We start from the raw sequence: 72,089 nt of genomic DNA on the forward strand, positions 1-72,089 counted from the left end.
ATATCCATTTCTTAAACTATAACTCCTCCCCAAAGGAAATCAATTACTTAACAAAAACTTTACTTCCCGACTCCACTAATCCTCGATCCAATTAAATTAATCTTACCAATCCATCTATCAAAGTCCATTGCCAGTTCTGATTCCGAATATCACCCCCTCAATATTAAGTTGATCAGGCCTAATACATCGAAGGTGAAGATTTAGAAAAACCCACTGGAACAGTCGATGAGTTCCTAACATCCAGTAGTCACAGAGATCTTGATATTAAATCCTCAATGATGCCACTACGGAACTACACACTCTCGACACCATACATATCCTATCCATACGGAATCTCCCTGAGATTCATCCTTCAGCTTCTAGCTTCTTGTTAAACGCATCGGTGCAAGACTACTTTCTAGGCTTAACGTGTTATTCTGAACCTCGTGTAACTTCTATAGTTTAAACACGAGCAATCGGTCAAATAAAGTATTATTAGGCGTAATAACTATAAAGTCAAAGCTCGACAGTAAAGGCAAGTTAGGTGTGTTGCACACGTTACGAGAGTATTGAAGCGTATTATACCGGAATGAGAAAGAATAGTTAGAAGGTTACCATCGTTATTGCGCTCTCCTCTGGTTAATCCCTCAGCTCCTTCACCGTCCATGATATAAACCCTTCCTTCAGCAGCAGGGCGCTTTCCCCTTACGGTGTTAACAAACGGCTCAACCTTGGGTGTCTTGCAGTTGTTGGCCAGATGTCCTGGTAGATCACACTTGAAACACCTCGGCTTCCCCTTCGGGCATTTCGTGGAGTAGTGCCCAATCTCCCCGCATCTGTAACATGACACTTGTTTCTTTTCCCCTCTGACCATGGCAGGAAGCTTGCCCTTCATCTTGTTGTCAGACGGTCCTGCCTGGAACGTCCTACAGTTTACAGCCAAATGTCCACGTTGTTTGCACTTGCAGCATTTTGGTCCAGTCATTGGGCACTGAAAGGCGTAGTGTCCAAGTCTCCCACAACGGTAGCATGTCACAGCCTCCTGGAAATTAGTTGCGGTCGTTAACTTGCGTGATCCTGGGGTAGGGTCTCTTCCCTCGGGATGCTGGTATGGCTTCCTCTGCCGGTACTCCTGTGGATCTGACCTCACTGGTCCTCCAGCTCCAGCTCGATCCAATCCACTATGCTGGTACTTGGACGCCTCGATTAGCGGTTGAGGTCGTTCACGTGCAGCCTCCTCAGCGCGTCTGTAAGCGTCCTCAGCAGCCTGATTCATCATTGCCTCAATCATGGTAGCTATTGCCTTTGCCATCCTGTCAGGGCTTACCATCCTATGCTTAGTCAAACAAACAGTTAGTACCCATCACAAGATAGTCTCTGGCACAACTATACAATATGATCAAGCAATAACTTCAATCAATTCTAAGCGAGAAATCGCTTGGCAGACAATCAATTTTTTTACTCTTTGCAGAGTCACACAACCTAGCACAGAAGACCTATTCCCCAAAGACTCCCGAAAGACTCGACAAGCTCTGATACCACAATGTAACACCCCGATTTCGGTGGCGTCACTTTAGTAACCAAAGAAATAACTTAAGCGGAAAAACGTGAATTATTTTTTTTTCGATAATGTAAGTAAAGACAGAAAGAGATGAAACTCTAAAACGAAGATAACAGAACTAATATACAATATGATTACAGCCCCCACTGTAAGTTGTAAACCACGTCACGAGTAAACCTCCAGTGACGGAAAGTAAAAGAGAGTAACGCCCGTAGGCAAAAGTACAAACCAAGGTAAAAATACTGTGTCCGCAACACTAAACCTCAAAATCTGAGAACAAGTTGGCCCAGCGGCCTAAGAAAAGACCCCCTAAATCCAACCAGCTCTCTGTGATCTCCATAGGAAACCACACAAAAAGCTACCGGTAGGAAACTACCCTGTCCCCAAAACTGAAGCATGACGGTCAGAGCATCGACACTACTCCTACACTAATCCCATCTCGAGTAAGTCGCTCGGTGGCCAGCGGGGTCGACCACCCCTGAACCGTAGTCCCCCTGATCAAGCTTCTTCAACCTAGTTTCCCCCGAAGGGTGAACCATCGTGAACCGGTCCGCCATACTCAACTGACAATGGCGTAGTCCGCCCAAACACACACAGAAGACGCGAGGGTCAACTCCAAAGAATTATATAAATAATAAAACCAGATATATAGGGTAATAATTATTTAGCCTCTCAGGCTTATACGTTTAGGGATAACATCCTAGGGTTGCATATATCACAATGAATATAAAGATCATAATAACAATTAGCATGCCTCAAGTAGGATAAACAGGTACCAATCACACTCAGCAACTAAGTCAGCATGTATGTTGCATGAAATGCAATGCTGGGTAACAAAATGCATTCCGGAAGAAGGATGGACACCATCGAGTCAGCCCTAACACCGGCCAAAGTGGGACCATTCCGCTCGGGCGTCTCTTACACCACACAAAAGTAGTCAGATCAGCAGTGAACCCGTAGGTCTGCCATTCCGTCTGCTACTGAGGACCACCGTAGTGTCCTAAATATGGAAATCCGGGTCTTATGACCATTTTGGAATCCACCGAGGTCCGGTAATCCGCCGTGTATTAACCTCAAAATGAGTGCATGAATGCAAGTGATTAGCCAAACAACGTCTCCGACCTCACTCGACACGTCGTCACGTGTTCTAGCTAACTTATTGTCTCTAAAAAGCCTACCCTAAGGCAACCGTCGATTCTGCGACAAAATGAATTAATCAAAAGAAGAAGAATGTACTTTGGAACTCATGGTTCCCGGCTAAACTTTAGATAGCCAAACAATAAACTGCTCATCGAGCGAAAAGGTACTGAAGTACTTGGAAACTTATAGTCTCCGGCTAAACTTTAGATAGCCAAACAATAAACTGCTCATCGAGCGAAAAGGTACTGAAGTACTTGGAAACTTATAAGTTTCTCCTAATCTTGGATTTGCCGACACTTCTCATTTTCAAAACACTTATGTTCAAGCCCTAAACTTCCGTCTGAGTCTTTTATCATTATATTAAGGGTTTTGAGGTTGTTTAATACATTATGGAGGTTCATTATGAAATTGTTTAAGTTTCGTCTCTAATCCTATTAGTTTCAAAGATCCCATAATTCCAATGATTCCCTGGAGAAGGTCTCGATCCATTAAAATATACAAGGTCCGAACTTCGTTCGTCCTTTCAAACTCTCTCAAAATCTCATAAAAATTCGGCATGACTTGCCCGTAAACCTCACTCTTCAGAATCTCAGGTACAAGTGGAATAGCATAAATAAAACAGCTCAGTCAAAAGCATAAACAGCATATTCCAACACATCCTAAGTTAACCATGTAGCACATAGCATGTGAATCATTTAGCACACAATATCATGGCATCAAGTACTCAACAAGTTCGGCCGAAGCCTCAGAAATCATTTCAGACATTTAGCAATTAGGTGCATAACACATAAATCAAGTCGAATTTCATCGACACCTAAAGCATTATCTAGTAATTCAGAGAGTAGCCCTCACCTGTAACTCCTCCAGCGTTTTCCTCACAACCTCCTTCACGTTCCTCGCCTTGATCTCCAGGAAACTCCTCAAAAGAACCTTAAGCCAAAATCACAGAAATCAACACATTGAGTCAGGAACTCAGCAAGCAATAAGTCCTAGGGTTACACGGTACATTACAAACTCTGTGGTACGACAATCTAACGCGTTAAGACAAGTTTTCGAAAAAGTCGGATTTCCCCCCCCCCCCCCCTTGGTATAGCTCTCGGCCACTTTCCTTAATTGGGAGGGTCGATTTTTCTTCGATCAAACTTGGTTCCTAGGTTAACATAAGCCGTAACTAAGACGGTTCTAGGCTCGGAAAAATTTTCGGATCGAAAACTGATATAGGGGTAGTTTGGTCATTATTTTTAGCTCAAAATTTCAAAATTGGATTTTTGAAAAACAAATTGGATGGAGACGTCCACAACGACGTTTATGACGACAAATCCTACTAGCACTAAGCCAAGTCGATAGATTAGAGCTTAAAGGTTGCGACTTTACCGAAAAATGGGTATTTAAGGTAGAAATTGATCCCGGCGGCATTTCGTCGACATTTGACAAAATCTAATCCGCAGAACACGCTCAGGAGCATGCAGGGAAGAAGTTTAGACACTGAAATCAAGCTATTTGGACAATTTTACAAAAAGCTCCAAACTTTGAGCTCAGAAAAACATAGAAAAAGTCGACATATCTGACGATCAGAAGTGAGATATAGTTTACCTACCTCAAGGTCTTCGATTAGCAACGATCGGTGAAGAAAACGGGCAAAGATTCGCGAAAATCCGGATCCTCTCTTTCTCTCTAGCTGCTCACGGTTTTTGGGGGAGGGAATGGGTGATTTTTTTGGCAAAAATCTAATTTTCAAGCTATTTATAGGTTTTGGAAAAAGCGGGAAAATGATTTTTTTGCGATTCCGATTTTTCCTGCGCGTTCCTCTGCGCATTCTAAGATTGGTTCTGGCGACAGAATTCCAGAACTCAAAACAGGATTCTTGGAGTTAAACCAAAAGATCCAAAATCGGCATAAGTCGGTGTAAATCGGATTATCCCGAAAAACTACTTTTTGCAGTGATCGTCGGATGAGAAAACTTCCTTCTGAAGAAAGATTAGGAATGATGAGAGAAATAGGAGAACGCGGGTGGAATCTTCTTTTGCAGCTCCGAATAGAAAAAGTCTTCATCGTCTGTCGATCTTAGGTTTTCTCGAACTATCAGGGATTCCGTTTCGGCAAACATCCGAGAATTGGAATTTGACGTTCGTACTTTCCAGAATTTCGCATCGAAATGATTGTTTAAGGACGGAAAAGAGAAGTTCTAACATTTCTCTGAGGATTTTTTGGAATTAGTTTCCATCGTGTCCTAAAGCGTAAATTAACTATTCGCTAATACCTTTGACCTAGGATTAAGCGTATGTTAGTCGTGCTATAACTCTTATCGGTTTTTCGATAAATTCTTGGACTTTTCCTGAACCTTTTTCTTTCCCAAATTTATCTTAATCAAATAACTCTTTTATTTTATTCACTTATCCAAAACGTTAAAACTTGGGCCTTACACTCTTGATCTGTGATGATCCCTGAACTCCTTCTTTTGATCTTCACTCATCTTCTCCCTTGGGATCTTTACACCATGTTTATCAACAGGAGGGGTGTAACCATCAACAACAAAATCCCAGAGATCAGGATCAAAGCCAAGAAAGAAGCTCTTGATTCTGTCTTTCCAGAAATCAAATCTCTGACCATCAAAGATAGGTGGTCTTGCACTGTATTGATATTTGCTTGTAGTAGTGGTGGAATCCATGAGTTTTTCACACTGGCCCGGATCTACTGAACACTGTTAAGTGTGGTAATCAGAACTTGCGCTCTGATACCAATTGAAGGTGTGAAAAACGACTAGAAGGGGGGGGGGTTGAATAGAGTTTTGAATATAAAAACTTTCCCCTTAAGATTTAAAGTAAATCTTTTCGGTTTATCTGAGATAGATGATGCAGCGGATAAAGATAGAGAGAGGAGAGAAGCACACAAGTATTTTATCCTGGTTCACTTGATAAATCCCTCAAGCTAATCCAGTCCACCCGTTAAGGTGATTTCTTCCTTCTTAGAATGAAGGCAATCCACTAATCAGATAATTGTTACAACTGCACTTGAAACCTACAAGTGACTAACAATACACTGACTTAGCTCACACTAAGATTCACTCTCTTAGTCTTCTCTAGGATCCGATCAACCTTGATCTCCTAAAGGAATCACCATTAAGATACACAGATCCTAGTCTTCTTAAGGATACTGACCTACCCGGTCCCTTAAGGAAAATCAAACAACTGTTTGAGGTTGGTGTTTACAAAGGTTTGCTTCTGAATAAGCTGAGTGTAAACTAAATAAGAACAGATGAAGAAAGTAGAGGCTTGAATCTTTTCTTGTATTGCAACTCTTGAATTCTCTCTCCACGGTCTTTCTTCTCTTCTTCAGCCTTAAATAGTCCAAGGTGCAAATGATATTTCTGTTGAGAAAATATGACCGTTGGAGGGCATTTTTGGAACTTCCAGAACCTGCTGTGGCTGAACCTTTGTAGGTATGCTTGTCAGAATAGTACACTGCTCTTGTACTCCTTGATAGTGACATTTGCCTTTAACCATTTACTTCTGATCTGACGACGCTTCATGTTGGAACTTGTGAAGCTTGGTGATCAGAGTCAGAGGGAAGCTTGGATCCTCTAACCTTCGTAACTTCAGAACTTCTGGACCTTCAGAGCCTCTGGACCATCAGAGCCTCTGGTCCTTTAGAGCTTCTGATCCTTCAGATCTCCTGATCCTTCAGAGCTTCTGGTCTTCAGATCTTCTGATCCTCTGAACTTCTGATCCTCAGATCTTCTGATCTTCAGCTCTTCCGATCTTCAGAACTTCTGATCCTCAGATCTTCTGATCTTCAGAGCTTCTGATCTTCAGATCTTCTGATCGTCAGATCTTCTGATCTTCTGATGAATATATCTTCTGGTATCAGAATCAGAACCTGTTTGTCAAAACACTCAAGACAAACGTTAGAGTACCATAGTTGTTCATCCACAAATAAATACTTGTTATCATCAAAAAATAGAGTTGTACCACATGACCAAATCTTGAGTAGTAAGCATCTGAAGCCTTGACATCCTTACTCGAGTAGTTCCTTCATGTGCAGTTTTCAGAATTTCCCAAGCATCCTTTGCCACAGTACACGTATTGATCAGCCTAAACATATTCTTGTCAACTCCATTAAAGATAGCATTTAGAGCCTTTGAATTTCCAAGAGCAGCTTCATCTTCAACACTGGTCCATTCTTCTTCAGGTTTTTCCACAACAGTAGTAGAGGTGCCTTCAACCTCAGCCTTAGTGGGGTGCTTCCAACCCTTGACAATAGCTTTCCAAGTCTTGTTGTCAATCGATTTGAGAAAGGCTGTCATGCGAACCTTCCAGTAGTCATAGTTAGTACCATCCAGAATGGGTGGCCTATTGACTGATCATCCCTCCTTGTTATCCATGAGAACTTGAATAAAACTCCCTGGAGCTCACCCAACCAGAACAGGGTTCCTGCTCTGATGCCAATTGAAATTCAGGTTCCCTCTGATACGATTGTCCTGCACGATGCTGGGACAAGAGGTTCGACAATCGCTTAACAGTAAAACAGAACTTAACAACAAACCAATAACACACAGAAGTTGTTAACCCAGTTCAGTCAAAAACTTTCACCTACGTCTGGAGGGTTTGCACCCAAAGAAAGGAAATCCACTATCTCAAGATTCAGGAATTACAGACACACATGAACAACTCAGTTCATAGTTCACTTCCTAATCTACCCAGTGTATTTCTCCTTAGAATCTCAACCTAAGTATGAGAGCCCCTCTCACTTTCTCTCAATCACTGCCACAGTGATTGGTGAATACAATGAACAAGTAAAGTTTGAACGCAATCAAACAACACAGAACCCTTCTTTGCTTTATAGAATCAGTGAGCAAAGAGGATTCACAATTAACAAAGAACGAAGCACAATAACAAATCCTAAAACACTCGATCTCTCTCTATCAGCTTCGGTAGTCTTCATATTTTAGGTCTTCATCCTTTTATAGACTTCAGCAGCGGTAGCATGGGCTCTAGGGTTAGCATGGGCTGAAGAAACAGATTTCAGCAACAGCAATTCAAAACGCAATCTTGATAGATTCGGTTTCTTATTGCACAATTAAAGATAGAAATCAATCTTTTAACAAAGATTGTTTCAACAAATAACAACCCAACAACTTCTGGAATAGCTACCTGCTCCTCAAGTAACTAAAAAACATATCTTCAGTAAATCTTCAGAGGGCCCACAACAGAAACACAAGCTGAGGACTGATGCCCTAGCTTCACGAGGTCAGATGCCACGGCATCTGCTTCGACAATCGGTTGTTTTGACAAAATGCATGGCAACATGTTCCAACAATCTTTATGCCTCAAACAAATGTTTAAGTACGCAAGGAATTGGGCTTATCTTTTGGTTTGAAAGAATTATCTATGCGAGGCATCGATAAGTAGTTGCTTAGGCTATAACATCAAGGAGAGATTCATGAGAACATGTGCTTAGAATGATGTTCTTGAATTGATTAGTTGAGCAAAAACCCAAAGTAAAACACTATTTCTTTTCATTCTCTGTTTCATTTCTGAATTTATATTTTCTTTTTCCTTATTACTACTTCGACATATGTTTGCCTCAATAAAACAAACCTTCAAACTCAAAGCTTGAACCGAATCTATTCACTCACAATCCCTGTGGTTCGATATTTAAAACCGGGTGGATTCATATACTTGCTGATTTACCAACAGTCTTCTCTAGGATCCGATCAGCCTTGATCTCCTAAAGGTAAATCAAACAACTGTTTGAAGGTTTTGGGTTTACAAATAAATGCTTCTTGGAAAGGAAAGCTAATAGTAAACACACTTAGTTCTATTTGAAGAAAGATTACTAAGAAGATATTTGAATATTGCTTGCACGTGAACAAGTTTCTTAGGCCGCATCTTTCAATCTTCAGCCTCTTTATATACTCCAAGGATTAGGGTTTGAACGTTGCATGGAGATGCTACCGTTGGAGGGCAGATCTGGGATTTCCAGGTTCTGCTGTGGCTGAATTAGTTAGGTAAGGTCGTCAAGAATGGTACAATTGCTTTTGTACTTTGGATAGCGACATGACCTTTATCCTTGTTGACTTCTGATCAGAGTGATGCTTCATCTTGGAACTTGTGAAACTTGATGATCAGAGTCAGAGGGAAGCTTGGATCCTCTGACCTTTGTACTTTCTACTTCTGGACTCAGAGGAGAAGTACTTGGTCTTCAGAGCCAGCTTACTCTTGGACTTCATAATCTTCACTACTCAGCTTCTGATCCTTCAGAGCGTCTGATCCTTCAGAGCGTCTGATCCTTTAGAGCTTCTGATCCTTCAGAGCGTCTGATCCTTCAGAGCGTCTGATTCTTCAGAGCTTCTAGTGAGCTGAATCCATATCAGAGCTTTATGATCTATAGATCTTCTGAAGCTTGATCTACTGTTCAGATTTGAACATAGTACGTGCGAAAGCGTTTCAGAGGTTACTTTTTGAACATTGTGCTTCTGAATCATGTGAGATAGGAACAAAGTCTTTGCCTGTCATTTGAACACTCAGAAAACAACGTTAGAGTACCATAACTGTTCATACTTAATAGTTAACTTGTAATCATCAAAACACAGAGTTGTACTACTAGATCAAAACTTGATCTTACAATCTCCCCCTTTTTGATGATGACAAAACCAAGTATTTTGATGAACAATTCTTAAACAATAAACTGAATTCACTCAGAGTTTAGAGAATAGAGATAAACATATCCTGAAGTGAATGGTTTATGTTGCTCATTCTGAATCCAAGTCACAACTTGATTCTGAGCTTAGCTCCCCCTGAATCTAGGACTTAATGAAAATATTAGTAATATCTAGATTCTGAGCTAAATAATAAAAGAGTTCAGAGTAAGAACGTATGACATAGATAAAATGAAATAATCAGAGCGCATAAGTATTCAGAGTCATGAGCAGAGAAAAGGTATCAGAGTCAACTAATATCACTTCAGAGGAAGTGAAAATGTATTCCTTGTATTTGCCCAGTGACACATCTATGGTCATAAAGGTGGAACTCTTAAATTCTCCAAAAGAAAAAGAAATCACACTAGCACAACTTACACATCAAAAACTGGGTTATACTCCCCCTTTTTGTCATAAGCAAAAAGCACGGGGTGTGAAAAACTTAGTTTGAAGTACAAGGTACTCCCCCTTAGAGAAGGTCCAAGTTTAAAACGATGGAGAAAATAAAATTTAAAGAAAACGTATTTAATTAATGCATATGCAGAAGATTAAATGAAGAGGTTGAACATTTACCACCGGCCAAGGAGTTAAAGTAAACATCTGTTACCAAAAAAATAATCATCGAGAAACTGCTTTAGCATTAACTTATGTAGACTGAACTTAGCTTATAAATAGCGGTTAAACCATATCAGTCTTCACATCTCATTTTCTCTTGAATTTAAAATTGCAATGACATCCTTCATAGCATGCATCGAGTGAAGGTATGAAAAACGGTAGAAAGGGGGGGTTTGAATAACGTTTTTAAGATAAAGCTTCCACCTTAAAGATTTTGACAAATCTTTCGAGAACTTAAGTGCTAAAGATAAGAGATAGAAAAGCACACAAGGATTTTATCCTGGTTCACTTGATAAATCACTCAAGCTACTCCAGTCCACCCGTGAAGGTGATTTCTTCCTTCTTAGAATGAAGGCAATCCACTAATCAGGTAAGAGTTACAACTGCACTTGAAACCTACAAGTGACTAACAATTACACTGACTTAGCTCACACTAAGATTCACTCTCTTAGTCTTCTCTAGGATCCGATCAAACTTGATCTCCTAAAGGAACTAAACAAACTGTTTATCAAAGAATTGTTTACAAGAGATTTGCTTCTAAAAAGCTAATAGTAAACACAATGAATTTCAGATGAAAGAAAGCTTTGAATATGTCTTGCGCGTATGTAATGCTTCTAGCAGCTTCTTTCAATCTTCAGCCTCTTTATATACTCCAAGGATTAGGGTTGAGCGTTGCATGAGAAATGCTACCGTTGGAGGGCAGTTCTGGAAAATCCAGCTTCTGCTGTGTCTGAGACTGTTAGGTAGGTCGTCAGGAAGGTACAGTTGCTTTTGTACTTGGATAGCGACTTGACCTTTAAACCTAGGAGACTTCTGATCAGGGGAATGCTTCATGTTGGAACTTGTGAAGCCGGTTGATCAGAGTCAGAGGGAAAGCACAGATCCTCTGACCATTGTATCTTCTGATTCTGAACTCGGAGGGAAGTACATGGTCTTCAGAGTTTCTTGCTTCTGGACATCAGAGTTTCCACTATTCAGCTTCTGGATCTTCAGAGTCTTCTACACCATTAGAACATCTGAACCTTCAGTGTTTCTTGGTTATCAGACTTTCTGGATCTTCAGAACTTCTAGTGACTGAGTCCACATCAGAGTTTGTATAACTTCAAAACTTCTGAAGCTTTTCCACTGTTCATACTGAACATGGTGAATGCGAAAGCGTTGCTTGGGTCACTCTTTATACACAGTGCTTCTGATTTGTGTAAGATTGAATAGAGGTCAGAGCCTGTAAATAGCACACTCAGAAAAACACGTTAGAGTACCACAATTGTTCATATCAAAAGGTTAACTTGTAATCATCAAAACATAGAGTTGTACTACTAGATCAAAACTTGATCTTACAATCTCCCCCTTTTTGATGATGACAAAACTAAGATTTTTGATGAACAATTCTTAAACAATAAACTTAATTCACTCAGAGTTTAGAGATATAGAATAAGACTTATCCTGATGTGAATAGTTTATCTTGCTCATTCTGAATTCAAGTCATTGCTTGATTCTGAGCTTAGCTCCCCCTGAATCTAATACTTGATGAAAACGTTAGAAAAGTCTAGATTCTAAGCTAAATAATATAAGAGTTCAGAGTGAAAAACTTATGACATAGATGAATTAGAGAAATCAGAGCGCATAAGTAATCAGAGTCAAATGACAAGGTATCAGATTCTTGGGTATTAGTGTCAAATTAGAATCACTTCAGAAGAAGTGAAATGTATTCCTTGTATTTGCCCAGTGACACATCTATGGTCATAAAGGTGGAACTCTTAAATTCTCCAAAAGAAAAATAAATCACACTAACACATCTTACACATCAAAAACTAGGATGTACTCCCCCTTTTTGTCATAAGCAAAAAGCTTGGGGTGTGAAAAACTTAGCTTGAAGTACAAGGTACTCCCCCTTAGAGAAGGTCTAAGTTTGAATAAAACGAAAAAATGATGCATGAAGCAGAGTTAGGCGAAATAAATAGAAGAGTTAATGCAAGGGAAGAACGTTTACCACCGGCCAAAGGAGTAAAGAAGAGGATCAGTTACCGAGAACTTAACCTCGAGAAACTGTAGGAGCATTAACTTTCAGAGAGAAAGTGAAGCCTATATAAAGCAATGGAGAATGGGTTAAGCTTCACATCTCGAATAATACCATAACAAAAAAAAATGGCATCATACATGATCGCATTAGAGGAGCTGAGAAAGAGAGCCTTTGAGGAGGACTTGTTCCTCAACATTAGGCATCCAGAGGGTACAACAACCATCTCAGAGCTAACGCGGACACTACTGGAGGAAGACCTGCGTCCAGAGTTGAAGAGAGACTTGAGGGAATTTCTTGCCTTCGTGGAGGAGGTGCAAGAACTCAGCCAGCTTGAACTAAAGCTGCTGGAAGAGAAGGAAGGTATAGAGAAAAAGCTCAAGACTTCAGAAGAAAATCTGGAGAGGGATGAACTGAACATCAATCTTAACAACATCCAGTATACACTGGATCGTCTGGAGAAGGAGAGGTCAGAGCAGCGCCGTGAGTGTAGAAGAATGAAGAGGGATCCTCCATTCTAGGATTTTGGTAGGAAAGAAATGTATGATGTAAACGCAGTTTATGATAAATAAAGAAAATTTTGCAAACATAATGTCAGATATATATATATATATATATATATATATATATGCATAGATATTCACAAACGAGCAAAGTAAAACAAAGAAAAAGAAGGAACCAGAGGTTAACAAGATAAAATAAGGTTAAAGAAAAATAAAAGCGAAGAAATCCGAAATCTAGGGTTTATCAGAACGACGCAGAAGTTCCATCATCATTTGCTTCATTTCTCGCAACATAGACTCATGAGAATCAAGGCGTTGTTCCACGGTGTCGAGTCTGGATGTGCTGGACTGTGTAGAACTGGAAGGAACATTCTGAGCAGCTTGATTAGTAGGAGTGGAAGCAGAAGCAACCGGAGTAAAAACCACTGGTGCCAGTCTACGGGCTTCAGCTTCAGCTTCAAGTCGCTCTGCCTCTAATCTGGCTTGTTCAGCTTGAGCTGCGGCTTGTCGTGCAGCTTCTTCAATTTCCTCTTGCTTTCTTCTGGCTTCTTCAGCAGCTTGATGAAGTTTCTGTCTCTGTTCTAGTTCATGAAGAGCCACTCTTCTTGCAAACCTTTGCTTGGCAGCCTCAATCCTCTGACTTCCCTCAGCATGCAGGAGCTGCATCATAACTGGAACTTGAGCCACTAGCCAAGTTCTCAGACTGTGCCACTCTTCAGCCACATAGTCCGCATTCTCGCTTAAGTCAGTCTGACTTTGTGCATTGCGTAGCATCAAAGAAGCTTCATGATGGAAAATATTGATGCACTCAGAGAGAGAGGAGGGTTGAAGGTGAGTGTAGGGAATTATAGAGAGGTTGTTATCAGGAGAGGCTGGATGATTGCTGCTATGAGCTTCAGAGACACCTTGTGGAGATCCAATGTCACATGTTTGGACATGAGGTTCAGAGGCTCCAAGGTGTGGTTCAGAAGCTTCAACCAGAGGATTGGGTGATCTAACCGAAGAGTGGTTAGACACAGATTGTTCTGGTTCAGGTTCTGGTTGAACTGGCTCTTGTTGGTCAGGGGCAGGGTGAGCTTGTTGAGCCAAAGGGTCTGCCTCATGCAAAGGATTGGCCACGATAGGGTCATCTGGATCTACTAGACGTTCAGGTCTAGGGCCAGGATATCTCCTAGGGCTTGGACAAGTGAGATAGTACTCTTCTAAGGTCCTTTTCTTTTCTAACCTCCATGAATTTCCTAATGGATTCAGAGTTATTGGAGGGAGAAGAGTCAGCAACATTGGTAGGAAAGGATACAGGTGTCCAGACACTTGATGAATCTGTATTAGTGGTTCTGGCAACCAGACGTTCTGATGCTCTAGGAACAGAGTGATCAGAGGTTCTGGGTCCAGGTTCTGTTTGGTTGGGTTCTGGTTGGTCAGGGATGATGGGTTCAGAAGTTAATGGGTTATACTGGATAGTGATGGGTGAGGTTGGTTCAGAGGGTCCTGTAGGTTGGTTCTGAAGCATATTCCAGAGAGGTGCTTCATTTGGAGAAGGTTGGAAAAATGAAGACCTGGGGGAATTGGGTGGTGAGGTAGTTTGTGTGGCTGGTTGAGATTCTGGGATAGGAGTGAGTGGGTTGGAGGAATGTTTCAGCATAGTAGAGATAGGGAGTGCATCAAATGTATCTAAGTCATCATCAGAAGCAATAGCAGACTTACTTGATGAGCGTGCTGAAGACCGAGTCACTCTGACAGGAGTCTCAATCCTTCTGATAACTTGAGCAGCAGGTTCCACACTTGTAGGCTTCACCACAAGTCTTACTTGTTTCTTCTTCTTCTTGGGAGGAGAAGGACCAGCTTTATTAGGACCAACATGACCATCACCACTAGCATCAGGCTTGATGATTTCATCATGTTTCCTCTTAGGTTGATCAGCCTTCTTCTTCTTCTTCTGAGAACCATCAGATTCCTCAGAGGATTCTTCTAAGATCATCTTCCTCTGAACTTTCTTCTTGGTAGGAGAGGGAAACTCTGGAGCTGGCGGCAGTCTTCTGAAGAATTCATCGAGATCAATTTCAAAGCCTTGAGCCCTTAGGTCCTCAACATAGCACCTAATAGCTTCAGGATTGTCTGCCTGTGTCCACAGAGGGTAGTCATTCAGAGGCACCCTTCTCCGTCTGATTTCAGAAGATGTGTCTTCATGAGCAGGGGCGATTTTCTTCTGGACCAAACCCATCTTCTTCAGAGAATTTGCAGTGAAGACATCACTGACAATGGTGGTCAGATCCTCTACACATCCAGCATTGACCAGATCTTGCACCAGGTTGCTTTCAATGAAAAAATCTGAGAGCAGTCTCCCAAAGGGGATATACTTGATTGCTGACTTGATGGAGGCAGTGGTCCTGGACTTTCAGATGCACTCCTTCAAGTAAGAGAACAGGAAGTAGGGAAGGCAGATCTTCTCCTTGTCTTGGATGAAAAACAACATCGCCTTCTGGTTGAAGTTGATGTAGTCTGGGGAACTGCCCTTTGGTCTCTGGTTGATGCAGTTGAGCAGGATCTTGTGCCAGATTCTGAGCTTAGGATGAAGGTCCAGCACCTTGTAATCAGTTTTGCCCGGCTTGTATGTGGTGTACAGGGCCTGGTTGATTGTATCCTTGGTGCTGGGTTTCAGCTTCGATTCTGTCAGTTGAAATCGATACCCACGAGCAGTTGCTGGACCCAGCAGATTTACGAAGGATTTCTCCGTAATGATAATTTTCCTTCCAAGAATGTGAGATACCACCTGAGTATCATCGCAGTCGGCATGCTTCCAGAATTCCTTGATCAGTTTGTCATACACCGGTCCTCGAAGCCTGTTGAAGTAATTTTCCCAGCCTTGAACTTGGACTTCAGGACGGAGATCATACCCATTTGTTGCAATATTGTCAAGGTCGAATCTCCATTCTGCCAGTACTTGTAGTTCCTCAGGAGCATATACGCAGTGAACGGCACAGCCCCGTTCTGCAATCGGAATAAACTGCTCTTGAGGTTGACCTTGATCTTGATTCGGGTTCTCAGGACCCCTTTGTCCTGTTGCTTGACCAACTACCATATGAGGGAACTGGGTTGCATCTGCAGTAGCTCTTCTGGTTTGACTCACCATTTTTGGAGTGGTTGAAGGTTTAGGTAGAAGATGAAGGTTGAAAGATGAAGAGAGATCGAGAGAGAAATCGAGGGTGAGCGGTTTTGAAATTGCAGAAGAGAGATAGAGTAAAAACCGAAAGTGAAGGAGATCGTGTGTGTATAGTGGGTTTTGACAAATAACCGTTGTTGATTCAAAAAGCAATTTAAAATCAACGGTTGAAAATTAAAGATAGATAGTAACAGTAAATACACATGTCATACACAGGAGAGAAGCACATCTACACGCATCATGACAGACTGTCACACAGGCACAAGGAACTATGCATCAGAGATACTGACACACGTGTTACTGTCTCAGACTCAGAGTCAATACCAATGGGTACGCACACTCTGATTGAGTTACCTTCTGGACTAGACATCTTCTGATCAAGAAGTATCATAGTCAGAGGTTCTGATCCATCTTCACTCTGGACAAAAGTCCATGTTCAGATTTTTCAGAATAAAATTAAATTTATCCTCTGCTAAGGGCTTTGTAAAGATATCTGCCCATTGATGGTCAGTATCAACAAACTTCAGAAGAAGTACGCCCTTCTGTACATAATCTCTAATAAAGTGATACTTTACCTCAATATGTTTTGCTCTTGAATGCAGGATAGGATTCTTACTCAATGAGATTGCAGCAGTGTTATCACAGTAGATTGGGATATTGCTCTCAAGGATCTGATAATCCTCCAGCTGATGTTTCATCCAGAGCATCTGAGTGCTGCATATTGCTGCTGAGATATATTCTGCCTCTGCAGTGGATAGTGCAATGGTTGATTGTCTCTTGCTTGCCCATGAGACTAGATTGCTTCCCAGAAATTGACAATTTCCAGAAGTACTTTTTCTCTCTGTTCTATCTCCAGCATAATCAGCATCACAATAACCTGAAAGCTTATACTCTGATGTTTTCTTATACATCAAGCCAAGGTTAGTGGTGCCTTTCAGATACCTTAGGATCCTCTTAACAGCAGTTAAGTGGGTTTCCCTTGGATCTGATTGGAAACGAGCACATAAATGAACACTAAATAATATATCTGGCCTAGATGCAGTTAAATATAGAAGTGAACCTATCATGCCACGATAGAGCTTCTGACATACTTTACCACTTGCATCTTCTTTCTCCAGAATGCATGTTGGATGCATTGGAGTCTTGGCCACTGTAGATTCCAGCATGTTGAACTTCTTCAGAAGTTCTTTAGTGTACTTGCTCTGATGAATATATGTTCCTTCTGGTGTTTGATCTACTTGTATTCCCAGAAAGTACTTTAATTCTCCCATCATACTCATCTCAAATTCAGCCTGCATCATCTCAGAAAATTCTTTGCATAGGGATTGATTAGCAGAGCCAAATATGATATCATCAACATAGATTTGCACAATTAAGATATCATCTTTGTAAGTCTTGCAAAAGAGAGTTGTATCTACTTTACCCCTTACAAACTCATTTTCCAGAAGGAATGAGCTGAGTCTCTCATACCATGCTCTGGGAGCTTGCTTCAGACCATATAGTGATTTCTTCAATTTGAACACATGGTCTGGCTTCTTTTCATCTTCAAAACCTGGGGGTTGATGAACATAAACTTCCTCTGAGATATAACCATTTAGGAAGGCACTTTTCAAATCCATCTGATGAAGGACTATGTTATGATTTACTGAGAAAGAGATCAACAGTCTAATTGCTTCTAGTCTTGCTACTGGAGCAAATGTTTCAGTGTAGTCAATTCCTTCCTGCTGACTGTAGCCTTGAGCAACTAGCCTTGCCTTGTTTCTGACTACATCTCCTTTCTCATTCAGCTTGTTTCTGAACACCCATTTTGTTCCAATTACATGGACACTCTCAGGCTTCTTCACTAAGCTCCAAACATCGTTCTTGGAGAATTGATTCAGTTCTTCTTCCATGGCCAGAATCCAATCCTTGTCCTGAAGAGCTTCATCTATGGACTTGGGTTCAATTAAGGACACCAATCCTTTCAGACTAAGCAAGGTCTCTTCAGAGGGTCTGAATGCTGATCTGGTTCTGACTGGTTCGTCTTTGTTGCCCAGAATCAATTCCTTAGGATGAGCTGCAGTGATTCTGCTCTTCTTCAGAGTTTGTGAATCAGAGGGACCAGCTTCTTCTTCTGGTTCATCTTCCTCTGGCTCAGCTTCCTCTGGAGCTTTGCCTTTGTCAGAAACATTTATGCTCATATCTGCAAACTTCTCAACTAGCTTTGACTGGTCAGAGTCAAGCTTATCGTCAAATCTAACATGAATAGACTCTTCAATAGTCTTAGCATCAGTATTATAAAATCTAAAACCTTTAGATCTTTCAGAATAACCAAGTAATAGACACTTAGAAGACTTAGCATCAAATTTATGCAATCTGTCCTTAGTATTAAGAACATAGCAAACACAACCAAAAGGATGAAAATAAGAAATGTTGGGTTTTATGTTCTTCCACAATTCATAGGGAGTCTTATTCAGAATTGGTCTCACAGAGATTCTGTTCTGAATGTAACATGCTGTATTTACTGCCTCTGCCCAAAAGTGCTTAGCCATGCCAGTTTCTTGGAGCATGGTTCTAGCCATCTCCTGAAGATTTCTGTTCTTTCTCTCAACAACACCATTCTGTTGAGGAGTTCTGGGACAAGAGAAATCATGTGCAATTCCATAGGAATCAAACAGACTCTCAAACTTGTCATTCTCAAACTCTCCACCATGATCACTTCTGACACGCACAATCCTACAAGCCTTCTCGTTTTGCACTTGGGCAATGAAAGTAGAGAACACAGCATGAGACTCATCCTTGCGGGTTAGAAACTTTACCCATGTCCAGCGGCTATAGTCATCAACGATAACCATCCCATATCTCTTGCCACCTATAGACTCAGTTTTCACTGGTCCAAAAAGGTCGATATGCAGAAGTTCCAACGGCCTTGAGGTTGAGACAACATTCTTTGCCTTGAAAGGGACTTTAGTGAATTTTCCTTTCTGACATGCTTCACAAAGAGCGTCTGAAGCGAACTTCAGATTGGGTAAGCCCCTGACAAGGTTTAGCTTGCTCAGCTGAGAAATCTTTCTCATACTGGCATGCCCTAACCGTCTATGCCATACCCACTGCTCTTCATTAACAGACAGAAGGCACTTCACATTCTGAGCCTCCAACTCAGATAATCTGATCTTATAAATGTTGTTCTTCCTCTTGCTGTTAAACAGAACAGAGCCATCGATCTGACTTACAGCCCGGCAGGACTTTTGATTGAATATAACATCATAACCCTTGTCAGCTAATTGACTTATAGACAATAAGTTATGAGTTAAGCCGTCTACCAATAACACATTATCAATGCATGGACTACTATCTACACAAATAGTACCAGTACCAACAATTTTACCCTTTTCATTTCCTCCAAAGCCAACTTCGCCTCCAGGCTTAAGTTTTAGCTCTTGGAACATACGCCTTTCTCCCGTCATGTGACGCGAGCATCCACTGTCCAGATACCATGATTGGTGTTTCAGTGGAGCTATCAAGGATATCTGCAACATAGATAATCTTGTCCTTAGGTACCCACTTTCTGGGTCCTTTCTTGTTAGTTACCCCAGAGGTTCTGATCACCTTGGGTGTCTCAACATGATAATGTAAAGGAATTTTTGCATGATATTTAGACATAGAGAAAGATCCCTTTTTAAGAGGAGTTTTAGCAACTTTAGCAGGTAAAGGGTCAGACAATATGGTACCAGAGGGAACAAAGCATTCATATAAAGATTTAGCTTTAGACACAGAGGGCTCATTTCTAATTGGTTAAGAATAGCCAATGCCATGCATTCCATTTCTGCTTACGCCATAGATCATTGAAGCCATTAAGCTTCTATCTACGCTTTTAGCCAGGAATCTTTGAAAGGACTTTTCATACTTAGATTCATTTCTACAATCAGAGGCATCACAAGCAACTATTTCTTCTAACTTAGCAATCTGGTTCTTAAGCACAGAGTTAGAATTGATCAAAGTGTGATTATCATTTTTCAAATCAGAAATAATTTTCTCATGTTCAGAAGGAGTTTGAGGAACAGCAGATAAGTTCTTTTTCAACTTCTTATGCTTGGACAATAAAGAGTTATACTTATCCATGATATCAGACAAAGCATGTTTCAGTTCAGAGGTAGAGAAAGAAGCGAATACCTCATTTTCATCATCTGAGTTAGGATCTCCTTCTGATTCTGAGTCAGAGTCAACAGCTTCCTTTGAATCTGCTCCTTTATCTTTGACAATGGCCATGAGTCCTTGGACTTCACCATCAGAGTCAACGTCCTCTGACTCTGATTCATCAAATGTTACCATCAGACTCTTCTTCGTCTTGAAGTGCTTCTTTGGCTTCTTGTCCATCTTCAACTTTGGACAATCACTTTTGTAGTGCCCTGATTCTTTGCACTCAAAGCATGTGACTTCCTTAAGTGAGGACTTCTTCTGGCCTGAGGATTCAGACTTTCCTTTTGCCTTTCCAGAGCCTTTGTACTTGCTCTGCCTGTGCTTCCAGATGCGGTTGAGTCTCTTGGAGATCAGAGTCAGCTCATCTTCATCAGAATCTTCTGATGCTTCTTCAGATTCTTCTGCTTCAGCTTGGAGAGCCTTTGACTTCTCAGCCTTAGCCTTTTCAGATTTGGATTTCAAGGCTATGGACTTTTCCCTCAGATCTTGCATCTCAGAACGCTTCAGCTCATGGCATTTCAAAATGCTGATGAGTTCTTCTAAACTCATATTCTCAACATCTCTTGTGAGCTCAATTGATGTTACTAAAGGCATCCAGCTTTCAGGAAGACATCTGATGACCCTTATGACATGATCTTTTGTTGTGTAGCTCTTGTTGAGAGGTCGTATGCCAGCTACCAGCAACTGAAATCTGGAGAACATTTCTTCAATGGACTCATTTGGCTCCATGATGAAGGATTCATACTTTTGGATCAAAGACAATGCCTTTGATTCTTTAACTTTCTTGTTTCCTTCATGAGACATCTTCAGAGATTCAAAAATGCCTTTTGCAAACTCACGATCTGTGATCTTCTGGTACTCTTCATATGAAATAGCACTTAGAAGAATTGCTCTTGCTTTGTGATGTTGTGAGTACAGCTTCTTTTGATCTGCAGTCATCTCCGACCTTGGGATCTTCTTGCCATCTGCATCAACTGGACGCTCGTAGCCATCCACAATAATATCCCAGAGATCTGCATCGAAACCCAGAAAGAAACTTTCCAGTCTATCTTTCCAATATTCGAACCTTTGACCGTCGAACATAGGAGGCTTTGCATTGTAACCATCTCTTTGAGTTTCACTGGTGGTGGCAGCCATTGTTTTTCACACCGGCCCGGATCACTGAACACTGTTAGGTGTGGTAATCAGAACTTGCGCTCTGATACCAATTGAAGGTATGAAAAACGGTAGAAAGGGGGGGTTTGAATAACGTTTTCAAGATAAAGCTTCCACCTTAAAGATTTTGACAAATCTTTCGAGAACTTAAGTGCTAAAGATAAGAGATAGAAAAGCACACAAGGATTTTATCCTGGTTCACTTGATAAATCACTCAAGCTACTCCAGTCCACCCGTGAAGGTGATTTCTTCCTTCTTAGAATGAAGGCAATCCACTAATCAGGTAAGAGTTACAACTGCACTTGAAACCTACAAGTGACTAACAATTACACTGACTTAGCTCACACTAAGATTCACTCTCTTAGTCTTCTCTAGGATCCGATCAAACTTGATCTCCTAAAGGAACTAAACAAACTGTTTATCAAAGAATTGTTTACAAGAGATTTGCTTCTAAAAAGCTAATAGTAAACACAATGAATTTCAGATGAAAGAAAGCTTTGAATATGTCTTGCGCGTATGTAATGCTTCTAGCAGCTTCTTTCAATCTTCAGCCTCTTTATATACTCCAAGGATTAGGGTTGAGCGTTGCATGAGAAATGCTACCGTTGGAGGGCAGTTCTGGAAAATCCAGCTTCTGCTGTGTCTGAGACTGTTAGGTAGGTCGTCAGGAAGGTACAGTTGCTTTTGTACTTGGATAGCGACTTGACCTTTAAACCTAGGAGACTTCTGATCAGGGGAATGCTTCATGTTGGAACTTGTGAAGCCGGTTGATCAGAGTCAGAGGGAAAGCACAGATCCTCTGACCATTGTATCTTCTGATTCTGAACTCAGAGGGAAGTACATGGTCTTCAGAGTTTCTTGCTTCTGGACATCAGAGTTTCCACTATTCAGCTTCTGGATCTTCAGAGTCTTCTACACCATTAGAACATCTGAACCTTCAGTGTTTCTTGGTTATCAGACTTTCTGGATCTTCAGAACTTCTAGTGACTGAGTCCACATCAGAGTTTGTATAACTTCAAAACTTCTGAAGCTTTTCCACTGTTCATACTGAACATGGTGAATGCGAAAGCGTTGCTTGGGTCACTCTTTATACACAGTGCTTCTGATTTGTGTAAGATTGAATAGAGGTCAGAGCCTGTAAATAGCACACTCAGAAAAACACGTTAGAGTACCACAATTGTTCATATCAAAAGGTTAACTTGTAATCATCAAAACATAGAGTTGTACTACTAGATCAAAACTTGATCTTACATCGAGCAGTTGAGAAAGAAAGCCTTTGATGAAGATCTCTTCATCAATGTACGCAATCCAGAGGAACCGAGCGTCTATAGCCTGACAAACCGACTATTAGGCATGAGCCTGAGTCCAGAAATGGACAACATCCTCAGAAGCTTCCTCAGATTCGTGGAGGAAATGCAAGTTTGCTTCAAGAAGGAGCTGGAGCTTTATGAGGAAATCAGAGCAACAGAGGCGGCTAGACGGTGGCGGAGGATCCTGAGAGGCAGGAGCTGCGCCAGAGTTTAGTTCTCTTGGAGCATAGGCAGCATCGTCTGGAGCTTGAGAAAGCAGCGATGCGGGCAATGTAGAGAGTTGAGGAAAAATCCTCCCTTTTAATTGTAGCAATGCATGTATGAATTATCTCATTAATAAAAGAGCTTGTTTGTTGATTAATGTGTATGAGTGAAAATTAATTTTATGATGAACAAGTATTATGCAACACATAATGAAAACGATAAGTGAATAACCATAAAATAGATAAAGAAACATAGTTCAAGAAGAAAACAAATAAACATAGATAAAGACAGAAGAAAAGAGAGTTCCTAAATCTAGGGATCCTCTGACCTTTGTACTTTCTGCTTCTGGACTAAGAGGAGAAGTACTTGGTCTTCAGAGCCAGCTTACTCTTGGACTTCAGAATCTTCACTACTCAGCTTCTGATCCTTTAGAGCGTCTGATCCTTCAGAGCGTCTGATTCTTTAGAGCTTCTGATCCTTCAGAGCGTCTGATCCTTCAGAGCGTCTGAATCTTCAGAGCTTCTAGTGAGCTGAATCCATATCAGAGCTTTATAATCTTCAGATCTTCTGAAGCTTGATCTACTGTTCAGATTTGAACATAGTACGTGCGAAAGCGTTTCAGAGGTTACTTTTTGAACATTGTGCTTCTGAATCATGTGAGATAGGAACAGAGTCTTGGCCTGTCATTTGAACACTCAGAAAACAACGTTAGAGTACCATAATAGAGTCACATAAAACATAGAGTTGTACTACTAGATCAAAACTTGATCTTACAAGAGGAGACATGCTACTTGAGTCCTCTGCATCGCAACACACAAAATAGAGTCACATAAAACATATTTAGTTAGAAATTTAACTGGCTTCTTTGTTACAACATCCGAATTTCCAATACCTGAAAGAAAAAGAAAACTGATAATGCTTGACACTGCCAGTCATGCATTAAGGAATCTCACGATCTTCTTTAACTTGACCAGCTGCAAAAGTTTAAGATCCAATTACAAAATTTATCCACCCCATCCAAAAGTAGATATGAAATTAAAACCTATGGAAAACTAAGAGGTTGTTCACTTCCACTATTTTCTTCCTGTACTTTTTAATAAGCATAAAAGGTAGTATTATTATAATTTAAAATTAAAACATATCAATTTAAAATTATACCCAAATACAAACAATAGCAGCTTTTAGGTTTCAGCGCAGCCTTAGATGCAAATCATCTTACTAAATGGATTCTCATTATTAGAGAAACAAAGAAGGTAACTGTATAGAGAAATCCTTGGGGTTTTACCTTGGAGATTTATGCCTAGATTTGCTTGAACATCAGCTTCATAGTTATATTCCTTGAACATCACAAAAAAGTAAAGGAAAAAGCTCTGACTCTAAAACAACTAATCTTTTGAACCCAAAAACAAATATGCAAAGGCCCAAAATACGCAAAGATGGTAGAAGGTCGAGGAAAAAATGAAGGTTGAGATTGAGAGATTGAATTGAAAACCTACCTGATCATAGAGATGCAAGAGCCGCCCGAAGGAGTCCTAAATCGATGAGCAGTCACGGTGGCTAGGCTGCGAGGAGAAGGCTTCTGGTGGCGCAGGGTTTTCAATGAGAAGAGCCGAGAGGAGTCGCGCAATTGAAAGAGGAGGAGGAAGAGATGAGCCTCTTGTCTTAGGTTTAGCTGTAAGGAAAAATCAGGTAAGGAGAAATCAGGGCGCATGTGTCAACAGAACAAAAGAGAAACTTTCTAACAAATCTAAAATCCGACTCAAATCTAAAATTAAAAAAAGGTACTAATTAAAGATGGATAAAAAGTAAAAACTACCAAAATCAAGCAATTCACAATAAAAATTATAAAATCATGAATTAAATAAAAATCCGAAAATACCATAAAAATTAATTAATACTCTCAAAATAAATCTAAAATAAAATAAAAGACCCAAGATAAAATCAAGAAATAAACAACCTAAATCTTAATCAAATCTAAAACTTAAAAAGGCAATAATTAAAGATAGATAAAAACTACCAAAATCTAGAAAATCACAAAAAAACTCACAAAATCCTAAATTAAATAAAAATCTGAAAATTAAATAAAAATCCAAAAATTCAATAAAAATTAATTAATACTCTAAAAATAAATAAAAAATGAAATAAAAGACCGATAGATAAAATCAAGAAAGAAACAGCTTAAATGCTAGTCAAATCTAAAATTTAAAAATGTGCTAATATTTTCGGATTTTTATTTAATTCAGGATTAAATAAATAAATATAGATAAAAACTACAGAAATCTAGCAAATCACAATGAAAACTCATAAAATCCTGAATTAATTAAAAATCCGAAAATTCAATAAAAACACCATAAAAATTAATTAATACTCTAAAAATAAATAATAAGACAAATTAAGATAAAATCATGAAATAAACAACCTAAATCCTAATCAAATCTAAAATTTAAAAAGGTACTAAATAAATATATATGAAAACTATCAAAATCTAGCAAATCACAATAAAAACTCATAAAATCTTGAATTAATTAAAAATCCGAAAATTCAATAAAAATTAATTAATCTTGTAAAAATAAATCAAAAATAAATTAAGATAAAATCAAGAAATAAACAATCTAAATTCTAATCAAATCTAAAATTTAAAAATGTATTTTTTTATGAGAATGACACGTGGAATTTTTTTATGAGAATTAACTTGAGAATGACACGTCACTAAGAATTAACGTGAGAATAACACGTCACTAAATCAGCCTGATAGAAGTTCTTCTTTTCTAATATATATATATTGATTGATTTAGATTTAAATACATTTGGTCTTTGAAAAAAAATTAAAACTTTTGTTCTGTTGTTTGTCTTTTATTTCTAGGATAGTATAGAAGTATCTTGATTTTGTGGAATTAATGGGCCCGAGTTCCAAGCATTTATGTACTAGGTTCTGAACCTTAAATCCTTCCTGGTATGACTCCTCGATGACTCATAATACATTTAAGAATATTAAAGACATTGGTCAAGAAGTTAAGAAATTAAAAGTCTTTGCTGAGAAGTTTGTTAGAGTTGGTAAATTTTCACGGTCCTTAAAAGTGTCAACCGACTCACATTCGTCCCTGAATGAATTTTATTCACCTCGCGGTCCCTCAAAACGTCTGTCACTTTAGTCCTTGGCGTTAAAAAATACAAACGGACATTAACGGAAGGTTGAGTTGGAACGTTGAGAAAAATTAAAATGCTTCAATTTAATCCTTGATCTGAATTTTTCCCCAAATTTAATTAATAAAAAAAGAAAAATCAGAAACCCAGCAACAATGATGAATCTTCATCTCATTTATCATGAAATAATGAAACCTCAGAAAATCCCAAAATCTCTCACAAAGAGAAAACAATTGGTGTTGCTCTCCATGATCCCCCATTTTCTCCCAAAACATAAACATCACATTCATTCCTTTTTTCATTCATCAATTTCCCAAATCCTTATTTTCGTCCTTTGAACTTTCTTCAAATTTATTCTCCCTCTGGTGGTGCCGTGTTGGCCATGGCAGCAGAAACTGGGGGAAGAGGAAGCTCTCATCCCCACCATCTCTGCAAAGCCCATCCTTTCCTACTCACCTACCTGCATCGAAACCCTCTTTTGTCAAAAGAACCTAGATCACGAAAATCGCTCGATGAGGCGACGAACCCAGATCGAGGTTGGTTGCTTCCTCTTCTCGTAGATCTGGGTTGCTTCCTCTTCTGGGTTGCCATTTTGGTATTTTCTGGAGGTTGGTGGTGGTTGTTCTAACGACAACGAACCCCGATCAAGGTTAGTTGGAGGTAGCGACGGTAACAAGCGTGAAAGGAAGGAGCTTGGTTGTTCAAAAGTGTCTATGGGAATCCTGTGGGGTATTTAAAATTTAAATTTTTTAATATACCCACATGTTTTCCTATATATATATATATATATATATATATATATATATATACCAGTGGCTCATCCAAGATCGTCTAGACCCTACTCCCACAGCTGCTTGGTCCTGGCTTTGGCGTTTGAAGGGGCCTTTCAAGATCATTTTTCTGCTTTGGTTATGTTGTCGTGACACCCTCCCGGTGAACCAACTTCATTTCCACAGAGGTATGGCTGCAACTCCTCTATGTGCTCGTTGTAATTTGTATCCCGAGACGGTTCTCCATTGCCTTCGTGACTGCTGGTTCGCTCGCCGAATTTGGATTCAGATGGGTCTCCCCCCAACCATGTATCCTTTGCAGCGGTTGACACTCGTGACTGGCTCCGTTGTGTGCTTGAGGGAGGTGAAGCGTCGGGTTTGGCTACCGTCTGGGGCATTTGGGAAGCTCAGAATCAAGCGTCCATTGCCCAGACTATAATTCCGGAGGGAAAGCTTCTGCACACTATTCAGGAGCATCGAAGCCTTCTGCTGTAGTTATGGTCCTCCTCGCAGCCTGTTGCTCCACCTCGGATGGTGTCTTCGACAGCTCCGGTGGCTCCTGCAGTCGCTGTTAACTATGATGGTAGCTCCTTGGGTGAGCCAGTTCGATCGGGGTTCGGTGGGTGCGTTCAGAACTCTAATGGTGGCTGGCTTGGTGAGTTCATGGGACACGGTGCTCAAGGGTCAGTTCTTCGAATGGAGCTTCTAGCCATTTTGCACGGTTTGAAGTTACCTTGGAACTCGGGACATCGCCAGGTAGAGTGTTTCTCTGATTCGGTGTTGGCTGTCAACCTGATCCAGCAACCCCCCTCTCACTTTCATGTGGAAGCCGTCTTGGTCAGCTCGATTCTGGAGCTGTTGAACAGAGATTGGATGGTCCGGGTGGCTCATGTTTTACGTGAAGGCAATCCGTGTGCGGATTTTTAGCGAAAGCAGGTGTTGTGCAGGAGCATGCTTACCTCCTCCTCCTCCCGGATCCCCCTCCTGAAATGGAGGCCTTGCTTCTTGCTGACTCGCTGGGTTATATGACTATTATGCAATAGGGTTTTTTGCTTTCTTGTTTCCTTTGTTCTCTTTGTCGTTTTGCATCAACAAAAAAAATCCACTGTTGCTTTGAATTGAAACCACAAAGCTTCTTCCTTTGAGAGAATTTTGGTGTAGCAGAACAATAAACTTTAATGGGTATGTGTTGTTTCTTCCAAATTTCCTTGCTTTTTGCTTTTTGGCATCTGGGTTTTGATAATTTGTGTGTTGTTTACTTCTTTCAATCTTGGTCTATGTTCAAATTGTGTTACAACATATAATCCTGGGTTTTAAAGATTTTTTATTTTGGTGTTCAGAGGGAGAAGAAAAGCTTGAAGATTTGAACAAGTTTTTGAGTTGCTTCATGAATAGAGCTTGAGATTCATATATTTTTCTGTTATGGCTGCTGTGAAATCGTGTTGCCTCAATTTGTGATTAAATTCATGGGTTTTGGACCCAGTGTAGCGAACTAAAAAATCATGCTTCAATCTTTGATGAAAATCATGCTCCAATCTGAAATGAAACTTTGTGTTAGAGTGTTTCTATGTGTGAGTATTTGTTTTCTCTTTTTTTAAGGTGTTGAAGATGTTTTTGGTTTATTTTAAGTGTGAGAGGTTATGGGATTTTATGAGGTTTCATTATTTCATGATAAAGGAGACGAAGATTCAACGTTACAGCTCAACCTTCCATTAACTTCCGTTTGTGTTTTTTAACGCCAAGGACTAAAGTGACGGACGTTTGACACTTTCGAGGACCGCGAGGTGAATAAAATTCATTTTAACAGTCTTCTACTGCTTCTTTTTAACTAGTTCCATATCAGCTATCCTCTCTGGCACCATTGGCATCCACTACGGCCATGTCTTGATTCATTTCAAGGTTACAAACTTTACCTCTATGCACAAAACTGTCTTGATTCATAAGTGAAAATTATACCATGTTTTGATTCAGCGTCTCTTTTCTCATAATCATCAATTACAGAAGCTTCTTCATAAAACTGATTTTGTCTTTAGAAAGAATTTTCAAATGTGTACTTAATTAATGCGTAAAACATTTCGACAGGGTCATTCTGAGAGGCTCAAGCAATGGCTCTCAATGGGCTTTGTGTTATTGATCCTAGGCATCATCCTTCATTTTACAAATGGTGAGCTAGTGAGACATGTTCCTTGCAACTCTTAATGAGTGCTAATTGGAATTTTGTTACCATCACACACAAAAAAAAACACTTTATTTCATCAATCTGTAGTGAGACATGCATTTCCAATCAAAAGTTTCGATTTGTCTTACCGTTAGAAAATATGTAAACACTAAAATAAAACATCTCAAGGCTTGCTACTTCAACAAAAAGTGCATCGAGATATGTCATTTTCCTGTTTTCGTACTTTCTAATGACAAACCAAATAGACTTTGGTAACAGAAATTCAAACACATTCGTTAAAACTTGTTGAGGAAATATACCACTAGTACAAGTTAAGTCTTACAAAATTTTCCATTGAATACTGCAGCTATCCCAATTAACAAGCAACTCTACAGCTTCAGCTATGTTTGTTTCACAGCTGGGGCAGCTGGAATTGTCTTCTCTGTGTTCTACATAGTGGTAAAGTGGAATATGAAGTTTTTAAATAGAAAAAATCTTCATTGGTCTTTTTTGTATTCTTCCATCTTATGATTCTTCTTTAATATGCCTGATTAATATGATGAAACAGATTGATGTTTGGGGCTTTCGTACTCCATTCTTGTTTTTGGAATGGATTGGAATGAATGCAATGCTAGTGTTTGTGATGGCAGCTCAGGGCATCTTTGCAGCATTTGTAAATGGATGGTATTACAAAGATCCTGATAACTCACTAGTAAGAACCTTATAAATTACTCTTTCATTTATATTATGTATATTGTACACTTAATTGTCATGCTTATTAAATAACTAGTTAGGACTAGGGATGCTAATCATTTTTATGTCACATGAAAACAATCAAACAGGTAAATTGGATACAGAATCATGTATTCAACAATGTATGGCACTCAGAGAGGTTGGGAACTCTGTTATATGTGATCTTTGCAGAAATCACTTTCTGGGGAGTGGTTGCTGGCATCTTGCATAAATTAGGAGTATATTGGAAACTGTAAATTAATGTGTAGTAATTATGAATCAACTATGTTAAGAAGACCTGTAAATATGTAATATCTCAGTTCTTCTTTGCCTTCTTGTTCATTGTGCTAGTTAGTGTGTTACTATATCCAAATTATCCTAATCAAATGAACCAGTACTATAAGCAAAATGTGAACACAGAACACAAAAATAGCTGAGACATAAAGCATGTGATCTTCTTGTACTATTGATCGAAATGGTAAGAAATTAAAAGTAAAACCAGTGCTGGCATTTCCTGATTTGCAATCTCCAGAGCAACCCCACAATTAAAAAATACCTCCCACTGCAATCATTTAAGGGTGCTGGTACGTGGTGCACATACATTCGACATACACCTTACTGACTGATTTTAACCCCCACAAACATTAGCGGTGAATAAAAACTGTCACTAATATGTATATCAAATCTACGTTGCAAAATTGGGAAGTAAGAACATCGTTTTCCACCCTTCATTTAGCAAGAAATGTAAATCGCTAGAAGCTGTCCTAGGAGTCTATAATGGAAACACATCAATACAAAAAGTCCAAAGTTTCATTGATTTGGTGGGGTAGAATTTAAGATATGAATATAGGGTATATACTGCCACGTTGGGATATTGATTGACAAATACTACTGGTTCTTGGTCCAAAAATAAAATGTGAGCAGGAACGAACAAGAGGAGTCATAGTCACCTGTAGTACAAGACACACCCCTAATTAAGAACCGTGGAACACGTAAGGACAAAGTAATAATAATGAATTAAAAGCAGATTTTAGGAGTCTTCGACTTGACATGATGTCTTTTTTACATGTCCGTACGGGGGACAACTCATGGTGTTTATGTTGAAACATCTAAAGTGATAGGTAAACATTCGCATAATACGAACATTTTAAAAAAAATTGGAATGAGATCATAAAAATGGGAAAAATAATTAATGTGATGTATGATAGAAGAAAAAGATAGATAAAAAGTGAAGGTATATCTTGCAGGGTTGTCTAAATGACTCATGATAAAGTTTGGGTTAAATAACTCATCATCTAATCACATTTGAGATAAGTGAGTTGAAATTTCTATATTTTATTTATTAATTTATTTTCAACTCATTTATCTCCAATGTGATTGGATGATGAGTTATTTAACCCAAACTTTATCATGAGTCAATTAGACAACTCTATATCTTATCTTGCATGTCTACAATACTTATTTGCCATAATATCATTACAGACATCTAAATATATAACATTTTAATCGATGGAAATTGCTATTCGGAGGTAAAAATTAGGGTCTTACTTTCATAACAACTTTTTCTTTCATCATGTTTTTACTTGATTTCGCTTTGTATTGTTCTATCGAATCACCTAATATATTTCTTTATTTTTCTATCTCTTCTATTTCAAAGAATGGGTGTAATTGCAGTCTGAATAATATTTCAAAACGGAACTGCCTTTGCCATATTATGGGTGAAAATTTTGAATTAAGTTTCATTTGCACTCCAATATAAGTGGGAATGAATTGGAGAGAAGAAAGAAATAGGTAGAAAAGAAAAAGTAAGATGGTTGAAATAGAAGTTATAAATAGATAGAAAGTGAATTTGTGAATGAAATGTGTTAGGCCCTGGGATTTCCAAGCAGGCCCAAATGTCACTAAGGAGCCTTTGATTCATTATTCAACCAAGGAATATGGATAGTGCATTCTAGAAGGGGCAAAGTGGGGATTACTAGTAACTCCCTAACAGAATAGAGAGAGAGAGGATTATGATTGTAATGACCATCTAACAATATAAAGGGAGGAAGGAAAGGTTGAGAGGGTATCTTGATTCTAAGCTAAGTAGAGATATGAGTAGGAAGCTTTGAGCTTCCTATAGGAGCCTAGCTCTGTGTCAGAATCGGATTCCATTCCCTTTCTGTTGTAATCCCTTTTTATCATCAAATAAGCAATCTATCAATTCAGTTCTTACACTTTCTTTACAGTTCTCAATTGTTAGGATCTAGGTTCCTAACAAAATGGTCCGACCTGCCGGATTCGCTTTGACGGATGTTCTTCGCCGGAACCAGCAAACAGCGACCAAGATGGAGGCGAAACTCGACGCGTTGGCGAACGAATTCGCTGAGGTGCGAACGGCGTTAGCAGCGATCACGACGGCGGTGAAGGATCTACCTTCATCGTTGGCGCTGATGATAGAGCGATCGAAGGGGAAGGAGATTCCCGATGAAGCAGCGGAGGAAGAACGGCGAGAGCAATACCTACCAGAACCAAGTCTAGATTCTTCAGAGCAGGAAAGCTTGGAGAACAGAGAAGTTTCAGAGGAGGAAGCAAAACCTGAGGCGAATTCACCGGAGAAGACCGAGAGGGAAGCGTCGCGGAAAGACTCAGCGTTTGTTACGGTGGCGGAAGCCGAACTTAAGTCTCCGACAACGGGGAAGGAAGCCACAGCAGAAGCGTTGGGGAGACAAGAGGAGGTCATCGTCTTCAAGAAGCTTCTCGAAGGATCGTCAATGGAGAAGTTGCAGATCGGCAACATTCAAGGGAAGAAGAAGGGAGAATCAGTCGTGGAGGCTCAGATCAGCGATTTAGGGTACGATTGGGAGGGGCGGCCACCACAAAAACCGCCGGACTCAGATCGTCACACGGTAGCGCACCGAGCGCGTACGGCGGCGGCGAAATTAGAGACCCACGGCGCGCCGGCATCGGGAAGGAGAGGGAAGGTTGTGGAAGGCGCACAACATCTCACCGCAAGAGATGGGGAACGTCAAGAGCAAAACGGGTTGGGTGTATTTTTCCTTTTAATGGGCCTGGCCCAACAAGGAAAAGAAATAAAAACCAAGGAGTTCTGCTCACTGCCAACAAAAAGAAGGAAGGAAAAGAATATAGTGGATTTACTATTTAACATAGAGCACCAAGGCCCAATAGAATTCCACACAACCGGATTTACGGGGTCGGGTCACACAGGAGGATCCGATTGGGACTGGGTCAAAGGACCAAAGGAAAACGGGTCTATAGCAAAACCAGAATTACCTGAGGAAGACGGTGAAGAAGTTGCAGAGGGAAACGTTCTTGCCAGAGAGGTAAACGAACAAGAAGAAGGTCATGATGGAGAGCTGAGTCTGAGGAATTTTAACAATCCAGCAGTGGCTATGGTTGTTGCAGAGGTGAGTTTCTTTTCTGGAACGAGCTTGTATCGGAATCAGAAGCCTGGAGGCAGCCTCCCCACACGTATATGCCAGGTGGTAGTGGCATCCATGAGAAAGCACAGATTTCAATCACCTGAGAATGCCAAATACAACGAATTTGGGACAGAGGGTAGGTCTCGTGACAAACTTTTTGGTCTTGTGACTTCAAGAGATGAAATTCCAGAGCTATGGAAGCTTGATGAAGTGATAGATCTTAGGGCTCCTAGAGGCAGTAATAAGCTTGTTCCTCAAATCAAGGAATCAACAAAAGTTCCTGTTCTTGGACATGCTGATGGAATTTGTAGTGTATATGTTGACAGGTCTGCTAATAATAATATGGAAAAGCAGACTGTTAGGGATGCAGATACTGATTACCCCGCAGCTGGCAATGCAATGGAAACTCTTCTGGGACACAAGGGACTGTCATGTATTGGTGGACTTAATGAGCTCACCCTTGAACTCCATCGTGAAGGTGTTCAGCTGTTTGGTAGAACAAAAGCCAGTGCCTTGCTAAAAATTTCTGAGACGAGCACTTTTCATCTTGAGGACAGCTCAATTGCTTGCACGGTTGTAATTGCAGAAGGTGTGTCTGCGGCCATTGACCACATCAATAACCATGGAAGTGCTCATACTGAATGCATGGTTACAGAAGACTCTGAATTGGCTGAGACTTTCATTAGACAAGCTGACAGTGCTGCTGCATTCCACACTACAAGCACACGATTTGGTGTTGGGCGGGTTCTGGGTAATACTTCATCACAGGATCTACGAATCATTGCAAATCTTCATTGTTTGGTTCCCAACATATGTGAAGCACAAGAGATGAACCTTTTTGTTCTCAGGGTCCTGGAATACTTGCAAATGGATCTATCTAATTTGCTGCCTGGGTTTTCGTTTGCTTCTGATGTTCCTAAAGCTGCCTCTGTCAGCAAGAATCTACGCCCTTTACTAAGTTATGCAGAATCTTTGATTACGAACTTTCTAAATGAGGAGGATGTACATCTTCTAAGGGTGTTGCTTGGCGAATCACAATCATTATTCACTTCTCCTGGCATTGGGAGAAATGAGGTTCAGGATAACGAATTGGAAGAGTTATCTTGGGATAAGTTTTCTCAACTCGTCAACAAACATTATCAGGAGGCTCATAGTGTAGTGCGATGCTCATCACTTATACAAGAAGAACCTTCTGTACTTGGTAAGAAAGGGGGCAAGTTGAAGGAGAGAATGTCTGAGACTTCTTTATGTCCAAGCACAGGCCAGTTCGATGAAGCTACTTGGGAAGACAACATCACTATCAAGAGTCAATTCCCATCTTTCAACCTTGAGGACAAGGTTGATCTTTCAGCAGGTGGTATTGTTAGGCCCTGGGATTTCCAAGCAGGCCCAAATGTCACTAAGGAGCCTTTGATTCATTATTCAACCAAGGAATATGGATAGTGCATTCTAGAAGGGGCAAAGTGGGGATTACTAGTAACTCCCTAACAGAATAGAGAGAGAGAGGATTATGATTGTAATGACCATCTAACAATATAAAGGGAGGAAGGAAAGGTTGAGAGGGTATCTTGATTCTAAGCTAAGTAGAGATATGAGTAGGAAGCTTTGAGCTTCCTATAGGAGCCTAGCTCTGTGTCAGAATCGGATTCCATTCCCTTTCTGTTGTAATCCCTTTTTATCATCAAATAAGCAATCTATCAATTCAGTTCTTACACTTTCTTTACAGTTCTCAATTGTTAGGATCTAGGTTCCTAACAAAATGAGAATATCAATAAATCATAGATTGAAAAAATTCTTAAAAAAATACACAATTATATACTTCGACACATTGACTCAGATATGGATCGGCTTTGAGTTTAACTGGAATCAAACATACACTAAGTCATAATTCATGAAAGTTAATGGATTTTCACACTAATATATTTCTCAATCCATATTTCCAATGTAAGACTTGTTCACTCATCTGAATTCTCTCAAGGTTCTTTTGATGCTCTTCATTTTTAAACAAAGTGCAAGCAGAAGAACTAGAAAAGGACTGAATATATTTACCACTTTACAATATCTCATTTCTGAGAAATACACCTTTCCTCCATTTTCATCTACTTGCTATACTGCCTTCTCATTCATAAACATTAAGTTAGAAATACAAGAGCTCTAAGATATATAACGTGGGAAAGATCATCATTAGCACACCACATAATTCACAATTACATCTAATAAACTATATGATACCATATATGCTAATCTTGTTGTATGTACACAGCCGGCTCATATGAAGCCATGATAGCAACCATGGAATTGATCACTCCCAACCCATCAACATTTTCCAAACTCTCTCCTCAATCTTGTTCCTTGGAACAGACAACCCCTCCCCTTCATCAAGCAAGATTCTATAAACCTCCCACTCCCGGTCTCCGATCACATGCCTCCCGATTTCAGCCTGTCAAAATAATCAACCAGAATATTAACATAATGTCTGTTGAAATGCAAGATAAGAAAGCAAATTATGAATAGCAACATGTAAACTAAAATATATGAAGTGGTAGAACAAAAGCAAATGCAAAGTTAGTAAAAGTCTGGTAAAATTGTTGTTCTCTTCTGAATTCTAAGGACTAGACCAACTGATAAGGGCACCTAGCTTAGTCTTCAGAAACTGCATATTAATGAACACAAATCTCCCTTGTTTCAGGCTTCCATCATATATTTATCTAAATTGCCCGCCACTATTCTTTCATCTTCTAGGTTTCATCCATGGCCGGTAATAATTCATCAATTGTGGTGTGTTGTTATTATATCATTAGTTGTTAATTCTATTGGTTATCATTAGGGTAGTAATTACATTTGTCTGATTCGACTCATTCTTTACTCTACCATTAACCGACTTAATTACGCTGAGCTTTAGTTCTACCATTAACCAACCTAGTTATGCTGATCTTTAGCTCTACCATTAACTGAACTAATTAAGCCATGCTTTTACTCTTCCATTAACCAACCTAGTTATGTCAGCTTCAGTTTAAGCTATGAGTGCACAAAAAGTAGGAAGCATAAAGAAGATCAGTAATTACCGAAAAGATGCAAATGTGAAGCATCTTGAGAGCAAGAGTGATATCATATATAACTAGAGGCCGCCCCTTGCCGGACAACTCTACCGGGTTCGCAACCAGAAGCTCAGTATCAGGGCCCCTGCTCACAACAGCTACTCTGAGCGGTTGAAGCAGTTCCATTCGGAGACGCGATGACAGAGAATCCTGCTTGTGTGAGTCAACTATCTTTTTGCCATCTGCTTGCATGATGAACAAGTCAATCTCACATCTTCCTTTGGGTTTTGGTGAGAGGCGCCCGTAAGAAATCTGGTTAAATGACAAATTTAGATGTACTTTAGGATACTGAAAACCACAATCATGTTTAGACCCACGGTAAAATGCTTCAGAATCACTTCTGGCAAAAATTTACAAGTCTTAGCTTCTAAGTAAACATGTCTTGGATTCTACCCAAATCGTGAAACCAAAATGCATTAAGACAATCAACCTCAGTTGGAGGAAAGTGTAATTTCATCATGCAGTATTAAAATAGAAAAGATGCAAATTTGACATGAGATAAAGTCTATAGAAGCATAAAATCAGTTCTCAGAAATATTGTTTAGTCCAGATTTTGAATTAGTATATACCTTAATGTTGTAGTCCTTGAAAGTTCTCATGATGTCATAAAGAAGACCTTTGTGGTCTTGGCACATAATTTGGACAAGGGTGTGAGCGGGACTGAGCATGTTGTCCATCGTGACAGAAACGTAATCTGATCTGAGAGTTCCAGTTTGAACCAGAACAGGCAACTCTGATTCAAAGACATTTTCTGTGATTTCTGGTGGAAGGAATGATGAGGCCTGCGAACAAACAGGAAAATCCGGTCCAACCAGTTCAATGTCGATAGTAATGATGGTGTCCTTCAAAATATTTGCTAATTCTTCAATCGTATCATCCTTTCTCTTTTTTGTGTGTAGAAGTTCCCTGATATAGACGCAAGAAGATCAAGGTGTGAAACTAGCAAGCTCAAAGGAGATGGAATTTTCATCAAATGGACATTTATCAACAAATAAACTTCTATTCTCATAAAAGGATATCTATTAAAAGGCTATGCACTTGTCTTATTAGAACATTTTCCTGAGCAAAACCAAATTGGTTTTAACATAACTAATAGGATGACCGTAATTTTGCACATATTAACAATTTCAACTCAGCTACCTTATACATCAATTCCATTTAAGATGCATTTTTCATGAGGAAATTTTTATCCATCCAGTCTAAGTAAAACAATGAAGAAGTTTCAGTAGAAATTAACTAGCGAGGGTGGAAAATAGAAAATGTAAGAACCTGTTATCTGTGATGAAAAACAGATCCATCACTTTGCCATCAGGTGTAGTGGATACCTTCACTTTGTGTATAGTAAGCTCTAGATCACAAAGAACCTCTGTAACATCTGTCACAACATAAAGACACACTGTTATTTTACCAAATCCACACAACATAAGGTCACAAAGTAATGATGATCTTATGAAAACCGGATGCATTCTAATGATATAGTTGAAAGGGTAGCAAAATTCAGGGAAGGCATGATATATGCATCCATTAATAACACCAAATGAAGCTTTAGAATTGGAATGCATTCAGAATATGACATCAATTGCCATTTTTAAACAGCAAGTTCAATTTCCTATTTGAATCATTTTCACAAGAATCAAACGAACTCCCCCAAACAAGTAACAAAAAAGGGGGTCTGGGGGAATAACACCTAGAGTTTGAGAAACCAAAACCATAAAGTCTTATTTTTGACCTTATATAGAAACAATATTTATATCAGATTATAATTATAGTCAAATGGATTGATATGAAGAAGGAAGTATTGGACTAACTAATAGTGCATATCTAAATTTTATCAACAAGAGCAAGATAATACACATATAAACTGCTAATCCAAGACTATATATATATTATAGGATTCCCAAGTACAGTTTCCACTTTCCAAAATTACCATGTAATAGCCCTTTCCGATCTTGACAGCAAAACTGAAGAAGGAAGACATCAGAAGGCTTGGGTTGCATGTCAGAGCAGTAATAAGAGATTCCAGAAGCTGAGAAACAAGAAGGGCATACCCCAACCAGCCTCTTCTTCAACAAACTCCACCTTGTCTTCTGTTTCCCAACCACCCAGAAAACTATGTAGCACCATTTCCCATCAGTTGACACGTCTTCATCAGATAAAACCAAAAAAAAAAGGTGTCAATCTCAAATTTATGAAATTTACTAATTCAGAGGGTCAAACACATAAATCAAGACAAACCCATCTCTCAAATTCAGTTAACTCAAATACCCATCTCTCAAATTCAAACAAAAATGAAAATTTAAAGATAAAAAATTGATCTTTAAATGGATTCCAACCAAAACACCTTCAATTATTCAAACTAAACAGCATCTCCAAAATTTTGAAAGGATTGTTAGTATGTGCAAACTTGATGAGTGCGAGTGAATCATGAAACATGGCTAGTTAAGATGTTGAGTTACCTCCTTTAACAATGCTCAGACCAAAGAAGAGTATGATACGACACAAATCACAACCAAGACCAGTTTTGTCAGGGCAATTCACTGTGATGACAGTTGGGTCACCTTCTTTTTCTGGTGGCCTGATAAGAACTACGTCGTCGTGCAGGATACCCATAATCTTGTTGTTGTTGTTGTTGTTGTTGGTTTTGAACTTTTGATGTTGTGTGATTCAATCAAGACTACCAAAGACTTGAACAGGATTAGCTATTGTTGGTGAAAACGTTTTTCTCTGTGCAGAGAAGCAGGGAAGAAAGAGAGAGAGGAGCAGAGGTTTCTGTGTTTGTTTTATGCCTTGTGCTTCACTGGTTAGTGTTGATGTTAGTGTTGTTGAATCCTTGTCTTGTCGAGAAGTTGGAGGCAACGATATATCGCGAAAACAAGAGAGAAGATTCATGAGTAGTAGAGCTGCACTGTGAAAGTGAATGTAGCTGTCGGAGTGTCGGCTAATAATTTCAGGAAGGCTTAATTGCACTTTTCGCCCCTGATCTATACTCCTTGTGCAATTTTAGTCCCCTTTATTTAAAAGGAGCAATTTTGGTACACTAAAGATTAATTTGTGACAATTGGATCATTCTGTCAGATTCCGTTTAATTCCAAACAGATTTTTCATAAGTGGCGCTCATTTATGACGTGGCACTGACACATTTTACCACTGAAATGCCACTAGGACTCCACGTAATAAAAAATAAAATTAATTAAAATTTCAAAATTAAAAAAATTATAATTCATTTAACTTTAATTCTAATCAAATTACTGATCTCTAATCACCCTCTATCTTCATCGGCAATGAATCAACAGCAACAAAAATTCTGGAAACAAATTTAGAAGCAACAACAACTTCATAGACAAAACAAGCTATAGAAATTCCAGCAACATTCACCCAAAGCCCCTTCCCATTACCCATAAACCAACCCACCACCGCTCTGATATCCGCCCCAGGCTGGGTCGCTGCCAAATCAGAAAAACACATCATGAAACTGTAAACACTCTTCCTCAGACACTTGTTCCATATCTGGTACATTAGCAGTCAAGTTCGGTGGGTCATCTTGGAAGAGGGATTAAAGCCATGTGTTCGTTTTCCTGTTGGATCTGGTTTCCCAAGAGAGAAAATCGGGAACGAAGAGGAGCTTCAACCCCAGACAACAAGCTCCGCATCATAGAGAACAGAGAGTTGCAGATCCTGAGAAATAAGTTAATAATAATTGGGTGAAGATGGCGTTGGAGGTGGTGAGGTTGGGGATGGGGGGTGGTGGCGCGGTGTGAAGAATTAGCCGGTGGAGATGGGGTTGAGCGTGGTGGTGTTGGGGTGAAAAAGCAGACGCTGAAAATGGGGTTGTGTGGGCTTGGGATTTTTTTTTTCTGTAATAGAGCAGAACATGAGGAAGGGAGGGTGATGAAGATGATGTTGATGGTGATGAAGAAGAGAAAGAACAAAGGAAAGATGTTCTGATGAAGTTTTGGGTTTAATATTTTTTTATTTTTTATGAAGGGGTTGAAGATGAAGATGCTCAAAGGTGGATGCTGGAGAATTCAGGGCAGTTAGGACTTAGGAGAGACGGTGGCTGGGGAAAATTGGGATTAGGGTTCTATAGGTTAAATTTCATTCTTTATTTAAATTGCTTAATTTATTTATTTTATTTTATTATTTATTTGATGATGTGTCATGTACGGTGGTGTAATTAGCAAAAAAAAGAATCTAGATAAGAATATTCCGTTTAAAATCGGATGGAAGCTAACGGCGGACCTAATTGTCACATCATAATCTTTAGTGTACCAAAATTGCTCCTTTTAAATAAAGGGGACCAAAATTGCACAAGAGGTATAGATCAGGGATGAAAAGTGCAATTAAGCCTTTCAGGAAAATAATTAATCAGTCCTAGATTAATCATTTTGATGTTTTAAGGCTACAACTTGTCAATTATACCCTTACTTTTTCAATAACTCTATTTCACATTTTCTATAAAATTCTCTTTTTTCAATAACTCTTCTTTCTCAATAACTCTCATTCTCATTACTGTTATTAGAATTGGGGGTAAATGGTTTAATAATATGAGAGAGTGGAAAAAACTAACGATTCATTATTATTTTGGTTGGAGAGCTTTTAGCTTTATGACTTTATGACTAGGATGTGAGAGCGTAGAATGAGAAAAAAATCCTCTAACAATTAATTATCTTGGTTGGAAAATTTTATGGTAAAACGACAATTAAAAAAGAACGGAGGAAGTAAGTAGAATTCAATTGAATGCATAAACATTTAATCCTAAAAAATAAGAAAATAAAGTTATAAATTTAGTTAAAGAAGAATATCAGAATCCTTCTACTTGAACAGGTTGGAAAAAAAATGATGTTGAATATTCATTAACTCATTTACGGAGAGGCAGGAAGGAAGCATCTCGTATCGTATCGTATCACACACATCTCGTCTCGTATCTGACGGCGTTAATGCCTATCATGAAGGAATCTACCCATGACTAGGATCGGATCTAACGGAATCGGGTAAAAATCTATTAAAATGAAGGGTGCAGCGAGCATCACGTGTGTCATTTTCAGTAAAGACTAACACGGTTCCCTCACGTGAGTAATATAAAATCTCAAGTTGGGGATTCACTAAAGGTTCATTTCTCTTTGGCTAAATACCAATAAAATCAACTTTAATCAAATTAACTATGGTCAAAAGTAAATTTTGAGCCAGTGATTCATGTGTTTTTTTTCTTGGCCAATGTATTCCTACCACTGTTAGGCAGGGGCGTAGCCAAAATATCTAGAAACATGGGGCTGGGGTCAAGTAGACTATAATCAAGTTTAAATATCGGTAGGAAATCACAAATCACAGAGAAGTTAAAATCAAAGTGGATATAAGTAAAAATAAAAAATTGCACCATTACCATAAATTTGTCTCACTGTAGTTTTCAATTCTATGTTCACATATACACTATGGCTTATAAGAAAAAATAATTTCACAAACACAACAAGTGCTATATATATATTTGGAGAAGTATCTTAGGAGAAAGATAATTTTATGTGAGAAAAAAACATGTTTTTGTTTATTGGAAAAAAACTCAAATAAAGTGTCAGACGTTAAGATACATATTAGTACACTTATGTTGAAAATCGAAAATATTGGAACAAAATGGATCTTGGTAAAATTTATAATATGTATATATATAATTAAACATGAAGTTTTCTATTAAAAGAGAAGATAGCTGGTGGTAAAGGATGTTAATATGTTAGCAGGGCCGGTCCCGACATTTTGGAGGCCCTGTGCAAAGATTAAAAATGGACCCCTAATAATTTTTTTTAAATAACATTATCTATTTAAATTTTAAATAGCATCAACAACTTCAAAAATATGTGTCTAACATAAACAAAATGTCATATTCTAATCAATATTATCCAAAAAAAAAATTTACTACTTAAAAAAAGCCTCCCTCCTAGCATTTTTTGAAGCAAAATTTTCAATCAAGTCTTCATATTGTATTTTATCCAACAAATTATTCTCAATTGCTATCAATGCTAACCCATTAAGCCTTTCTTGTAACATGGTAGACCGCAAGTAAGACTTCAACAGCTTCAATTTTGAAAAACTTCTTTCTGCAGAGGCAACTGTCACAGGAATAGTCAATAAAATTCTATATGCAATAATTGTATTAGGGAAAAAATCCATGCCTTTCAAAAATCTCAATATATCAATAGGTCCAATATTACCTGCAGGCAGCATATCTCTTAGTAACCTTAACTCCATACATAATTCTTTCCCATCAATATCACATTGCTCATTATGTTTCAATGCCTCTTCAAAATGAATACAACAAGACTCTAAAGTTGCATTGTCCAATGATTGTAAATTTTGAGAAGTAAACAAGAAACCAAAAACACTTTCATATTGTTGGTATTGCTCAAATCTCTTATTAAGAGATACAATAGCTTGATCAACAAGGTAAAGAAAAAAATTAACTCTAAATGATTCCTCTTCAGATAGCTCAACTGATGGGGTATTCAAATTCTCATCAAACTATCTTTTTCTTTTGATTATACGCCTTTGAGGAAAGATTGGATCAATATTCTATTCAATTCAATGGCAATTTCCGTAGCATGACTCAAGGCATTTTTAAAACCGGTTTCCCTATATTCCTTAAAAAATGAAATCAACCCCGTTATTTTTTTCATAGCAACATCAATAACCATATCGCTTGATTGTAAAAGCTTGCTAACCACATTAATTGCAGATAATATTTCAAACCAAATAATTATCGCGATTAAAAACTCAAAATCACCAAGCTCATTTGTTGCTAAGGATTTAGCTTCACTTCTTATTTTAGAATCAAGATCCTTATCTGACACTTCAAGTAAAGCTTCTCTAAAATCTGACATTTGAGTTTTAATAGCTCTAACACTATCTACATGACTCTCCCAACGAGTGGATGACAATGATTTTGGAGTCAAACATTTTACATTATCTTTCAAAATTTGCCATCTCTTAGTAGAATTAGCAAAAATAGTATAAATGCGTTGAACAACGCCAAAAAAATCTTTAGCTTTAGCACAAGAGTTAGCCATATCACACAATGTCAAATTAAGACTATGACAAGCACACGAAGTATAAAAGGCTCTTGGATTTATGTCTAAAAATTTCTTTTGCACACCTTGATGTTTGCCTTTCATATTAGACCCATTATCATAACCTTGTCCCCGCACATCAAATATGTCAAGATCAAGACTTTTCAATTCATCTTGTAAAACATCAAAAAGCCCTTGACCAGTTGTATCATTGACATTCAAAAATCCTAAAAAAGATTCTTCAACACTAACAGAATTTGACGAAATATCCACATATCGTATTATCAAAGACATCTGCTCTTGGTGACTAACATCAGGAGTACAATCAAGTATCACTGAGAAATATTTTGCTTGTTTGATTTTTCTAATGATTTCATTTTTAATTGCAGAAGCAAGCAAAAGTATTAACTCATTTTGAATTTTATGCCCAAGAAAGTGAACATGAATATTATCATCTGTAATACGCCTAACATGTTCTTGGACAATTGGGTCAAATTCAGCTAACATTTCAATTAAGCCTAAAAAATTTCCATTGCTATTTTGGTACAATCTCTCATTAGAACCACGAAAGGCCAAATTATGTTTAGCAAGAAATTTCACTATTGAAATAATTCTTTTTAAAACATTTTTCCAGTGTTCCTTTTCTTTCTCAATCAACCTTTGAGTTGTTTTATCAATAGTTTGAAAATTTTGCATTCTTTTACGCAACTCATACCAAGTAGTCATATTGCGAACATGTTCCATGCCTGTCTCATGCTCTCTAAGTCTCTCACCAACATGTGACCATGTACAAAAACCCTCATTTGCTAATTGACCTTTACCAAACCCTCTTTTAAAAATTTTACAACAAAAACAAAATACTTTATCAAGCTTTTTAGAATAAACAAGCCAATCTCTATCACATTTCTCTCCATTTGGTAAAACTCTAGTATACAAATTAGCCGTAAAATGTCTAGATGATTTATCTTTAGGACCCTTTAGAATAGACAAATCTCTTTTAGGACCATTTGTTGCTAATAAATCAATCATTCTAGACTCAAGATTATCCCATACTGTTGGATCAAATATGTCTATATCATCACCATTGTCATTAGCATTATCAACATCTAAATTCACATTTTCAGTATCATTAACATTAGCATTTTCCTCCATATTTTCAACATCTAAATTAACATTTTCAGTAGCATTAACAGTAGCATTTTCCTCCATATTTTCAGCATCTAAATTATCATTTTCAGTAGCATTAACATTATCATTTTCTTCCATATTTTCAATAATTCCAACATCAACATTTTGATTTTCAATGGGAACTTGTGGTTCTCTTATAATAAATTTATTAAGAGCTCCTGATTGAGATCGAGTTAACTCATCAAGTCTCTTCTTTTTCTTACGTTTCTCACATCCAGAATCAAACTTTCTAATCTTAGGAGGCAATTTAGGAGGCATAGGGAAATAATGAAAACAAATTTAGAACCTGAAATAGTGAAATTTCTCACTTTCTCACTGTTCTTGATCAATTCCACAGCGTTGAAGTTGAATTGGTAAATAAAAAATGACTGCTGCAGTGTGCACTGGTTTCCACTACCTAGCAAATTGGCAATCAATCAGTTCTACAATTTCAATTTTCACATGCCAAAAACTCATACGGTACAAAATAAGAAACTAAGAAAGTAAGAATAACAACAAAATTACAAAACAATCCAAAGCCATCATAAATTCATAATTCATGAACAATTGAACAGTAAATCAGTAATCAGTAATCAAACAACTGAAGAAAATACAAATTTACATCATAAATTCATAATTCATTAATTATTTCTAAAATTTTCAAAGTTTCCATCAAAGATGCATACTGCCACTGGAAAGTAAGAAAAAACAAACCTTTAAAATAAAAAAGAGAATAAGAGAGAAGAAGGGTACCGCCGGTGTGGACAGTGGATGAAGCTTGAAGGGCGCGGTGGACAGTGGGTGGTGGACGGCCGGACGCGGACGGCGCACGGCGGACACGGACGGCGCACGGCGGAACGGCGGTGGTGACTGGTGACGTTTCACTGTTTCAGTGCAGAGCACGTTTCAGTTTCAACGTGAGTAAGCCTCTTGAGTCTTGAAGTTTCACTGTTTCTAATGATTTCATTGTTTCTAATTAAAAAACTAGGGTTTTTTTTGTAAACCATTGTTGGATTAAAATAGAACAGGCCCAAATGCGAGCCCACTGAAGTCTTTCTTTTTTTTGGTTGATAGCCCACTCAAGTCTGAAGCTACTGCCAAATAAATTTATTTTCTGGGGTAAATTTTTTTTTTCTGGGGTACGTAAATTTTTTTTTTTGAGGCCCCCTATTTTCTGAGGCCCTGGGCTGTGGGCCTGCCCGCACAGGCCCAGGGCCGGCCCTGTATGTTAGTAATAATTGTGGGCTTCGTATCCTTGTGTCTCCATAAGATAGTTCAAGTGGTAGAAGTTGGGGGACATATGGGTTGGGTAGGGTGGGTAGGGGAGGTCCAAGAATCGATCTTGGGGCGGCGCAATTTATCTTTCTGATGTACAAAAAAAACTAATTGTGGGGTTGAAGGTTCAATTAGAAAATTGTGCCATGACCATGATGAAATTACCCGCCTTCTCCAAGCATATGCTTTGGATGGTGTCAATGACCGGATAGACTGGCAACGTGTGGAGGGCCCCCTCAACAGGATTTCTTGAAACATAATGTGGACGGTAGCTTTCATGTTGAAGATAACAAGATTGGTACAGGAGGCTTGCTCAGAGACCATAAGGGCACTTGGGTTCAGGGTTTTATGAAGCAGGAGCAAGGGGGAAACCCCTTCCTAGCGGAGGCCAAGGCTCTTCGAGATGGTTTACACGTTGCTTGGAAAATCTGTCGCTAAAAAGTAGAATAAAATAACAAAGCAATGTAGTAACCGTATTAGCGATGGATTCTATGGCGACCACTATATCTGTCCCGTCGCTATTAGAGACCTAATATCCTGTCGCTAAAAAATAGAATAATAATAACAAGGCAAAGTAGCGACCGTGTTAGTGACGAATTCTTTAGTGACTGATTTATTTGTCGCTACTAGCGACCGATTTAGCGATGGAATAACTAGGGACCGAGAGTTCCGTCGCTAAAAAGTAAAATTAAAAAATGAAAAACGTAATGAAATGGGAATCGAACCCAAGTTCCACACCAATTAAACAACATAACTTGGCATCTGAGCTAATTAACTTTTTTCTCATTGTGTTTATTATATGGATATATTAATCATAAAAATCATAAACCTAATTTTATTAAAACTCAAAATCCCAATCTAAAGTCCCAAACACCTCTTGACTCTCTCTCCCTCTCTCACGAAACCCTACTGTCGCTGCTTCTTCTTCTCTTCCATTCCGCTCCTGCGCGACCTCCTCTACCGTCTTCTGTTTTTTAGCCATAAGCCAAATCGTGAGAACAGTTCCCCCAAAGTCAAGTGAAAAAGGAGAGAAAGAGTGGTGAGGTAGGGTTGAACTCGAATCGAATCGATGAGGAATTCTTCTCAGAAATGGGGCTACGTTAGAATCATCACTGGCACTATCCTCGGAGGCTGTTCCGGTATAGAACCTTAGCCCAAGGCTTAAGCAATCAGAGAGCAACGTAAGAAAATTAGCTAGACAAGTTTGTGAAAAGTGAATTGGATCCCCCACCGCAAGGGCGGTGTCCTTCTTATATATTATTGGGTTTTGACCCGTGCGGGTCATGGGTCGCCTGGCCCAGTAATTACAGAAACTCTTAAGCCCACTAAGACTAAACTCGTCAGCCCATATCAGTACACAAGCCCACAAGATACCCAGTCTTAAAGTTCATTTTAAGACGCAGTGTATCTTTATTACGAAGCCCACATGGTAATACAAACGCCCAAAATGTTACAAGGTTTTTAAAGCTCGCAGGCTTTTCCAATGAAAGTGCACAAAATTATAAGTGATAAACAGCTTCGCCTTTCATCTTGAGGCTTTGTATATGCGTCGGGGCTGAGGTAGCTTGATTCGTCTTAGTTTGTCAAGTGTTGATCAATATCTTTGCTTGTCATTTCTGTGATCTGGCTCTTTGTTCAAGGCCATCATCACCTGTGCTGTTGTCACATAAAAGAGATATGAAAATATTTTGAAACTTACAAAGATATGATTTTTAGAAATAAATGTCGTGTGTGGCGTTTCATAACCAAACGTTGAAAACGTTGCCTCGGTCATTAAAAACCCACTCAAGTTATGAACCAATGCCTATCACTAACGCATGAAAATTGAATTTCAAATTTACCTAACTCTGACACAACTCCTAAGACACGCTTTGGTGAAAGGACACAACTGTTCACAGACAAAACGTTCCAAATCACTGCTCTCAAAACTTTTCCCAAAACTTTTCCCAAGTTTCTTTTACTCTCCAAGAGTCACTCTTCTGCGAATTTTAATTGTTCGTGTGCTGAACCCCGAATCTTCTTCCTGCTCCAGTATCATTGCCATGGCATCCAACACTGGTAAGTCCCCTTCTAACTTCTTTTCATTCGCTTTTCTTCTTCTTCTCTTACCACCTGCGTTCTTACAATCCCTACTCTCCACACTCTATTCTCTACTTTGAACCACAAAAACAGAGAAAAGAACACTCTTCATGAATTAAAAACTAAGACCAAAAAAAAAAGTTTTCTAGGTAAAAGTCCTTGTCCACCAAGATCTTCAAACATTTTAAAATAAGTCTCCCTTTATTTGGCTTTCAGGGAAAACGAATCCTCCCAAAGGTACCCGCAGAGTTCCTAGGGCCCGTAGAAACCCCGACCTTGCAGATCCTCTTTATGTATCCTCCACAGTAACCACAAGATTTTCCAAATTTTGCTCCACAGAAAAAGTACTTGATTTACTGACCAACTATACCTTTAGGACTGACGGCGATGACAAGCATCTAGACATAGTTCCTTGTGACCCTGATGAACCATGCTGCTATGGTGAGCCTGATTCTAAAGGAAAAAACCATACCTATTTCTTTGAAACTACTTTCCTAGACTTAGGATATAAACTTCCCCTTTCTGACTTTACTTGCTCCGCCCTGACCCTAATGAACATTGCCCCCACCCAATTAGCTGCCAACGGTTGGGCCTACCTTAGGGCTTTCGAGCTCTTGTGCAGTTGCCTAGGTATAGTACCCACCTGCAACAAGTTTTTCTCCTTCTTCGAGACTGCTGGCATGAAGATGAGGGGCGAACATATTTGTTTGTCCATCGCCAGGGGAATCAACCTATTTTCCCTCTATAGGAGCAACTATAAACACTGGAAAGCCAAATTTTTCAAAGTAAAAGAAACAGAAAGATGCAAAGACACCTTCTATTTTGATGATGATAGCCCTAGGTTCCCTTTTTATTGGACCAACAAACCTGAACTCATCCGCAAACTCCCTGATTCTGCTCTTACGCCCTTAGAAAAGTTGGAAGTTGAATTTTTATCGACCATTCAACTAAACCTGCCAGACTTTTACCTTGCCTATGGTGAAAGTAAACTGAGTAATTTTGTTGGTAAGAGTCTTTCTTATACCCATAAATATTTTTAATACTTGATACTGCTTTTCTAATCCTTTATCTCTTTGCTTCTTTCTACAGCTGAAAATGCTCGCATATCCGAATCTGACTTGTTGTGTTTCCGTCGCGAACAAGAGGCTATGAAAAAGAAACCTTCGCCTGCCAAATCATTAACGGAACCTGAGCCCAGCCACTCTGGGACTGCCTCCACTCTGCCGCAAAAAAGAAAAAGGAAAGCCAAAGCCCAAGATTCTCATGCGGAAAGAACTCCAGTTCAATCCACCATGAAGAAATTCATGGTGAAGGACGGCTCGAGCACTGGTAACCAACATGGCTCTTCAAGCACCCCTCCTCCGTCGTGGAAGAATGCCTTAAAGGAATTTGAAGAATTGGCCTCAGATGAAATCACCTCCCTTTGGGACTCCAAAGTGAACTTCAATTCTTTGGTGGAAACAAATTTGGTGTTCGAGGCGGATCGGGAAAGGATTAGGAAGATTGGGCTTCAGGAGGCCTGTCAAGCTATAATGACTAAGGGCTTGGAGATTTCTGCAATCTCCAAGATGATTGATCTAGAATCCAAAGGCTTTGATGGGATTTCCACTACAAAGAAACTTGAGGCCAAGGAAAAAGAGAATCTAAACTTGAAGTCAACCCTGCAACTGTTGGAGAAAACCAACAAAGTTACCGAGAAGAAAGCCGCTGATCTGGCTTTGGAAGTAGAGATTCTGAAGAAATCTCTTGAAGAGACTGAAAATTTGAAGAAAGCTGTTGAAGAAAGTAGAGCCCTGTTGAAAACACAGGAAAAGGAAACCAACAAAATCAAGATGGAGGCTCAACAAGTGGCCTCTGAGAATGAGAATTTGAAGAAATCTAACTCTGAACAAGCTGCAACAATCTTCGCCTTGAAGTCCTCCCTCTGTGAGCAATTTGAGAAGGGCTTTGACAAAGCCAAGGAACAAATCCAGTTTTTGAATCCGGACTTGCAAATTTCTTTCGAGGGCAGCAATGCATATGCAAGCATCGTTGATGGGAAACTGGTGGTTCCAAACTTTAATGTGGAGGATGAAGGTGAAGAAGAAGAAGAAGAAGAAGAAGAGGAAGAAAACAACAACAAAAACAACGATGACAACAACAACAACAACCACAACAATGGCATGGAGGGCGAAGGAGAAAACAATTAATCCTTCGCCTGTGAAGAGAAAGAACAAAGTTGGGCCCTAGGCCCTTTTGAACAATCTTTAACAATTTCTGTCTATTTTCTCTTTTCCTAACTTGTACTTATGCTTTTGTTTCCCCCTCAGTGTAGTGCTTTCAACGTTTTCCCTAGTAATATAAAGTATGTCTTTTGTTGTCTCTACTTTATATATCTATTTCCTTTATTCTAACACTCTACCTTAACAAAAGGAAGAAATGGTCTTCAACGATCTAAACCAAGAATTCGACCCAGCAATCTAAAGTTAGGGCTTAGGAATATATGTAAATATCTGAATGAATAAAGACTAACTTAATCCATTTGTAACTGGAAATTCAGTCACACATGTATACTCCTTTCCACACTTAGAAAATAATTATATGGCTATCCAGTTCTTCAAGTCATTGTGTTGATTGCAAATCATAACTTCGCACAATTTGCAATCATGAATGAAGTTAAAACTTGAATAAAATGTCAATTTGTTTCAAAAAGATTTCAAACATGAACGAAATTAAAGGATGTTTTAAAGGCTAAGCATATTCTCAATTTTAAAGAACCTGCATAATTATAAACTTGGTTTAACATTCAAAGCCTTATCTATGAGAAATGAGAATATTTACTGCTTGAGTACCTTTCACTTTCGCCCTTTGATTCCTACGATAAACGCCAAGAAATAATGATGTAGCCTATCAAAATATTTCTTTAAAATTCAAAGTGAGAACTTTGTTATACAACACTCAAACAAATTTGAAGTTGCTTTACTGAATAACTATTCTTTGAATTCATAAGGCCTTTGCACTTTTTGATGTGAACCAAAAAGTATAACTTATCAGAAATGTGTAAACTTTCGATGTTTAAATGTGCTCGCATGGAGGCTGGTGCTTGATTTGGGTAAGCTTAAACCAAATCAAGGCTATGCTCATGAATTCGTGGTCAAATGCTCTAGTTTTAAGAGACTTACTCTTTCTCAATTGTCTGACATCGCCCAATTGATAGACCTAAGGTTATTAGTAACAAAAATGGAGGAAAATATAATGCTGATCAAGGCAAAAATATTTTTAAAAGGTTATGCCTCGTTAAAAACTCTCCCGCCTGGGGTAGAGAAAAGAGTGCATACCTGTTTATTTTAATGATGTGCAACGCCTCGTTAAAAACTCTCCTTTTCAGGTAGAGAAAAGAGTGCGGCACACTAAGTCTTGACAACACAAACTAACAGACGTAGTTTTTACCAGACAAACACACAGACATAAAATAAACACAATACGCAGTCTTTAACACAAAAGCAGGAAATAAAAACACTAAACAAAACTCCGCTGGCTGGCGATTCAGCTGTAGTAGTAACGCAGGTGATGTGCATTCCAAGCCCTAGGAATCCTTCGCCCAGATAACTCCTCCAAGTTATAAGCCCCTTGACCTAGATCACGCAAGATTCTGTAAGGGCCCTCCCAATTGGGTGATAGCTTTGAATCATCAGGACCCTTTGCTTTTCTTCGCAGAACAGGATCGCCCACTTGCATGTGTCTAGGAACAACTCTGGTATTGTATGCCTTTCTGACCTTTGCTTGACTACAGCCTGCCTAAGCCTGACTTCTGCCTTAACCTCTTCAGCCAAATTCAGATCTATCAGCCTGTTGTCTTGATTCTGATCCTCATCATAAGTTGCAACCCTGAAAGTCACATCCTATATCTCCACTGGAATCATGGCATCCACTCCATAAGAAAGTTTAAAAGGTGTCTCCCCAGTAGTGGATTGGGGAGTCGTGTTGTAAGCCTAAATCACGGTTAGCAGTTCATCAGTCCATAAACCTTTTGCTTCGCCAAGTCTCTTCTTTATACCATTCAGAATGACTTTATTTGCTGCCTCTACCTGACCATTAGATTGCGGATGCTCAACAGAAGCAAACCTCATCTCAATTCTCATTTCATCACAAAAATCTCTGACCTTCTTGCTTGTAAATTGTGTTCCATTGTCAGACATCATAGTTGCTGGCACACCAAATCTGCATATTATTTTTTGCCAATAAAATTTCTTGACCTTTTCTGCAGTAATCTTCGCCATGGATTATGCCTCTATCCACTTTGTGAAGTAATCAACAGCAACCAACACAAATCTAACATGCGCCCCTGCTGGAGTGAAAGGTCCAAGAATATCAACGCCCCACATAGCAAATGGCCACGAAGAACTCATGGAACTTAACTCCTCTGGTGGTGCCCTGTGCAAATCAGCATAAACTTGACACTTCTCGCATTTCTTGACATAGTCCATGCAATCACTCTTCAAGGTGGGCCAATAAAATCCTGCCCTTAATACTTTCGCAGCCAAAGATCTTCCGCCCACATGGCTTGCACAAACGCCTTCATGGACTTCGAACATAATCCTGTCAGCCTCATCCCTGGTCACACACCTCAGCAAAGGAACTCCAACGCCTCTGCGGTAAAGCTGATCGCCTAGCAATGTATAGTGACTAGCCTCCCGGATTTGGTCCTTTGAAAATAAAGCCAAGTCAGCTCCATCTGCCTGTAAGCACATTTTAACCCTTTCAATCCAATCTGTTGACACCATCCCAGTTGCCATGACTGCATCATCTTCATTCACACTTGGGCTTTTCAAAGTTTCCTGAATCACTGACTTGTTGTTGCCTGGCTTCTTAGTACTTGCCAATTTGGAAAGTACGTCAGCCCTTGTATTTTCTTCTCTGGGAACATGGTTCACCTAAACATTGTCTATGTGTTTCATCAATTCCTGCGCCTTTCCTAGATATTCTGCCAATTGCACATCCTTAGCTTGATATTCACCCTTTATCTGATTCGCCACGAGCTGAGAATCGGTTTTGATAACGAGACTATGAACATTCATCTCGATAGCCAACCTCATCCCAGCAATGATCGCCTCGTACTCTGCCTGGTTATTACTTGCTTTGAAATCAAATTTCAAGGACTGCTCAATAATGACTCCGCTCGGGCCCTCAAGAACTATTCCAGCTCCACTTCCTTTTAAATTAGATGACCCATCAACAGATAAAGCCCATTCCTCTCCTTCTGAAACTTTCGCCTCTGGTGACATCTCATTAACAAAATCAGCTAAGGCTTGAGGCTTAACCTGACCTTTCTTTTCAAACACAATCCCAAACTCTGACAATTCAACAGCCCAAGAGACTATTCGCCCTGCCAAGTCTGGCTTTTGCAAAACTTGGCGTAGTGGGAAGTCAGATTTGACTTTAACTTGGAAACCTTGAAAGTAAGGCCTCAGTTTTCGGGCAGAAATGATTAAGGCTAAAGCAGCCTTTTCAATCTTTTGGTATCTCACCTCAGCCCCTTGTAAAGCATGGCTTACAAAATATATGATTCTAGTCTCATCGTTACACTCTTGCAACAAGACAGAACTCACAACATTATCCGATATTGAAATAAAAACCAATAAAGGAATACCTGGGATTGGCTTTGATAATATGGGAGGCTTAGATAGATGCTCCTTCAGATTCTGGAAAGCCTGCTCACATTCTTCTGTCCATTGAAAAACCTTGTTCTTCCTTAAGCACTGGAAAAATGGAGCTGCCTTGCTTCCAGAGCAAGGTAAAAACCTTGACAAAGCTGTTATCCTTCCTGTTAACTTCTGGACATCTTTCACGGATGTAGGGCTTTGCATTTCCAGAATCGCCTTGCATTTATCAGGATTAACCTCTATTCCTCTTCTTGTGATCATAAAGCCCAAGAATTTTCCACTCTGAATCCCGAAAGAGCATTTCTCCGGATTGAGGCGCATGTTGGGCCCTCTTATTTCTCCAAAAGCCTCTGCTAAATCAATACAATGTCCACCCATCTCCTCTGACTTGACAACCATATTATCCACATAAATTTCCATGTTTCTCCCCACTTGTTTCTCAAAGACTATGTCCATAAGCCTCTGATAAGTAGCTCCAGCATTCTTCAGCCCAAATGGCATAGTCTGATAACAATAATTGGCCTGATTTGTCATGAAAGCTGTTTTCTCCTCATCAGGCGCATACATTCGGATTTGATGATATCCAGAGTAAGCATCCATCAAACTCAGCATCCCAAATCCAGAAGCCCTATCCACCAATTTGTCAATGTTTGGGAGAGGATAGGAATCCTTTGGACAGTGTTTATTCAAATCCGTGTAGTCTGTGCACATCCGCCACTTCCCGTTACTCTTCTTCACCATCACAACGTTAGCTAACCAAGTAGGATATTTTACCTCTCTTATAAATCCAGCATCGATCAACTTGTTTGTCTCAGCCTTCACTGCCTGTGCTTTCTCTTCGCCCATTTTCCTTTTCATCTGAGAAATTGGCTTCACTCCTGGATTCAACGCTAACTTGTGACATATGAAATCAGGATCTATCCCAGGAAGGTCTTGTGCACTCCAAGCGAACAAATCCATATTTTCAGATAACAACTGCACCAACCTAGCCTCCTGCACTGCTGTCAGATTCACTCCCACTTTCAGATTACGTTCGCCCACTTTGACAGTTTTCGTCTCCTCTTCCGGAGTCATCTTGTGCTCTAAGAATCCCTCTCTTGGGTCCAAACAAGCACCATTCTCATCAACATCCACTCCATAAACTCTGTGTCCCTCTTTGACCGCTCGCTTTCCCATATGACCATACTGTTTGAAACTTTCAGAATAACACTTCCTTGCAACCATCTGATCAGCCTTTAAAACTCCTACGCCCCCCTTAGTCAATGGATACTTGACTGTTAAGTGTCTCGTTGAAATTATAGCTCCCAACTTGTTCAAAGATGGTCGCCCTATGAGTACGTTATACGGAGACGTACACTTTATCACCAGAAACTTTATGGAGTAAGATTCTGCATTCTTCCCTTCTCCAAAAACAGTTTCCAGCTCCACATAACCTCTGACAAATACTCTTTCACCCGAAAAACCAACCAACGCCCCATCATATGGCAACAAATCAGATTCTGTAAGCCCAAGCTTCTCGTAAGCATCTCCATAAATTAAGTCAGCAGAGTTTCCCTGATCCAACAGTACCCTCTCAATTTCAAAATTAGCGATCTTCAGCATCACCACAATTGGATCATCCTCATGAGGCTTTACACCTGCAAAATATCGAACAGAAAAAGTGATATCGGGCTGCAATCCCCAGCTTCCCCAATCGCTAGCATAAACCGCATTCATGGAATGAATGTACTTCTTTCGCGAAGAACTTGTTAATCCTCCGCCTCGAAATCCTCCAAAGATTGAATGGATGCGCCCCTTAACTTCTTTCGCCTTTCCAGCTGCTTCATGTGTCCCGCTTTTATTAAAGCCTCAATTTCTTTTTTAAGTGTAAAGTAATCATCTGTGTTGTGTCCCACGATCCTATGGTACTCACACCATTTAGTTATGTCCACGTTGCCTTGTGGGCGTTTCGGTTGCTTTGGGAAACGGATCGTGTTGGCCTCCAAACACATGTGCAAAGCCTCAGTTAAATTAACCGCTAGTGGGGTCTGCTTTTCCTCTTGATTTCTGGTCCACGTCATATTTCCATACCCACGATTTCCGTAGGGCTGAGCACGATGTCGATAATTGGAACGGTTATCGTATCGTCCCGAATTGTTGTAACCTCTATCTCCTTTCCCAACCGCTCCGCCTGAACGCTGATCGTTAACCGCCGCCTTCTTGGAATCTTTCGCCTGATGTTGGTCTGGAACCCCTGAATTCCGACGATCCCTCTTGATGCGGTCACTTTGTTCTTCGCGAATAAAGCCTTGCACTCTGCTTCGCAATTCAACCATTGTTTCAACGGGCTTTCGACTCAGATTGCTGTTAAGGCTACCTGGTTGAAGCCCTAACTCAAAAGCAGCAATGCAAATTTCCGGCATCTTATCCTCCAAATGAACTGACGACTGATTGAAACGCCCCATGAAATGCTGGAGGCATTCATTTGGTCGCTGTTGAATGTTGAATAATGCTGCTGGAGTCACCTTCTGGGCACGGCTTGTCGAAAATTGAGATAAGAACTTGGCTGACAAATCCATGAACCCAGCAATTGAACGAGGCGGTAATGTTGTAAACCAAGTCATTGCTGACTTTTTGAATGTTGAAGGCAACATTTTGCACTTCAAAGCATCGTTAGCGCCTACGATCACCATTTTGGTGTTAAAGTACACCAAATGCTCCTTTGGATCAGAATCTCCAAAGTACGAATCCAAAACGAGTGTCTTCAAATTATCCGGGACGGTGGTGTTTGCGATGTCCTCTGTGAACGGTTGAAAATCCACCACCATTTCTGCCATTCTTCGATCGCCCTCCTGCAAGCCTCGAACTTGGTTAAGTTCTGCAAGTTGAGTCTGCAGTTGCTGATTGTGCTGGCGGAGATCGATGAGATCCGCCATGATCCTCGTGAGAATATCGGGTGGAACGCCCTCATGATTGACGTGATTCCCTCCTCCATTCGCACCGGACCGAGTTGATGTTACCATTCTGGGAAAAATGGAAGCCTAGGAATGATCCCCGTCGGCCCCACGGTGGGCGCCAATGTTCCGGTATAGAACCTTAGCCCAAGGCTTAAGCAATCAGAGAGCAACGTAAGCAAATTAGCTAGACAAGTTTGTGAAAAGTGAATTGGATCCCCCACCGCAAGGGCGGTGTCCTTCTTATATATTATTGGGTTTTGACCCGTGCGGGTCATGGGTCGCCTGGCCCAGTAATTACAGAAACTCTTAAGCCCACTAAGACTAAACTCGTCAGCCCATATCAGTACAGAGGCGTCCTCAGATTCCATGTTATGCACTGTCTTGAATCAAACTTTTAGGTTAGCATCATTCTCTTCTCTCTTGTTTATTGGTTGCTCTGCCTCTGCAAATTCATGGATTTCTGAAACCCCTTTTATTTTTTTCTCTCCAAAGATTGTAACTTTTTCTAGTGTTTAATTTGGGTGTGCTTGTGTTGAGCATAGGAGAAAATGAATTAAAGGTTGAAAAATTACGAGGCTGAATTGATTAGGAAGAAACATGAGAGATTGGAAAATTCTATCGAAGTCTCAGCGCATATCAGGCCACACAGCTGTGAGTTAATTTTTTTCTGTTACTTTTTTTTTGCTAAACTCGTTATGCTAAATCTTTTTATGTTTCAGTTCTTTTTATTCTAAGTAATTTGTACAAAAAAAAATTTATTAGAAAAACCCCAACTGTGTTAGAAATGGTACATTGCATAAAAAGATGTGGTAGGAAGCAACTTGCGCATGATTTACACGACAGACTTGCGTTTCCAGAGTCATGTTCTTGCAATGCAAGAAGCTGTTGAGGCATACCGCCACCTAATTTATTGGTAGTTATAATCGAGCTTGTGCCCTTATTTTGATTTAATTCAGATTGCATGCTTACTGGATCTACTGTTAGTACTTACCTATATCAACATTTCTTTACCTTGCCAACTAGAATTTGGAGGATCCTATTCTAGCTCCATTAGAGTTGGAAGAGAAGAATGCTTTGGCTTTAGTCATTGTTCTGGAATTTCTGTTGGTAATTTTTTTCCCTTTGCCTCTACTCTATTAATTGAATTTGTTTTCTTTTTAACAAAGAAAAAAAACTAAAAGAAAAGTAGCAAATGGGCGAAATAGAATATTAGTTTACTAATTAAAATAAATACATACATATTGAAACCCCAAATCATCAGAACGAAAAGAAAACAAGCGCGGATGCTGAAGCAACAAGGAAAGAGTGAAAATGGCGATAAAGAAGGTCATTGAAGCCATGGTCTCCAAGTTTGAATGCAAGAAGCTGAAGCTTTTTTAAATGTTCTAGCATGCTGCTACTACATCACAGGCGAAGGTAGTATTTCAATCTCAATTGCTTTGCCCAAATGTCACACATTTTGCTTCTTGGTTCAAGAACGATTTTTTTTTATTTTTACGGTTTGTAACATTGAAGGAAAAGTTGCTTGGAGCTGAAATCTCTCTTCCAAGAAGGTATTTTCATTGTTATTTAGAAGTAGTTTAAACGTTCTTGTTGCTGAAGAAGTAGTTTTTGTATTTTGCTTCTAGGTTCAAGAACGAATTTTTTAATTTTTACGGGTTGGAACATTGAAGGAAAAGCTGCTTGGAGCTAAAACCTCTCTTTCAAGAAGGTATTGTCATTGCTATTTAGAAGTAGTTTAAATATTCTTAGTGTCGAATGAGTAGTTTGTTCATTTTTTTTTTCTTGGTTTAAGAACGTTCCAATGCAATTTAGAATTAGTTTGAACGTTCTTCTTTCTGAAGGAGTAGTTTATGCATTTTGCTTCTTGGTTCAAGAACGAATTTTTTTAATTCTTACGGGTTGTAACATTGAAGGAAAAGTTGCTTGGAGTTGAAACTTCTCTTCGAAAAAGGTATTTCCAATGCAATTTAGAATTAGTTTGAACGTTCTTCCTGCTGAAGGAGTAGTTTATGCATTTTGCTTCTTGGTTTAAGAATGAATTGTTTAATTCTTACGGGCTGTAACATTGAAGGAAAGGTTGCTTGGAGTTGAAACTTCTCTTCGAAAAAAGTATTTCCAATGCAATTTAGTATAAGTTTGAACGTTCTTCCTGCTGAAGGAGTAGTTTATGCATTTTGCTTCTTGGTTCAATAACGAATTTATTTATTCTTACAGGTTGTAACATTGAAGGAAAAGTTGCTTGGAGCTGACATCTCTCTTCCAAGAAGGTATTTCCATTGTCATTTCGACTAGTTTAAACGTTCTTGTTGCTGAAGCAGTAAGTTTAGTATTTTGCTTCTATGTTCTAGAACGAATTGTTTTTATTCTTACGGGATGTAACATTGACGGAAAAGTTGCTTGGAGCTGACACCTCTCTTCCAAGAAGGTATTTTCATTTCGACTAGTTTAAACGTTCTTGTTCCTAAAGGAGTAGTTTGTGCATTTTGCTTCTTAGTTCAAAAACAATTTTTTTATTCGTACGAGTGGGAACATTGAAGGAAAAGTTAATTGAAGTTGAAACCTCTATTTAGAAGTAATTTAAGCTTTCTTACTGCTGAATGAGTAATTTGTGCATTTTGCTTCTTGAATCAAGAACTAATTTTTTTATTCTTACTGGTTGGAACATTGAAGAAAAAGCTGCTTGGAATTGATCTCTTGAAGAAGGTATTGTCATTCCTATTTAGAAGTAGTTTATATATTCTTACGGCTGAATGCGTCGTTTGTGCATTTTTTTTCTTGGCTTAAGAATGATTTTTTTAATTCTAACGAGTTAGAACATTTAAGGAAAAGCTACTTGGAGTTGAAACCTCTCTTCGAAAAAGGTATTCCCATTGCTATTTAGAAATAGTTTGAACGTTCTTCCTGCTGAAGGAGTAGTTTATGCATTTTGCTTCTTGGTTCAAGAATGAATTTATTTATTCTTACGGTTTGTAACATTGAAAGAAAAGTTGCTTGGAGTTGAAACTTCTCTTCCAAGAAAGTATTTCCATTGTTATTTAGAAGTAGTTTAAACATTTTTGTTGCTGAAAGAGTAAGTTTAGTATTTTGCTTCTAAGTTCTAGAACGAATTTTTTTTAATCTTACGGATTGTAACATTGAAGGAAAAGCTGCTTTGAGCTGACACCACTCTTCCAAAAAAGGTATTTCCATTGCTATTCAGAACTAGTTTAAACGTTCTTACTGCTGAAGGAGGAGTTTGTGCATTTTGCATCTTGAATCAAGAACGAATTTGTTTATTCTTACGGATTGTAACATTGAAGGAAAAGCTGCTTTGAGCTGACACCACTCTTCCAAAAAGGTATTTCCATTGCTATTTAGAACTAGTTTAAACGTTCTTACTACTGAATCAGGAGTTTGTGCATTTTGCTTCTTGAATCAAGAACGAATTTGTTTATTCTTACGGGTTGGAACATTGAAGAAAAAGCTGTTTGGAGCTGATCTCTTCAAGAAGGTATTGACATTCCTATTTAGAAGTAGTTTAAACGTTCTTTTTGCTGAAGGAGTAAGTTTAGTATTTTGCTTCAAAGTTCTAGAGCGAATTGTTTTTATTCTTACTGGTTGTAACATTGAAGGAAAAGTTGTTTGGATCTGACACCTCTCTTTCAAGAAGGTATTTCCATTGTTATTTGGAACTAGTTTAAACGTTTTTGTTCCTAAAGGAGTATTTTGTGCATTTTGTTTCTTAGTTCAAGAACAATTTTTTTATTCGTACGAGTGGGAACATTGAAGGAAATGTTGCTGGAAATTGAAACCTCTATTTCGAAGTAATTGAAACGTTCTTACTGCTGAAGGAGTAGTTTGTGAATTTTTCTTCTTGAATCAAGAACGAATTTTTTTATTCTTACGGGTTGGAACATTGAGGAAAAAGCTGCTTTGAGCTGATCTATTCAAGAAGGTATTGACATTCCTATTTAGAAGTAGTTTAAATATTCTTACTTCTGAATGAGTAGTTTGTGCATTTTTTTCTTAGTTTAAGACCGAATTTTTTAATTCTTACGGGTTGGAACATTTAAGGAAAAGCTGCTTGGAGCTGACACGTCTCCTCCAAGAAGGTAATTCCATTGCTATTTAGAACTAGTTTAAACGTTCTTCCTGCTGAATGAGTAGTTTATGCATTTTGCTTCTTGGTTCAAGAACGAATTTTTTAATTCTTACGGGTTGTAACATTGAAGGAAAAGTTGTTTGAAGTTGTAACCTCTATTTAGAAGTAATTTAAACGTTCTTACTGCTGAAGGAGTAGTTTGTGCATTTTGCTTCTTGAATCAAGAACGAATTTTTTTATTCTTACGGGTTGGAACATTGAAGAAAAAGCTGCTTGGAGCTGACACCTCTCCTCCAAGAAGGTAATTTCATTGCTATTTAGAACTAATTTAAACGTTCTTCTGCTGAAGGAGTAGTTTGTGCATTTTGCTTCTTGAATCAAGAACGAAAAATATATTTTCATCACTATAGCATTTTTTCCTTTAGACCACGCATTCTTCTTCAACGGAGAAAAAACCATGGCCTAAACACTCTATATGCCACGGTTTCATAACTGCAGCTATGTTTGATCAAACTTGAGACACGAGTGAAGGAAACCGTGACATGTACGTTTTAAGCCACGGTTAGGAGTTGTGTAAGTTTGATAGCCACGACTTTCCAACCGCGGAAACCTTATCCCACTAACTAACCGTGGCACATGCTTATCCAAAAAAACCGTGACATATAAATTTGCATTTTAAATCTGAAAACCAACTCAAATGTTAATTACTTAATTTTTCATAAAAAGTAAAAACTGAAAGATTAATAAAACAAGATATCTCATCCAAGAGAAAAACTATTAACAAATCCCTAACCTCCATCGACCTCCTCTCTGCAACACAACCCTCGACCCCTAGCTCTCCACCAATGGCTTCTGAGTTGAACACCCTCATGCCCTCCTCTCATGCGCGACCTCCTCTCCTGCGTGACCTCCTCCTCTGAGCGGCCTCCTCTGCAATCCCCTCATATTTTGTCCTCTTCTCACGACCGCAGGCTGATGTGGTCTTCTCTTTGAGATCGTGCTGTCTTGTTTGCGACGAAAACCATCACCTCTTCTCTTGAACGGGCGTTAGAGCTTGGTAAAGCATGAACTTGTTTATTTGTCTTTGATTTTGCCATTAGGTGTTATTTGTATCGCTGATTTTGTGAATCCATTCACCTCCTTTATTCTTTCTGTAACATACCCACTTCCATGCGGAAATTCTCTGGCCTCCTCGCTCTATTCCGTCGAAGTCCCAGGCACAGCTCAGGCCACACTGTGAGTTAATTTTTTTTCTGCTATTTTTTTCCTGAACTCTTAAATCTTTTTATGCTTAGGTTCTTGTTATTCTATGTGATTTCTATTCATAAAGTTAATTAGAGAAACCCCAGCTTATTGAAACTCAACTCTGTGAGTCTGTGTTAGAATTGGTACATTGCACAAAAAGATGTCGTAGGAAACACATGGTAGAGAAAAAAAAAACATATCAATTATGACTTTTGTATTCATAACTCTAATTGTCTCTCATAGAGAATGTTAGGTGCTAAAATTGTAGCATGTTTTAATGGTACAAATTCTTTTTTTGCACGTTGGAATGACTTCGCTTCTTACGGGTTAGAACATTGATCAAAAAGCTGCTTGGAGCTGAAACCTCTCTTCAAGAAGGTATTGTCATTGCTATTTAGAAGTAGTTTAAATATTCTTACAGCTGAATGAGAAGTTTGTGCATTTTTTTTCTTGGTTTAAGAACGGATTTTTTAATTCTTACGGGTTGGTACATTAAAGGAAAAACTACTTGGAGTTGAAACTTCTCTTTGAAAATGGTATTTCCATTGCTATTTAGAATTAGTTTGAACGTTCTTCCTACTGAAGGAGTAGTTTATGCATTTTGCTTCTTGGTTCAATAACGAATTTATTTATTCTTACGGTTTGTAATGCTTGGAGCTAAAACCTCTCTTCCAAGAAGGTATTTCCATTGTTATTTAGAAGTAGTTTAAACGTTCTTGTTGCTGAATGAGTAAGTTTAGTATTTTGCTTCTAAGTTCTAGAACGAATTTTTTTTATTCTTACGGGTTGTAACATTGAAGGAAAAGCTGCTTGGAGCTGATACCTCTCTTCCAAGAAGATATTTCCATTGCTATTTAGAACTAGTTTAAATGTTCTACTGTTAAAGGAGTAGTTTGAGCATTTAGCTTCTTGGTTCAAGAATGAATTTTTTTATTCTTTTGGGTTGGAACATTGAAGGAAAATCTGCTTGGAACTGAAACCTCTCTTTCAAGAAGGTATTACCATTGTCATTTCTGAAGTTGGCCTAAATGTCCCCCCAAAATAGACAGAATCTCATTCCTGGAGAGACTTTGAATGCACCTGCTCCTATGACTCGATCAAGCTTTCCTGTTTTGGCCATTGTTGTAAAGTATTTCCTATACTTTCCTTCAGGATAAATGAGATTTGAAGATGGTAGCGTGTGGAGGTCAAATAAGGGACTGTCGCGGAAGATGGATTAGTAGGCACTATAGATGGTCCTGCCAATTCTCCAGGATCCTCCTGCCTCCTGGGATTCAGAGGTGGGCGCGCTCACAAATGGAATGAGCCATGGAGTTGAACTTGAAAAACATTATCATCCAAGAGGAATAAAATACAAGTAGAATTTGCGTGAGGCCAACAAAACAACCGATCGAATGGTAGATCTGGCTATAGAGATCTTTGAAGAGTTGGTGGAGAACGAGGTGTGTAAATTTATAGGATGGTCACCGCTAGATAAAGACTTACATCAATTCATTGATGATGACACAAATATAGTTGCTATACCTGTCGAGACGAGGTAGGGATGGAACAAGCCGGTTGGAGGTGGAAGTGGAGGAGGCGGAAGTGGAGGTGGATGGGGAGGTCTTTGAACCCTCACATGCAGTTTCGAAAGTGATAAACTGAGAACCATATAAACTAGATTCACTTTCTAGTAAATTGAATTTGTTTAATAAGTGCTAATTATGCTGGCTAGTTTGTGCTAATCACCAATTAACATATTGGTTAGTGTTAATTATATTTTAGTTCTTGTGCTTGGAAGCCATTTTAAAATAGTTTCATTATATGGTTTACTAGATGAATTTAATAAGGGCTTCTTTGGGTTTGATTAAGATTTACTTGTGTTCATTTTTTTATTCATGTGATGTGCTACTGGTTTTGATATTAATTTTTATCTCTTGCCATGCTAGATCCCCTACAAGCTCAGAAGGATAGGAGGGAATGTCATCTTGAGCTACGTTACTTTTGGAACATACACATAATTTATCTCTAGGATGGAAGGTGATATGATATGACCCACTATGTTGTTCCCAGTGTTGTTGGGGTTCACAAAAGACCCTTACCGTTACTTGAGGGAGGCTTCATTAGAAGGGCTTGCTAGTTTGAGCGAACGGGAAAAGTTCCAAGACCTTGGCTTGGTGAAAAAGTGGTATCAACGTGCTGCGCAACTTCTTAATGATGTGGAAGGTTGCATTACACATGATATCTTTTTCATCCTTCAACCTTCATTAATGGTTTTGCTCTATATGATTTTCTGCCTAGAATATTTCATCTGTTTGAAATTGCACGATGTACCTCAGTATTGTTGGACAAATTATATAACCTCATTCTGGTTTATGTACGGAGATAAATTACATGTCATGTTTATAGTTCAAGATTGCTTACTGTTGAAAGGTTTTTACCAGTCTACTTTTGAATCCCTTTCAAGATTCAATTATAATATAGTAAAGGGTTTTTATCGTCCTCAGGGAATTAAAAATACAACGTCAATCTTTAGCAAAATCGGATAAGCAATGGATTGACAATTTTTGTTTAGAGATTGCTTATAACTAGCAAATAATATCACATTAAAAGTGAATAAGCGAGAGTTTAAACGGATTGAAAACAATTAGATAAAACTGTTGGAATTGGTTGTCACGAATTAACTCGAATGCATTCTAAGATTTCATATACAAACCTTTCCCTATAGTTGGTTTTATCACATCATGTATTATCTTACTACACGGTCTCCTAATGTGAAGATTATCGTTTCCCCGAATTAACCCTCAATCTCTTGATTGATTAACAAAGCAAAAAACATTAAGCATAGATGTTGGTTTGACTAATGATATCATTAGATGATATCGACCTAGATCAAGTTCAAATAACTAGTTCTCATTATACTATCAAACCCAAAATCATGTTCTAGGTGATCAAACTAAAACAAGCATTAAGCACAGGGTGTATCATTGAAACCATGCATAGAAACAAAAATTTATATATAAAGATCAAAGTGAATACATCAAAGTCTAAAAGCTAAAACCAATTACAACAAGAAAAACTTAGCTATCCATAGACATGGATGATATATAGGCTTACAAATAGAACTAAGGAGGATTGATGATTTTATATCGTCCTCGGCGTGTCTCCAGCTTGATGGAAGGTGTTGGAGCCCTAAAAATCTTGCTTTCTTTCTCCTCTTTGAGTTTTTGTTTCTCTCTCAAGCTTCTCTCTCTATGTTATGTTTTCCAATCGTCAAAAACTGTCCAAAACACATCAGATTTGAGCTTTTTATAATCCTGACCGACCTTAGTTCGCTCAAGCCAAGTTGGCTCAAGCTAACTCAAGTTCGCTCGAGCGAACTATGGTGAAAATCTACTGTAAAATGGTGGCGTGAGCTAACTTTGAGCGAACTCTTTCCTTTGCTTCTTTTTCGGTTATGTTTTCATTCCGCTCAAAGGTCATTGTAACTGACAAAGATAATGCTTTAATAAACGTAGTTGCAACCACATTCCCTACATCTACTTATTTGTTATTCCAATTCTATATTGTTAAGAATGTAAAGGCAAAGTGCAAGCTTACTATCCAACCGTAGGAGTTGTGGGAAGAAGTCGGGGATGCATGGAGTAATGTCATGTATTCGGCATCCGCGAAGGAGTTTAATGCTAATATGGACTTCTTGCGTTCACTTTGTGGGGAGCAATCTGAGTTCATGCAATACATCAACCCTACTTGGTTGTCGTATAAGAACAAGTTTGTGAAGTACGTCATTGACCGTTACATGCATATGAGGAACACAACAACAAACATGTACCTTCTTATCCATTCACTATTATTCAAATAAATGTTTCCTTAATATTAATGTTATTCATTTGCATAGGGTTGACGGTGCACACGCAAAACTCAAAGCGTACATCAAAGATAGAAAAAGTGACTTGTGCGCGGCTTGGAGTGCTATACATAGGTGCACACTACTCCAACATACAAGGATTAATTATGCTTTTCAGGCCAGTATATTCATTAGCGAGCATAGATTCAAGGAGAATTTGTACAACAACTTGAAGGGTCTAGTCTCAAGGTTACTTATGTTGATCGCAAAGGGGAAAGTGCGGGTTGGTACATGCGGCTGTACCATTAGAAGGACGCACAGCTTCCCTTGTTCATGTGAGATTGGGAGGTACACGTCTATTCCATTACTGACAGTGGACCTACATTGGAGCAGGCTTGCATCAACAAGTGCACCTGTCGAATCCCAACCTGTTTTGGGACTGAGCATTGTGACAGAGATGAAGGTCATATCAAAGATGTTTGAAGATGGGTTTGTTCCAAGAAGACAAGCTATCAAAGAGAAACTTCAGGAGATTGACTACCCGAATCAGACTTCTATGTGTCCTCCTCCAGACAAATTGCCTACAAGGGGCCGGCCTAGAGAAGATAAGGGTTCAACCAGATGCAATCCTTCGAGTTGGGAGCATGTTGAGGCACTTGTTGAGTCACTACAAGCTAGAAACTCAACTCTTCCATACATTCAAGTGCCTAAGGGCTCTACAGCAGGTCGGTCGAAATGGAAGAGTCTAACCCCCAAACAATCTACAACCAATAAGAAAGGCAAGAATGTGGTCACCGACTCGCCTCAGCTCCCCCCACCGTCTAAGCTATCCAAAGTTTTACGGCCAACTACATTCATGAAGTGCCCACATTTCTCCGTGATTATGTAATAAACATTGTGAATGTTGACGATGATGAGAATTGTGGATATAGGAGTATTGCTTCCTTGTTGGGTATGTGAGAAAATAAGTGGCGTGACGTGCGACAAGCAATGATAAATGAGCTCACATTACGTAATACCACTTATCTTAATTTGTATGGCACCAATAAACATTACCAATAGGTACTACAAGCCTTGCATCTTGCTCCAAAGGAGATTGCAACATAGCAGAAGTGGTTAAGCATGCCGGATATGGGCCACATTGTTGCTAGTGTATCAAATTGTGTTCGTGACATTGTCGATTAAGGAGTGCTCTACCTTTTTTCCTCTCACTGGTCCGGTGTCATATCCATCAGACCACAAAATCATATGTTTACTACTTGTCAGCAACAACCATTAGGTGAAGGTACTTAACTTTTACTTTGAATACACATTACAAGTCATTATAAGAATCTATGTAACTACAATATAAATCATCATCTTATAGGCGTACATGTCAAGTGACTTTCATATGCCAATGACTAATCCACAATGGCGCTATCATTGTACTCATAACCCTCGTGGTTGGGAGCTACATACCTGGATCGCATGCGTAAATACATGGATATGCTTGCGGAGCAAAACACACCAAGGAGCGAGGAAATCGTAGATCTTACGGATGACTAGCTTGTTTAATTATGTCAATGTTGTAATAGTGTAATGTAACCTTGTAATACTATAATATTGTAATCTTGTGATTGTGATTTTTAGCTATTTCGATCATATGTTATGTTGTTCTCATTTTTTCACGCTTCTATTTTCAGCTTTGGTACGTTCTGCAATGTTTTGCACTTTTAAGCTGCATCACTAACACACTTTTAAAGTGAGACTCTAACGTCGTTTTAGAGTGCGTTGTGGACGCAACTTAAAAGAGTGTGGCAAACTCACGCCGTTACAAAGTGCGATAGAAACACAAATAAGCGTGTCTTCAGGTTTCACGAGTTATTATGGGTACAGATAGATGTGGGGGTCCGAATAACAACTCCATAAAAAATTTTAATGATGAAATTTAGAATTTACTCTAACTTTACTTATTACTTTAAACTTGAGAAAAAGATGGCCCTATTTTTTAGCTTGTTGCCTCAAAAAATCCCTCCCTAGCCTTTCACCATGGTAGTTAGATTCCACACTACCAACAATTTGTCCCCATTTGATTTATGCTTTTTCTGAAAAAGATTAATGCTTTTTTATTCAACCATTATTGTCATTTTTATTTTCTTGTTCATCCGGGGTCATTGACATTCATTTATTTTGTTGACTCCATGTCCAACGATTTAGATATGAAAACTCAGACACGTCTAGGACTTGAGTTCAAATCCCTCCCATATAGAATTTCAATCTTCATTGTCTAACTTTATGAAGTCACCTTATACTCATTTTTTGTGACTTTCATATTATGTTAAATAAAGTTTATATATAAAAAAAGATTTAAATTAATTAAGAAATTTAGAGTTTTAGGAATTTTTTAATGCTAGGAAATATAATTAAATTAATTAATTTTTTTATTTATAAGTTCTTTATTTGAATAAAATAATTTAATTCTTTCAATTATAAATTACTTATTTGTATGAACTAATTAATTTGTTTGTTTACAAAAAAAATTATAAAAAAAATTAATAAAATGCACATAGGCAAATTTTGTAAAATATCAAATTTAATAGTAAAGTGGTGGCTGGTGAGGGTTATATATCAAAGCATCTATGTATGCTTTAATACAAAATGTATGTATGTCATTTCAAAGGGTGGCACGACTCTGATGGGGTCTTGACGCGAGCAGGGCAAACTTTATTGGCGGGGTAGAATGCAGGTGTGGTTTTTGATTGTTCATGTGATGTTGTGTCATTCAGGAGCTTGCTAAGCTTAGATCTTGTCAAGCTAGATAAAGGGATTGTTTGGTTGTTTCTTGGGTTTTAGTTTTGGTTCAGTCTAAAGTTCTTCTAGGTTTTTTTGGGTTCTTGAGTTGTTGTGCTGCTTATTCCTATCTTAAGGGTGTTGGTTGGATATTTTTTTCAGATTGTTCTATGTATTTTTCTTGAGGTTTCCCCTCAAACTAATTCAATATTATTATCTTTTACTTTCGAAGAAAAAAGTGGCATGGATTTTTGTCAAATTATTTCAGAGCCAACTTAATATCACCAAAATAGGTGATATGAGTTCCACCAATCATAGTTACATGTTCATGTACGTGTAAAAAAAATTATGACTTTTTAAAAAAATCGTTATTAGCATTAGTTATGTCAACGTAAACTTAGACCAAAAACATTTGCTTATTTGTGTTGGTTAGACCGACTCTAAATTATGAACTTTAATGTAGAATTAGTTGATTCTAATGTTAAAAAAAACCTAATTAGTATCAGTCATCTTACCAAGCGAGTAATGAGACGACGTGTCAACCAAAATAATTGATGCAAAGGCACTAGTTCGACCAAATTAGCGTATGTCCTGAAAATGAATGGTAAGTCGATGCTAAAACATTCAAAAACAATAATGAACTAATATAATTTTATATAATGAAATTATTTTCTTTTCAATAATGAAGTACCCCTTGTGCTTTTTTTCAATATATATTGCTTGCTTATAAAAAAAATAATGAAGATATTTTCTCTTTAAATGATGTTATTAGTGAAGGACGGAAAAAGTTAAAATACGCGACAAAAGCCAGCTCCCTTAGGTGATAGGTCGAGAGCTGGATTTGCCACCCCAACCATAGAATGGGGCCAATTAGCGCTGGTGCATGTGTGACTAACGGTCCTTAAAAATGGGTGTTACTGTGTTAGTTAGTGACATTTGAAAAGTTGAGACCTAAGAGGGTTTTAAATCACATGGGTTTATACAAACAAAGACTATATTTTGGTAATTAGCACACAAATTGTCTTTACTATTTGTATTCTTGATTTGTATTACTGAAGTGATTGACATTGTTGTCCGCGTTTGGTTTCTGTGGGTCAATCTTTTGTTGGCTTAATTGCAGTTTTGGTCCCTCATCTTTCACCTATGTGTGATTTACATCCCTCATGTTTAAAATGAGCGAATTTAATCTCTTATGTTCCAATTTGTGAAAATCAGCTCCTTCCGTTAAGTTGCCATCCAATTTCAGACGGAAATCGTCTATGTGGACTTTATTAACGACGTGGCTCTGACATTACGCGCCACTGGGATACCACATCATATATTTTCTTTAAAAATAAATCTTTTTTCTTTAATTTAATCTTTTTTCTTTTAATCTTTCATCTTCTTCAACCTTCCTGTTTCATCTCTTCGTTTACACTACAGCACCCCCACCACCGTTCCCTTCTTCTTCTTCTCCCCTTCTCCTTCATCTCTCTCCATTAAACAGCACCGACCCTCTACCACAGCACCACCACCACCACTCCATTCTTCTTCTTCTCTCTTCATCCAACCACCATGAAATCGAATTCAAATCTCACACCATAAAACCCACTGTCACTGAATTAAATCCAGGCAACCAAGAAAAAAAGTGAGATCGCAGGGGAAGGGGGGAAGAGGATGAAGCTAAAAACATGAATCTGAATTTCGTTTTTGGGATGGTTCCATCTTGAAGCTACAAAGGAAATCCCAAATCTCATCCTCACCATCGATCAACTCCTCCAGTCCCAACGGTCTCACCCTCAACGTCGTCGCGCCGTCTTCATCATCAACGCATTAGAACAATCAGGAAAGCCACCTCTGTTATCAACTTCTCCTTCCCTTCTATCTTCTTCTCTGATTTTATCCATACCTAGAATTAAAGTCACCGCCTTTCTCATCTCCTAGACTCTAAAGTTTCCGCCTTTCCCCTTTTAGCTTTTCCTCTCTCTCACCAACTACCACCAACCAGGGATTTGCGAAAGTGGGTGAGGGTCGATGACAAGGGGTTTGCGCCGCGGGTAGGGTCGATGGCGAAGAAACGGTGGCGTGGTCGACGATGTGGGGAAGAAGGTGCTAGCGCAAGGGAAGGGAAATATAAGTGTTGGTTAATGTGGAGTGCTTGAGATCTGGGTTGAATCTAGGGTTCAAAGTTTTAATTTTTGGTGGAAGATGGAAGATGAAGCAGAACCATTTTCTGGGTAGCAATCTGATTTGGGATTATGGTTACATTTTTTTTTTTTTTTGGTTACAGGATTATGGTTAAATGTATTAACCACTGTCCTCAATTTCATGTCAAAGTCTCTTTTTATTTTTTACGGTTAAAAATAGGGGTACAGGTGTAAATAGGAAAAAAGGGTGCAAATAGCAAGCCACGTCAGCCAGCTCCGTTAAGTTTTAAACGGTTCTCTAACGGAAGGAGCTGATTTTCACAAATTGAAACATAAGGGATTAAATTTGCTCGTTTTAAATATGAGGGACACAAATCGCACATAGGTTAAAGATGAGGGACCAAAACTGTAATTAAGCCATCTTTGTTTATAAGAAAAGGATAGCCAAACTTGTAGTAGAGCGCCAGCCTCATGAGTTGGACATGTGAAATTGTGAATGTCTGAAGCAGGGGAATTACTGTTTGTACCGAAATAAATTCTCCTTACACCACCCATAAATGAAACCTTTGTGTTGTTAAAAAAAAGACATTCATACTCACTTATTTTACTTCAGTTTCTCACAAGTTACAAAATTATCATGCAACTTGCACTTTTTTATAAAAATAAAGAAAATAAATTGACGGGAAAATAAATAAAAATTTAAATACAAAGAACTATATTTAATTTCTTAGATTTGAATTTTATTAATGTGTACATAAAATTATGAAATTGTGTATGTTTATTGGGATATTTATGATCTACTTGCTACCTCAGAATCAAAATAATATTAATATTCTTTACTTACTCACATGATGAGGTAGTAAGAATCAAAACTGATTTGCTTACTACACACACTTTGTTGTTTTTAGATAAACATAAAACTAAGTGTTTGTGTGGACATTTACAGTTCATGTCAACAAGTCAACTAAAATAACTTTAAAATGGACAAAACATCATGTGAGCTCACAAACCCCAATTCAGGTGCTGGTAAAGTTGCGTGAACCACACTGTAATATTTTATTTTATTGAAAAAATAGTTCTTACCTACCATTGAGCAAGCAACATTGTTTGCTCCTTAGAGGACAAGAGATGAAATTAGCACCAAGAAAGATGCAATAGTATGTAGTACTTCGTCTAGTGACAAGGCAACCGGCCTAGTCGAAGTCACTAAAACCATACAAGAAGGTTGAGTGTTAGAGAGATAATGGGGTCTCTAAGGTTATGTGTCTTTTAGATTGAGCAAGGTGCGCTCACCAACTTTTAAATCTGTCATAGTTGATTTTCTTATGTGTTGAGATGCACGATTGACAAACATAAGTGATAAGTAAAATATTGAACTGAAACGAATAAACTTTATTCCCAAAATCTCTAAAAAACTTTATGAGGAAAGACCACCCTTGAAACGATTAAACTTTATTCCCAAGAAGTAATGCAAAGCACAAAGGTCTTTAATGGCAAAGTCATGACTAAGCTACCAAAGGAAAGTTGTAATGGTGGAATCATTGTTACCTGCAATTAAAATATCATCAACATAGATTAAAAGCAATGTGGTCACAGAACTTGTTTTAAGAAATAATAATGAAGAATATTAATTCTGCTTTACTGTAAAGAAAACCAAGATGAAGTAAGAACTTGGATAGACGATCAAATCATGAACGAGGAAAGGCATGGTGAGGTTTTAGGATTCACAAATCCTAAAGGTTGTGGTTCCTCCATATAAATAGTCTCGTTTAGGTTTCCATGCAGAAAGACATTTTTACATCAAGTAGCCATATATTCAAATTTGAAAAGAGGGATTGAGAAATATCAAGGCAGTAGTGTGTTTGACCCTGGGCTAAAGGTTTCATCAAAATCAATCCCAAGAATTTTGGTAAAACCATCAGTTGCCTCAAACTTGAAATCTTGCATTGCTCTACTGCCTCGCAATGAATCCTAGACGATCTTCCCCAAAAACTTCAACATGAAAGCCTCTTCAGAACAGTTTTTTTCAAGTTCATTATCCAAT

At 38.7% G+C, this 72,089-nt stretch overlaps 3 protein-coding genes, 1 long non-coding RNA gene and 1 pseudogene across 4 annotated transcripts in view; 2 read left to right on the forward strand and 3 right to left on the reverse strand.

Annotated features, from left to right (window-relative positions):
• The first annotated feature begins 27,758 nt into the window (after nucleotides 1-27,758).
• On the forward strand, nucleotides 27,759-29,581 carry LOC130727286 (uncharacterized). Its single transcript, XM_057578391.1, has 5 exons — nucleotides 27,759-28,333; nucleotides 28,517-28,598; nucleotides 28,960-29,051; nucleotides 29,161-29,304; nucleotides 29,435-29,581. The coding sequence occupies exons 2-5, from the start codon at nucleotides 28,550-28,552 to the stop codon at nucleotides 29,579-29,581; spliced, it is 432 nt and encodes a 143-aa protein (XP_057434374.1). The 5' UTR covers nucleotides 27,759-28,333; nucleotides 28,517-28,549.
• A 2,004-nt stretch (nucleotides 29,582-31,585) lies between these two features.
• LOC130727287 (uncharacterized) lies at nucleotides 31,586-34,458 on the forward strand. Its single transcript, XM_057578392.1, has one exon. It carries the CDS (start codon nucleotides 31,586-31,588, stop codon nucleotides 34,187-34,189), a length of 2,604 nt encoding a protein of 867 aa, XP_057434375.1. The 3' UTR covers nucleotides 34,190-34,458.
• A 310-nt stretch (nucleotides 34,459-34,768) lies between these two features.
• On the reverse strand, nucleotides 34,769-38,687 carry LOC130727296 (ACT domain-containing protein ACR10-like). The gene is made up of 6 exons (XM_057578403.1): nucleotides 38,301-38,687; nucleotides 37,772-37,987; nucleotides 37,114-37,219; nucleotides 36,414-36,750; nucleotides 35,812-36,096; nucleotides 34,769-35,186 (listed from the first exon to the last, which is right to left on the reverse strand). Exons 1-6 carry the CDS (start codon nucleotides 38,452-38,454, stop codon nucleotides 35,049-35,051), a joined length of 1,236 nt encoding a protein of 411 aa, XP_057434386.1. The 5' UTR covers nucleotides 38,455-38,687; the 3' UTR covers nucleotides 34,769-35,048.
• A 3,061-nt stretch (nucleotides 38,688-41,748) lies between these two features.
• Nucleotides 41,749-44,342, reverse strand: LOC130727288 (uncharacterized; annotated as a pseudogene).
• Nucleotides 44,343-71,077: 26,735 nt separating this feature from the next.
• LOC130727300 (uncharacterized) overlaps nucleotides 71,078-72,089 on the reverse strand; it is a 2,097-nt gene continuing 1,085 nt past the window's right edge. The window contains exon 2 of the long non-coding RNA XR_009015248.1: nucleotides 71,078-72,089. This exon is cut by the window's right edge and continues 5 nt beyond it. This is a non-coding gene — a long non-coding RNA (uncharacterized LOC130727300).

This window comes from Lotus japonicus, unplaced genomic scaffold (genome assembly GCF_012489685.1).
Source record: "Lotus japonicus ecotype B-129 unplaced genomic scaffold, LjGifu_v1.2 AP026985.1".
In the NCBI taxonomy this organism is placed as follows: Eukaryota; Viridiplantae; Streptophyta; class Magnoliopsida; order Fabales; family Fabaceae; genus Lotus; species Lotus japonicus.

Coding starts and splice junctions, on each gene's coding strand:
- LOC130727286 (XM_057578391.1), top strand. CDS start 28,550: ATGGGCTTTGTGTTATTGATCCTAGGCATCATCCTTCATTTTACAAAT. Junction 28,599..28,959: donor CATCCTTCATTTTACAAATG/GTGAGCTAGTGA, acceptor TGAATACTGCAG/CTATCCCAATTAACAAGCAA. Junction 29,052..29,160: donor TCTCTGTGTTCTACATAGTG/GTAAAGTGGAAT, acceptor ATGATGAAACAG/ATTGATGTTTGGGGCTTTCG.
- LOC130727287 (XM_057578392.1), top strand. CDS start 31,586: ATGGTCCGACCTGCCGGATTCGCTTTGACGGATGTTCTTCGCCGGAAC.
- LOC130727296 (XM_057578403.1), bottom strand. CDS start 38,454: ATGGGTATCCTGCACGACGACGTAGTTCTTATCAGGCCACCAGAAAAA. Junction 36,097..36,413: donor TCAAGGACTACAACATTAAG/GTATATACTAAT, acceptor TCATTTAACCAG/ATTTCTTACGGGCGCCTCTC. Junction 35,187..35,811: donor TTCACATTTGCATCTTTTCG/GTAATTACTGAT, acceptor TTATTTTGACAG/GCTGAAATCGGGAGGCATGT.